General features: G+C 44.6%; 10 non-coding genes across 10 annotated transcripts; 2 read left to right on the top strand and 8 right to left on the bottom strand.

Annotated features, from left to right (window-relative positions):
* Positions 1-221: 221 nt before the first annotated feature.
* LOC115859978 (U1 spliceosomal RNA) lies at positions 222-385 on the bottom strand. The gene has a single exon (XR_004042294.2). It is a non-coding gene; the product is annotated as a U1 spliceosomal RNA (small nuclear RNA).
* Positions 386-8,195: 7,810 nt separating this feature from the next.
* Positions 8,196-8,269, bottom strand: TRNAN-GUU (transfer RNA asparagine (anticodon GUU)). Its single transcript has one exon. It is a non-coding gene; the product is annotated as a tRNA-Asn (tRNA).
* Positions 8,270-10,469: 2,200 nt separating this feature from the next.
* On the bottom strand, positions 10,470-10,542 carry TRNAV-CAC (transfer RNA valine (anticodon CAC)). Its single transcript has one exon. It is a non-coding gene; the product is annotated as a tRNA-Val (tRNA).
* Positions 10,543-20,719: 10,177 nt separating this feature from the next.
* TRNAV-CAC (transfer RNA valine (anticodon CAC)) lies at positions 20,720-20,792 on the bottom strand. Its single transcript has one exon. It is a non-coding gene; the product is annotated as a tRNA-Val (tRNA).
* Positions 20,793-28,963: 8,171 nt separating this feature from the next.
* On the bottom strand, positions 28,964-29,036 carry TRNAV-CAC (transfer RNA valine (anticodon CAC)). The gene has a single exon. It is a non-coding gene; the product is annotated as a tRNA-Val (tRNA).
* A 9,903-nt stretch (positions 29,037-38,939) lies between these two features.
* TRNAV-CAC (transfer RNA valine (anticodon CAC)) lies at positions 38,940-39,012 on the bottom strand. Its single transcript has one exon. It is a non-coding gene; the product is annotated as a tRNA-Val (tRNA).
* Positions 39,013-46,202: 7,190 nt separating this feature from the next.
* On the bottom strand, positions 46,203-46,276 carry TRNAN-GUU (transfer RNA asparagine (anticodon GUU)). Its single transcript has one exon. It is a non-coding gene; the product is annotated as a tRNA-Asn (tRNA).
* A 1,932-nt stretch (positions 46,277-48,208) lies between these two features.
* On the top strand, positions 48,209-48,280 carry TRNAQ-CUG (transfer RNA glutamine (anticodon CUG)). Its single transcript has one exon. It is a non-coding gene; the product is annotated as a tRNA-Gln (tRNA).
* Positions 48,281-53,774: 5,494 nt separating this feature from the next.
* On the bottom strand, positions 53,775-53,938 carry LOC132594104 (U1 spliceosomal RNA). Its single transcript, XR_009560243.1, has one exon. It is a non-coding gene; the product is annotated as a U1 spliceosomal RNA (small nuclear RNA).
* A 4,650-nt stretch (positions 53,939-58,588) lies between these two features.
* LOC115850496 (U1 spliceosomal RNA) lies at positions 58,589-58,752 on the top strand. Its single transcript, XR_009560224.1, has one exon. It is a non-coding gene; the product is annotated as a U1 spliceosomal RNA (small nuclear RNA).
* Positions 58,753-60,948: the final 2,196 nt, after the last annotated feature.

Below are 60,948 nucleotides of genomic sequence, written 5' to 3'. Positions count from 1 at the left end.
CTCGTTCAATTTTACCTAACAACAAGTAATCTTCCTGCAGTAATAAAATGAAAAGATATTTCTGGAAAATCAGTAATACTCCACACACGTACTTCAATTGTCATACCTGAAAACACACAGTTAACCCTCGGTGATCTTATCTGATAAAAAAATCGCAATTACAACGGCAACTACTGCTAAAGGCACTAAAACTAACACTGTTTTTAATATATAAAAATAAGCAGGGGAAAGCGCGAACGCAGTCCCTCACCACCATAAATTTTGCAGTTGAGTTTCCCACATTTGAGAAAATCGCAGGAGTCAGTAAACCCGAAGTGCAATGGATAAACCTCAGCCTAGCAAAAGCACCTTCGTGACCAGGGTAACTCCTCTGCCAGGTAAGTATGACTTTACTATGTTCTGCCCTGACGCACCCTCAGGCGCCCTATACTGTACACACGGTCACTTTCCTCCCCGCAGCCCCGAGCCTTCCTGCCCCTTCCAGACAGCTGATCCATGCACTTGCAACCAACAGCCCTCGATTCGCTTCCACACTACGGGAGATCATGTCGTCTTTCACCACCAGATCACGAACCAGCAGACCCTGCGCTGAGATATCTACATACGACACGCCCCATCCGTCAAGCCAACGGGAATTACCGCTCTCCTCCAGCCCACGCCCCGCCCTACTCCGCGCCTCCCTCCTCCCACGCCGTCCAGACAAGCCTACCAGAGGGCGGGCGCCCTCTGGGGGAAGTGACGTCGACCGCTCGCTCTTTTCCTCCCACCCGCCCCCACCCGCCCCCACCCGTTGGGGCCGTGCGCGGGTGGCTGGCTGCATAACCTCTGTCCTGCCGAGCACCTGTCTGGCGGCCTGCTGAAGCCTGAGCACCTTTTTGAACTGTAACGGCTTTCAATGCGCAGAATAGAGAACATTTAGGAGTCCAGGGGAAACCGGTTCCTTTCAAATCCAGTTGTCTTTGTGATGTACTATTGTGTGTACGTCTAGTAAAACGCATTAACCATTATGACTGGCGGTGAACTCTATTCCATCTTGAAAGTTCAATTTCATTCATCGGAAATTTCATTCATTTTATTTCCATTTTCAGGTGTTGTTTTGATTCTATCTTCGAACAGATCTTAACATCTATCTACTACCCTCTGTCTTACTGAGACAGGCTGGGACCTGGGACCCTTTCCTGCAGTGTTTGCACCTGGACAAACTGGGGCAAAGATAGATGGGCCCCAGGCTGAGCAGTTGGAATCCGTCCCCTGTGGACAGATACTCCAAGGTAAAGCTAATAGCAGCAGCAAGGTGGAGCTGAGTCCTACTTGGATAGAATATCAAGAGACCACATATTTCTTATTCTTGAGGTCAAGGAGACCTCCCAAACTATACATGCTCAGAAAGGTTCCTCTGGGGTCAAAAGGGAGGGAGGGAGCCACCCCATAATAGGTGATGTCAACCTCCCCGTAGGCCTCTGGGCCAGAATCTATCTTGGCAAAAAGATGCACACCCATGTCGGGAAGGGCGCTAGGACAGGTTAGGTGTGAAAAAGAATCGAGATAATTGGCTAAAGGTAAACAAAGACCCAGAAGAAATGCCCTATATAAGTGATTTGAATCACCTCTCTGGTGCGCTCTTCCTCATTAGGGAGGATGGCCACACCCTTTATCTCCGGGTGTGTATCTCTGCCTTGCTTCCGTCTTAAACTGTTTCTCTGTGTGCCCTCCCACTTGTGCTGTGGCTCTAATAATAAACTTTGAGCCTGTTTTTACAGTTTTTGCCTCCTTGAAAAATTCATTTTTCAATACGGGCAAGAGCCAGGGCAACTTTGCTTCTAGCCCTAGCCCCTTGTGGACTGGTGGCTAGGATTCTTGCTTTTCACCCAGGCCAGCCACGTTCAATTCCTGAGCAGGAAACAAAGATCTCAATTCAAGCCACCACTGGCTGCTATCTCCTCGAGATCAAAACGTTTCCTTCTTCAACAAAATACAAAGAAACTATATGAGACTAAAAATAACTGCGTGCATGCTCCGTTGGGAAGAATTATGAACAACAAGATACAAAAAGACCAAAAACCTAACTGCCATCTCTGAAGAGCTGGTAGCAAAAATAGGGAACTGCACATGCCCCCTGCACACAACACCACCAAATGGATGGGCAAACCTAAGCCACAGCCCAGCCCAACCCCGGAACCCACCCCTATCCTGGCCCCATATAAGGAACCAGCTGGCCGCTGCCCCCGGCCCCCACCTCCAAGCAAGGGAACCTGTTATTTGTTTTCCTGCGTCAGGGATCGCAGTAAAGCCTTGCCTGAATTCCTTGTCTGGCCTGTTATCAATTTCTATTGATTAAGAAAGGCCAAGAACACTTGGTAAACAAATAAGCTGAAAACAATCAAACAGCTAGTCCGGATAGGTAAATTTGGTGAAGATGACTAACTAATCAGGTAAACGCTTTTGGCTATGTGTGGAGGCTCCAAAAATTCTTCAGAGTTTAGCGGTGACGTGAATGTGGCGGCTTTTCTTTGTGGACGACCTGCCAGTGTCCTCCCTTTGGCACCTCTGCGTTACTTAAGCCTAATTGAACTACTATCCTCATCAGAATTTCTCAATTTCATATACCCTCCCCCTTCCTTGACTCATATTGATTCTTAACAGAGCAAGATTTGATCATGAACTCTTGCTTCTCTCTTTGCCGCAGTAAGAACAGTGGAATGTCAGCTTAGGGTCATGGTTGTGAGCAACATACAAGTAAGTAGTCAGACATCCGATACTGAAGGGAAGCCAGAAATCTGAGGACAACAAAAATATCCCAGTAACTACTTTGAACTTACTTTTCCTCCTAGCCCAGGACAAAGCAGAAGAAAAAGTGTCAACATCACTTTAACAATAACCAAGTGGCATTAAATTTTTTAAAACTGAGGCATAATATGCATAAAGTACAAAGAGTGTACAGTTCCCAAACCATTACCAGTGTACAGCAACGTGAATAACTGATGAAGCAACCTGAATAACTAAGGTATGGAAAACGACCAGACCACAAAAGGTTCCTCATGACTCTTCCCATGCAAGAGCTCAGAGGAATCACGCACATACCCCTCCGAACCTCTCTGCCTGTTACTTTCACATAAATTGGTTCACAGGGTGTGCACTGGGTTTGGGGGCCTGGAGGGGCATGGGTCTGACTTCTTTCACTCAACATTATGTCTATGAAATGTAACCCTATTTTTCACGTAGTTCTTTGTCTCTGTGTGTAGTCCTTGTAAGAATATAACTCTCCGTAGATTTCTACTGTTGGACATTTCAGTTGTTTCCAGTTGAGGATATTCTGAAATCGTACGAACATTTTTTTGTGACTTTGGTTGAACATACACATTTTTCTAAGGCACCCCATTCCAGCAGAATAATGCCAGTGTTGACTTTAAAAATAATACTTTTGGGGGCTTCCCTGGTTGCGCATTGGTTAAGAATCCACCTGCCAAGGCAGGGGCCACGGGGTCGAGCCCTGGTCCGGGAAGATCCCACGTGTTGTGGTGCAACTAAGCCCGTGCACCCCAGCTACTGAGCCTACACTCTAGAGCCCGTAAGCCACAACTAATGAGCCCTCATTCCACAGCTACTGATTCCTGCGTGCCGACAGGCAAAAAGAGAAGCAACAAGAGAAGCAACAAGAGAAGCAACAAGAGAAGCCACCACGATGAAAGGTAGGCCCCAGTCACTGCAACTAGAGAAAGCCGTTGCCCAGCAACGGAGACCCAACGCAGCTCAAAACAAATAAGCAAAATAAATGTAAAAAATTTATAAATATATAAAAGTGGGGGTTTTTTTCTTTTTTCTCCAGCAAAAACAGTTTATTCAGGAATAGCGGAAGAATTGCAATTCAGGACAAGCAAGCTATAGCAAAAGCCATAGGCAAGTCCCACAAACAAAGGACAGGAAGGAACCTTACTTACAGAGAAAGAGGAGGAAGCTGAGGGAGGTTGTTGTGAACCTAAGCCCATTAGAGAAAAGTGAAAGTTCAGGGTGATGACGGTTTCTCATTGCCAAGTTGCTGATTTCTTGCAGGAGATGCAACGTACATGTTTTTCTGTTGGGGCCTGTAATCCATGATTCTTTCCTATTGATGCTTCTTCTGTTTGGGTCTATAATTGATGATACTTCCTGTCTTTGAACTTGAGTGGTACCCCGTGAGAGCTCCCACTTCTGGTCTCCCGACTTCATTTTAGTGACGTTTCCCTTTATTAGTTTTCAAACCCGTCACAAGGAATTTTGAATTTTCTAGTTTAATCTACTTTAATATTTTAGGAGACTTACTACATCAGACTAGTATCCTTACACCCTGTGGCCCTAGCAACTTTCAAGTGTTCAGTAGCTACATGTGGCTTGTCCCTATCATATTGGAGAGCACAGGTCAAAGGTGTAGCACAGCTAAAAGTGCGATTTCTGGGCCACAGCATGTAACTGTGTATGGATGACCCTCAGCTGATGCTGCCAAATTTTCTTCCAACCTGTTGAACTTTTGAATACCCTTTCCAGAAATGAATAAGAATTTCCAGTGCTCTCCATCCTGTCAACATTTGGTTGTGTTTGCCCTTTTTTGTTAAAAGTAAGCTTTATTGAGGTGTAATTTACATAGTAAAATCTGCCAACATTAGATTATCCTACAATCTTTTCAATGATATCATTTCTGTGCAAAGCTGGATTTTGGTGCTTGCTGTGATAAAAAGCAAGGGCCATGCAAAAATGAATGTGTAACGAAAAGCAAGGAGGCGATTGAGAAGGTTTCAGAGGCTGTGCAGTGCGCAGCATTAAGGTTATGATTCTGCCATGTCAGAGCAGTGAAAACACAAGCCACGCTACTGAACTTTTGTCAAGCGGACACATAAGAATAGCCACAGCCCAGCCGCAAACCTACAAAATATAGAAATATATGTGAACCCAGAAAACAACAGCATTCCCCAGCGAAAGCGCTGTTGTCAGCCAACCTATCAGGAAATCAGGGCAAACGGGAAGGACAAAGACAGAGAGAATTTGCAGGCAACCAAAGATGATTCGTTAATTAAATCAATTTAATGTTAGTCAAAGGATTAAAGTTAACTCTAGATCTTGAATTTGTAGTTTAAGCGGGCACATGTTGGAACATGAGAATGTTGGAATCATATATTCATATATATGGAATCACATATTAGATGACACCTAAAAATATTTACCAAAAATTGTAAGTGGAATAATTGAGTCGTCTGGTTTCTAGAATTACAAGTATTCATTCCTCTTTAAAGATATTAGTATATTTAATGTACTTGACTAGTATATTTAATATACTTCAACACATAAATTTAAATGTTTAGACGTTTAAAACTTATTGGATATGTTTGCTTATTTAACCGGTACAACCAGTATAGGAAATTTAGGAAGTCCAACTTAACTCAGACGTTCAAGACAAAATAAAGGCAAGACTTACGTACCAGAACACTATACCACCATTATTTTCTACATTATATGATAACCTGAAAATATATATATAGTCGTTTTTAGACAAAAATTATTAAACCAATCTAAGTGTTCTGAGTAATGTCGATAAAAACACACCACGTGACATAAACATTTTAAATGTCATTATATATAAAATGTATAAATTATTTAAATTGCTTAAAAGTATTAAGGGCCATCTTTGTAATCAATTTCATTTCGTTTCTCACTGTTCTTCCAAGTAATCAAGACCATTAATTTAATCTACAGCTAAATCTGTTATTGTTCCTTGTCACCAGTTAAACAACAAAATTTTTCCTTATATAAATACCACATTGAAAGCATAAGTAGTTAAGCATTTTTCCCAGAAATTCTTAATTTTCTTATTTTAAATTTATATAAGTGGTTATTACTTTCCCGAAATTAATTGGGGAATTAATTTTTAATTAATTAAAATTTTAGAGGCCTGATTTATCTATTCTCTCCCAGGAAGAGAAAGTATATTGTTTAGTTTCTGAGAAAATATATTTAAAGGGGAAAAAATTCATCAAACTAGTGGGCATTATTTAAGGTGAAAGCAGAGGCAACGATATGTATTAACAGCAACTGAGAGTGAGGGAAACAAAATGAAATAAGTCAGCCACATTAGGTTCTTGAAGGAAGCTCATTAGTGAAAATCGGAGTGCTTCTGTGATATGCTTTTGAGTCTCCAGGGTATGTATCTGTGCATGACGTCATTGCTCCTCATCCATCTGTATTAAGGACTGAACTGGCTTACAGTTCTGGAAGGTTTAAATCTTGAGTTGTAGGGTTGTCACAAGTGCTCGTTGCTGACTTTGCAGCTTGTTTCTAATGATATAAATGTCTTTCCTCTGCTTTCTGTAGTCTGATGTAAGCAATTTCTAAAGGACATTTGTTTGAAGTTTTTCAGTTTTTAAGAAACTTGGGTATACCAATGAAAGAAACTTGCCTATTCCATGCTAAAAATTCAATATTCTTCCTGTATTAATCCCCCTTATTACTGTGGAGCTCCACTTGAGGGAAAAAATGCATATTAAGGTCATCCTTATTGTAGCTCCTACACTTTTGCAGTTATTGACAAGGATTGCCTTGGCCCAGGTGGTTTTTACATAATAGTGGAAAAACAAGAGCTGGACAGCTTCTCATTGTTGCGGTGTCACATACCAGGAAATACCAGAATCCTCAGGACAAGCATCAGACAAAAAAGACTCATGGTCCAGACTAGCTGTCATCGTCTACCTAACAGGGAATAGATCCCTGTAAACCACCCCCCAACAGGGATTATCCCCGAAGTTCACTTCCTAAAATTAAAACCAGAATCCCGCACTGAGAGGAGAAATTAGTGATGCACAAATGAGAGGGAGAGAGAGAGAGAGAAAATCCTTGTCCAGTAACCACACAGTATGAAAAAGCCAAAATGCTCAATTTCTGCACATGAGATTTAACAGAACAGAGGAAACATGAGCTAATAACTCTAAGGGTCCAAGTCTGAAGCAGGAACCTGTGGGGGGGCAGGATTCTGTTGGCTCCCACGATGTGTCTTAGATGGGCTAACTTTTATAGTCACAGCCAGAAAACACAGAAACAAACAAACAAAAAACTGACAAGGAATAACATAGAAACACTTATTCCTATGCTAATTCCCCATTTTACACGAGGAAGGACAGGCATTAGATTGTTTTCATCAAATTAAAAGTATAAGCAAAATTTATAAATAAAAGAGTAAAGGGGAGAAGGAAAAAACCTCTAGGATCAGTGAGATTCTTCTCTTTGGATAAGTTGCTTGACAGGACGTTAACAAAGAGGTCATTCTGGGCAGTCTTCTCTGGACCCTGTTGACTAGGTCAGCAGAGAAAACAATTACATTTATTGGAGGATTTAAAAAATATTGAATGTTGAACTTTTGAACATATGCAATAGAATATCTCTGTGTAATGCCCACAATGTCCCTCTGTTGTCCTTCCCCTTAGTTATGTCGAGAGGGCACTGCTCCCTTTATTAGTTAGAGTATCTTAGAGAGATGTATACAAAGTTTGCTGTGTTGGCAACTAAATGAAGAAAGGGACATTGAAAGACTGGAAAATAAAATAGAACATGATTCAGTCCCACTTCTGTGGAAGGAAAATTTGAAGGATTTACCAACATTAGAAGCATAGAAACACTAAAGGTAGCACTTGCACTTCCAGTTCTCTAAGCTATGGAAACACCTGCACGAGTGGTCAGAGGTGTGTGTACAATAATGATGGTTGCAGCATATTCGTCATCGTGAAACCATGAAACCAAGTAATACACAACCAGGGAAGAAAGCCCTTTATCAAAAATAATGCAGAGGAGAATTATGATGATGAGTTCACTGCTAACATCATTCATAGAACAATTACTAACGTTCACAGATGAAAAGTTTAAGACACATAAAATATGACTTTCTTGTCCAAGAATATAGACTTGCCGAATAAAGACTATCGCACCAGACCGTGGATTCCTGGATCTCTTCCAGGAGGCCGTAAGTTAGGCAACTATAGAGTCCAATAGAGACGACAGACAATAGAGCTGGGAAGGGGAGTGTAGCCCAAGACTGGCAGCAGTCGGGAGGTGGACAGGACCCCGAACGCAGTTCGGTAAACTTTGTGGAAGCAGATGTACAGGTAATAATCAGCATGGAACACCGGGAATGGTAATCAACGCGGAAAACCTTGAATTGGTTCTAAAACCTCTCCCACCGTCCCTGGGTGGGCTCGAACCACAACCCTTCCGATTAACAGCCGAACGCGCTAACCCACTGCGCCACAGAGACAGCAGCACGTGTCTCTTCAGGACTCTCTATGGAGTAGACACTTACGAATTCCCAGGATGTGCCGCCTTTCTCGCAGGAAAATGATACCAGTTCCAAAGCCTCGGAAGAATGGACGGTTTAGAGCAGTTAATCACACTGGACCTGAGACTGGGTCAAGGTCAGGAAAAGACAACACTAAGCACTAGTATCACAGGGCAGCCACCCATGCACACAATTCTGACAAGCACTTGAGAATACTCCCCCTCCCTTTGACGCATTTCCCATCTGCTCCTCTCATCCTCCAACTCACTACAGGGAAGGATTCGTCACCTTTGTGTCCTGTCAGAACCCTTTACGCTCCCTGTAGGGCACAGAGAACCAGGCAACAGCCAAGGGGCAGCTGCACTTCCCTAAAGGGCCTTTCCCCAGGTAGGCGGTTCCAGCGCTCAGGCTGACCCAAGACCCCACTGCCCGCCAAGGCAACCGGGAGGAGACCGGAGGGCAGCCCGTCCGGGAGGATTCCTACTAGCACAGAACATGCCTGGCCTGCACTTCGTGGGGAGCTGAATAAAACTCCTCCTGAAGCTTCTCTACAGCCTGAAGAGAACGGATTTCAGGTTCCTGAAAGGGCAAGGGGGCGTCCCCGCGAGGACAAACGCTTCCCCTGGTTGGAGGACAAGTCCCGCAGAAGCTAGCTTTGAGAGACACGCCAAACGAAAGGAGCAATCTTGAGTGGAGATGTCTGCAAGGAACTCTCATGTGGTGTCGCCATTCTTATATACGGAGAGAGAGTGAGAAACCCAACGTGGGAAAATGTTTACTGTGCACTTACGTATAGAATATACGATGTTATTACTCTTGCAACTTTTTGGTATGTTTCAAAGAGTTTTCCTTTTGGTTTTCAATGAACTCGTGTCCCCGATGCTCTTGGGATGAAAACTCTGTAAACAAGTCTTCGGGTTTGTAACATGCAGGGAGAAAAGAGCCGAGGCGAGAGCTGGCCAGCCCAGGCTGTTCATTACATCTCACCTCCTCCAGCCTGCGCGATGTCAAGGACCCTGAGGCCAGGACTCACCGGCATTTGGGGACTCACTGCAGAAGCTCTTCTGCATCTGAACCTTGAAGTAAAACACAGCTCTGGTCGGGACAGGAAGAGGAAGACTCCTGCCAGTGGAGATGCTGAAGGGGAAAAAAAAGGAAAAAAAAAAAAAAAAACCCTTCCCTGACCGGGAATCGAACCCGGGCCGCAGCGGAGAAAGCCCTGAATCCTAGCCACTAGACCACCAGGGAACGACTGAGGAGGCGCGATTTAGCGTCTCCAGATGAAAATTGTAAAAGTAAAGATTACACTTCACAGACCCGGAGAGCAGGAACAGAGATCTCCCAGAAGCCCAGGGCTGAATGCAGCTGTGCAAGGCTCCCAGCCCTTGCCCGGCTGCTCATCACCCTTCACATCTGCAGTCTTGGGCGACGCTGTGGGCTCTGAGACAGGACACAAGGTCCGTCCTGGTCTAGCTTCAGCGCTGTGTGCTGCCGTGCCAAGGTCATGCTCTCTTTCTGAACCTCGGTTTTCTCTTGAGTCAGGTGCCGACTGGGGTGTCAATAGGTGATGGGCGGATCCGTTCACTTCCTGATGTCTGCTCTGGCTCTGGGGGCTCTCCTGGTTAACGGCACCGGTACGGGCTCCTTCCCCTCCGCGACCAGCTCAGTTCGTGGAGCCTGACATTGTTCATTTCCGTGTCTTTGGCTCGAGTCCCCGGTGCACAGTTGGGTTCGGTCTCTTTTGTTCCGTCACGCAAATCAAACTGTTGCGTAAGTGTGGCGAGGTGGGGGAAAGCCAAGTGTGAAGGGATGAACTTGTGTGAAGCCAAGCCAGGGATGAACTCCTTGGTTTCCAGAGACATAACTCGCGTGAACATGTGCAAGAGACTTAGGCGCCTGCTTAGGAGGTGAGGGGATTTCCGGATGTAAAAATGAGCCGAAGTCAGCCTTGTCCTTTGCGCACTTGGGTCAGCTGGCTGTGGCCTGGACTCCGCAGTGACTCAGAGCGGAGAAAGGAGGGCTGGCTCCTAGCGCTGAGCAGGCTCTCAGGCAACAACGGAACTCCTGGCCTGTCCCTTGGGGATGGAAAATGCAGCTGCGCCCGCTGCCTCAGCCCCTGCCTTTCGGCCGTTTTGCTTTTTTGAAAGGGAAGGTGAAAGTCTCAGAAAGGAAGAACGTTTGTTTCCGCCCGGTTTCGAACCGGGGACCTTTCGCGTGTGAGGCGAACGTGATAACCACTACACTACGGAAACTCGGCGGGTGCTACAGCTCAGTGACACACCCCTGAAATCCGTAGGTCCTGCCAGCACTGCCCTACTCGCCAACTTTTTAAACTGAAGAATGAACCTTGAAGCCCCAAGACCTCTCAGGCAAGGAGTCTGCGGCTTCCGAGAGGCCCTGCTTTTAGGGTTCCGAGCCTGCCCCGAAGGGAGGACCCCCGAGCCTCCCACAGTCGGCCTTTGGGCTCCCGCACCGACCGCAGAGTCCTCGGATCCACAGCTATGCCCCCGAGTGCAGGGGTCGCCCCCGCTGACTCCTCAGCTCCCAGAAGTCGCGGGAGCCGGGGGTTCGCGCAAGTGCCCTTTGGGCCTAAGGGGAAAAGGGAGAGAATTAGGTTCATTCCAGTGAGCTTCTCTCTCTCTGGAGCTGATCCTGTGGGTCCCAGCTGCATTTCTCCAAAGCCTTCAAACAGAATTCCTTTAATCCACACTTGACTTAGTCGTTTTCAGGGTGAATGCCAGCTTGCTACAAACACCCCGTCATAACTGAAGGAGGAAATCTACAACTTCCAGGTAAATTCTATTTTCTTCCTCTGATTTCTTCAAACAACAACAACCAAAGACAGGTCACTGGTACATACTTGCACTTTTCTTATAATACTTAAGGTATGTTTGACTATCTATGAAAAGCTCTTGCTATAGAAACATGTGCAAGAGATTGTCTACCATGAGCTAAACACTCGTCATGCCTGCCCAGGGTCCAAGAAGCTGATGAAGTTGGATCCAGTCCCCCACTGCCTTTAGATCACCAGTTAGATCACCATCCACACCAACCAGTTTTCCAGATGCAGGTCACTTATATGAGGGAGAAGAGGTCAGCTAAACAATCGTAATTTGCTCTGGGGAATGTTGAAGGTCAGCAGTGGTACAGTTAGAAGGGGAAATAAAAGACTTCACAATAAGGATAATAGCAGCTTTCTCGAGCTTTACTGAGTGACCAGCACTGTTCCTCAGTGCTTTACTCTGGAATAACTTCCTAAGTCCACATAACAGCCCTGGAAGATAGTGTAGGACTTTACCACCCCTTGTTGCAGATGAGAACACTGAGGCACTGAAAAGCTGAGCTAACCTTTTCTCGGTCTCACCCCCATGACAGTGAGAGCCTGCGCTCAGACCCAGGCACTTTGCCTCCAGAGCCCTTCCCCTTGGCCACCATGCTCACGGGTATCTGAGGAAACTTCACTGAGATTTGCATCCCTTCCTTGTTCAACCTCCAAGATTTCAAAAGGAAAAGAAAATTGAAAGTTAGGCCTACAAAACTCCCCAAACTAATTAATGAAATGAAGAAGAGGAAGAGGAGAAAGAGGAAACGGGACGTTTTGAGAAGCCACGACGTTAGACGCAGAGAGAATGACGATGAGCTTGTTAAACACATACTAACTGGAAACTGTCTATTTAAAGACTAAGAAGGACCTATCTTACAACAACTTAAGGCCTAAACTTTCCTTTTCCATGGCAGTCTCCACCCAAGAATACATTTCAAAGCTACCAATAGAGTGTATACAGATGTGAACATGAAAATCATACTTCAACATTAGTGGTAAAGAGATTATTTTTGAATTTTGTTTATTTTTTATACAGCAGGTTCTTGTTAGTAATTTTATACATATTAATGTATATATGTCAAGCCCAATCTCCCAATTCACCCCAGCACCACGAACCCCTCTGCCACTTTCCCCGCGATGGTGTCCATATGTTTGTTCTCTACATCTGTGTCTCTCTTTCTGCCCTGCAAACCGGTTCATCTGTACCATTTTGCTAGGTTCCACATATATGCATTAATATACGATATTTCTTTCCCTCTTTCTGACTTACTTCAACTAGTAAAGAGATTTTGAATGAGTTAACTCACATGGTTCCTAATAAAATGGGAGACAGTTATTAGGATGTTGTCATTAAAAAAGACAGGATTTATAAAAGAGCCAGAAAAGAGAAGAGAGGAAACACACACACACACACACACACACACACACACACACACAAAGCCATACGGAAGGGAAGCCAAAAATCTGAGGACAACAAAAATATCCCAGTAAGTACTTTGAACCTACTTTTCCTCCTAGCCCAGGATAAAGCCGAAGAAAAAGTATCAACATCACTTTAACAATAACCAAGTGGCATTAAATTTTTTAAAAATGAGGCATAATATGCATAAAGTTCAAAGAGTGTACAGTTCCCAAACCATTACCAGTGTACACCAACGTGAATAACTGATGAAGCAAACTGAATAACTAAGGTATGGAAAATTACCAGACCACAAAAGTCTTCCTCATGACTCTTCCCATGCAAGAGCTCAGAGGAATCACACACATACCCCTCCCAACCTCTCTGCCTGTTACATTCATATAAATTGGATCACAGGGTGTGCTCTGGGGTTGGGGGCCTGGAAGGGCATGGGTCTGATTTCTTTCACTCAACATTATGTCTATGAAATTTAACCCTATTTTTCACGTAGTTCTTTGTCTCTGTGTGTAGTCCTTGTAAGAATATAACTCTCCATAGATTTCTACTGTTGAACATTTCAGTTGTTTCCAGTTGAGGATATTCTGAAATGGTACAAAAATTTCTTTGTGATTTTGGTGGACATACACATTTTTCTAAGGCACCCCATTCCAGCAGAATAATGCCAGTGTTGACTTTAAAAATAATACTTTTGGGGGCTTCCCTGGTTGCACATTGGTTAAGAATCCACCTGCCAAGGCAGGGGACACGGGGTCAAGCCCTGGTCTGGGAAGATCCCACGTGTTGTGGTGCAACTAAGCCCGTGCACCCCAGCCACTGAGCCTACGCTCTAGAGCCCGTGAGCCACAACTACTGAGCCCTCATGCCACAACTACTGACGCCTGCACGCCGAGATCCCATGCTCCGCCACAAAAGAAGCCACCACGATGAAGAGTAGGCCCCAATCACTGCAACTAGAGAAAGCCATAGCCGGGCAACGGAGACCCAACGCAGCCAAAAACAAATAAGCAAATTAAATGTAAAAAATTTATAAATATAAAAATATATAAAAGTTGCGGGGGGTTGTTTTTTGTTTTTTTCCAGCAAAAAGGGTTTATTCAGGAATAGCGGAAGAATTGCAATTCAGGAGAAGCAAGCTATAGCAAAAGCCATAGGCAACTCCCACAAACAAAGGACAGGAAGGAAACTTACTTTACAGAGAAAGAGGAGGAAGCTGAGGGAGGTTGTTGTGAACCCAAGCCCATTGGAGAAAAGTGAAAGTTCAGGGTGATGACGGTTTCTCTTTGCCAAACTGCTGATTTCTTGCAGGAGATGCAACGTACATGTTTTTCTGTTGGGGCCTGTAATCGATGATTCTTTCCTATTGATGCTTCTTCTGTCTGGGTCTGTAATTGATGATACTTCCTGTCTTTGGACTTGAGTGGTACCCCATGGGAGCTCCCACTTCTGGTCTCCCGACTTCATTTTAGCGACGTTTCCCTTTTTAGTTTTCAAAACTGTCACAAGGAATTTTGAATTTTCTAGTTTAATCTACTTTAATATTTTAGGAGACTTACTACATCAGACTAGTATCCTTACACCCTGTGGCCCTAGCAACTTTCAAGTGTTCAGTAGCTACATGTGGCTTGTCCCTATCATATTGGAGAGCACAGGTCAAAGGTGTAGCACAGCTAAAAGTGCGATATCTGGGCCACAGCATGTAACTGTGTATGGATGACCCTCAGCTGATGCTGCCAAATTTTCTTCCAACCTGTTGAACTTTTTAATACCCTTTCCAGAAATGAATAAGAATTTCCAGTGCTCTCCATCCTGTCAACATTTGGTTGTGTTTGCCCTTTTTTGTTAAAAGTAAGCTTTATTGAGGTGTAATTTACATAGTAAAATCTGCCAACATTAGATTATCCTACAATCTTTTCAATGATATCATTTCTGTGCAAAGCTGGATTTTGGTGCTTGCTGTGATAAAAAGCAAGGGCCATGCGAAAATGAATGTGTAACGAGAAGCAAGGAGGCGATTGAGAAGGTTTCAGAGGCTGTGCAGTGCGCAGCATTAAGGTTACAATTCTGCCGTGTCAGAGCAGTGAAAACACAAGCCACGCTACTGAACTTTTGTCAAGCGGACACATAAGAATAGCCACAGCCCCAGCCGCAAACCTACAAAATATAGAAATATATGTGAACCCAGAAAACAACAGCATTCCCCAACGAAAGCGCTGTTGTCAGCCAACCTATCAGGAAATCAGGGCAAACGGGAAGGACAAAGACAGAGAGAATTTGCAGGCAACCAAAGATGATTCGTTAATTAAATCAATTTAATGTCAGTCAAAGGATTAAAGTTAACTGTAAATCTTGAATTTGTAATTTAAGCTGACACATGTTAGAACATGAGAATGTTGGAATCACATATTGGTGTATATGGAATCATATATTAGATGAAACCTAAATATATTTACCAAAAATTGTAAGTGGAATAATTGAGTCGTCTGGTTTCTAGAATTACAAGTATTCATTCCTCTTTAAAAAATTAGTATACTTAATGTACTTGACTAGCATATTTAATATACTTCAACACATAAATTTAAATGTTTAGACGTTTAAAACGTATTGGATATGTTGCTTATTTAACCGGTACAACCAGTATAGGAAATTTAGGAAGTCCAACTTATCTCAGATGTTCAAGCCAAAGTAAAGCCAAGACTTACATACCAGAATACTATACCACCGTTATTTTCTACATTATAAGACAATATGAAAATGTTTATATAGTAGTTTTTAGACCAAAATTATTAAACCAATCTAAGTTTTCCAAGTAACCTCGATAAAAACACAACACATGACATAAACATTTTAAATGTCATTATATATAAAATGTATAAATTATTTAAATTGCTTAAAAGTATTAAGGGCCATCTTTATAATCAATTTCATTTCGTTTCTCACTGTTCTTCCAAGTAATCAAGACCATTAATTTAATCTACAGCTTAATCGGTTATTGTTCCTTGTCACCAATTCAACAATATAATTTTTCCTTATGTAAGTACCACATTGAAAGCATACGTAGTAAAACATTTTCCCCTGTAATTCTTAATTTTCTTATTTTAAAATTATGTAACTGGTTATTACTTTTCTGAAATTAATTGTGGAATTAATTTTTAATTAATTTAAATTTTTAGAGGCCAAATTCATCTATTCTCTCCCAAGGAATTGAAAGTATATTGTTTTGTTTCTGAGAAAATATATTTAAAGGGGAAAAAATTTCATCACACTAGTGGACATTATTTAACATGAAAGCAGAAGCAATGATATGTATTAACAGCAACTGACAGTGAGGGAAACAAAATGAAATAAGTCAGCCACATTAGGTCCTTGAAGGAAGCTCATTAATGAAAATCAGAGTACTTCTGTGATATGCTTTTGAGTTTCCAGGGTATGTATCTGTGCATGACGTCATTGCTCCTCATCCATCTGTATTAAGGACTGAAATGGCTTACAGTTCTGGAAGGTTTAAATCTTGACTTGTAGAGTTGCCACAAGTGCTCATGTTGCTGATTTTTTTGCTTGTTTCTAATGGTATAAATGTCTTTCCTCTGCTTTCTGTAGTCTGATTTAAGCAATCCCTAAAGGACATTTGTTTGAATTTTTTCAGTTATTTAGAAACCTGAGTATACCAATGAAAGAAAGCTGCCTATTCCATGCTAAAAATTCAGTATTCTTCCTGTATTAATCCCCCTTATTAATGTGCAGTTCCTTATTGTAAGGCCAACTGGCCCGAGGCAGGGGAACGCAATCAGATTCACAGGTTGCATCAGATCAAAATTCTCCAAACCACGCAGTTCCAGAAACTGCCCTGGAGACATTCTGGACCACCCAGTTCCAGGAACTGATCTGGGGACTTTGAACCCAGCCCAGCCTTCCCGCCTTTCGAGGGGCAGGACAAACTGTCCCCCAGGATACCCAAAAAGACCACCAAATAAGGAATACCCTGCCCCCTCCCAGTTTCACCACACCTCTTTCCCTTCTTCCCCTATAAAATCTTGCCCAACCCTCGCCCGGGTGAGACTTCTCTGGCCCCTTTCTCTCAGACCGGTGAACCTCTTCCGGGAGCACTCCCTAATAAAGCTCACTTGAAGCTTTCCTCTGTTTCGTGCTGCCCTTTGTTAAGATCCCACCTTACACTTATGAGGGAACCATTGCATATTAAGATCATCCTTATTGTAGCTCCTACACTTTTGCAGTTATTGACAAGGATTGTCTTGGCCCAGGCGGTTTTTACCAAATAGAGGAAAGACAAGAGGTGGACAGCTTCTCACTGCTGCAGTGTCACATACCAGGAAATACCAGAATCCTCAGGACAAGCATCAGACAAGAAAGACTCATGGTCCAGATTAGCTGTCACCTTCTACCTAACAGGGAATAGATCCCTGTAAACCACCCCCCAACAGGGATTACTCCCAGAAGTTCACTTCCTAGAATTAAAACCAGAATCCCGCACTGAGAGGAGAAATTAGTGATGCACAAATGAGAGGGAGAGAGAGAGAGAAAAAAAATCCTTGTCCAGTAACCACACAGTATGAAAAAGCCAAAATACTCAATTTCTGCACATGAGATTTAACAGAACAGAGCAAACATGAGCTAATAACTCTAAGGGTCCAGGTCTGAAGCAGGAACCTGTGGGGGGGCAGGATTCTGTTGGCTCCCACGATGTGTCTTAGATGGAATAATTTTTAAAGTCACAGCCAAAAAAACAAAGAAACAAACAAAAAACTGACAAGGAATAACATAGAAACACTTATTCCCATGCTAATTCCACTTTTTATATGAGGAAGGGCACACATTAGATTGTTTTCATCAAATTAAAAGTATAAGCAAAATTTATAAATAAAAGAGAAAAGGGGAGAAGGAAAAAACCTCTGGGATCAGTGAGATTCTTCTCTTTGGATAAGTTGCTTGGCAGGACTTTATCAAAGAGGTCATTCTGGACAGTCTTCTCTGGACCCTGTTGACTAGGTCAGCAGAGAGAACAATTACAGTTATTGGAGGATTTTAAAAATATTGAATGTTGAGCTTTCGAACATATGCAATAGAATATCTCTGTGTAATGCCCACAATGTCCCTCTGTTGTCCTTCCCCTTAGTTATGTCGGGAGGGCACTGCTCCCTTTATTAGTTAGACTATCTTAGAGAGATGTATACAAAGATTGCTGTGTTGGCAAATAAATGAAGAAAGGGACATTGAAAGACTGGAAAATAAGATGGAATATGATTCAGTCTCACTTCTGTGGAAGGAAAATTTGAAGCATTTACCAACATTAGAAGCATAGAAACACTAAAGGTAGCACTTGCACTTCCAGTTCTCTACGCTATGGAAACACCTGCACGAGTGGTCAGAGGTGTGTGTACGATAATGATGGTTGCAGCATATTCGTCATCGTGAAACCATGAAACCAAGTAATACACAACCATGGAAGAAAGGCGTTTATCAAAAATAATGCAGAGGAGAATTATGATGATGAGTTCACTGCTAACATCATTCATAGAACAATTACTAACATTCACAGATGAAAAGTTTAAGACACATAAAATATGACTTTCTTGTCCAAGTCTATAGAATTGGCCGAATAAAGACTATCCCACCAGACCATGGATTCCTGGATCTCTTTCAGGAGGCCATAAATTAGGCAAGTATAGAGTCCAATAGAGACGACAGACAATAGAGCTGGGAAGGGGAGTGTGGCCCAAGACTGGCAATAGTCGTGAGGTGGATAGGACCCCGAACTGCATTCGGTAAACTTTGTGGGAGCAGATGTGCAGGTAATAATCAGCATGGAACACCGGGAATGGTAATCAACATGGAAAACGCTGAATGGGTTCTAAAACCTCTCCCAACGTCCTTGGGTGGGCTTGAACCACCAACCTTCACGATTGACAACCGAACGCGCTAACCCACTGCGCCACAGAGACAGCAGCACGTGTCTCTTCAGGACTCTCTATGGAGTAGACACTTACGAATTCCCAGGATGTGCCGCCGTTCTCACAGGAAAATGGTACCCATTCCAAAGCCTCGGAAATTCGGACGGTTTGGAGAGTTAATCACACTGGACTTGAGACTGGGTCAAGGTCAGGAAAAGACAACACTAAGCACTATTATCACAGGGCAGCCACCCATGCAGACAATTCTGACAAGCCCTTGAGAATACTCCCCCTGCCTTTGACGCATTTCCCATCTGCTCCTCTCATCCTCCCACTCACTACAGGGAAGGATTCGTCACCTTTGTGTCCTGTCAGAACCCTTTACGCTCCCTGCAGGGCACAGAGATGCAGGCAACAGCCAAGGGGCAGCTGCACTTCCCTGAAGGGCCTTTCCCGAGGTAGGCGGTTCCAGCGCTCAGGCTGACCCAAGACCCCACTGCCCGCCAAGGCAACCGGGAGGAGTCCGGAGGGCAGCCGGTCCGGGGGGATTCCTACTAGCACAGAACGTGTCTGGCCTGCACTTCGGGGGGAGCTGAATAAAACTCCTCCTGAAGCTTCTCTACAGCCTGAAGAGAACGGATTTCAGGTTCCTGAAAGGGCAAGGGGGCATCCCCACGAGGACAAAGGCTTCCCCTGGTCTTGGAGGACAAGTCCCGCAGAAGCTGGCTTTGAGAGACACGCCAAACGAAAGGAGCAATCTTGAGTGGAGATGTCTGCAAGGAACTCTCAAGTGGTGTCGCCATTCTTATGTACGGAGAGAGAGTGAGAAACCCAACGTGGGAAAATGTTTACTGTGCACTTACGTATAGAATATAGGATGTTATTACTCTTGCAACTTTTTTGTATGTTTCAAAGGGTTTTCGTTTTGGTTTTCAATGAACTCGAGTCCCCGATGCTCTTGGGATGAAAACTCTGTAAATAAGTCTCCGGGTTTGTAACATGCAGGGAGAAAAGTGCCGAGGGGAGAGCTGACCAGCCCAGGCTGTTCATTACATCCCACCTCTTCCAGCCTGCGCGATGTCAAGGACCCTGAGGCCGGGACTCACCGGCATTTGGGGACTCAGTGCAGAAGCTCTACTGCATCTGAACCTTGAAATAAAACACAGCTCTGGTCGGGGCAGGAAGAGGAAGACTCCTGCCAGTGGAGATGCTGAAGGGGAAAAAAAAGGAAACAAAAAAAAAAAAAAAAAAAGAAAAAGAAAAAGAAAAAGAAAAAAGGCTTCCCTGACCGGGAATCGAACCCGGGCCGCAGCGGTGAAAGCGCCGAATCCTAGCCACTAGACCACCAGGGAACCCCTGAGGTGCCTCGACTTAGCGTCTCCAGATGAAAACTGTAAAAGTAAAGATTACACTTCAGAGACTTGGAGAGCAGGAACGGAAATTTCCCAGAAGCCCAGGGCTGAATGCAGCTGTGCAAGGCTCCCAGCCCTTGCCTGGCTGCTCATCACCCTTCACATCTGCAGTCTTGGGCGACGCTGTGGGCTCTGAGACAGGACACAAGGTCCGTCCTGGTCTAGCTTCAGTGCTCTGTGCTGCCGAGCCAAGGTCATGCTCTGTGAACCTCCGTTTTCTCTTGAGTCAGGTGCCGACTGGGATGTCAACAGGTGATGGGCGGATCCGTTCACTTCCTGATGTCTGCCCTGGCTCTGGGGGCTCTCCTGGTTAACGGCACCGGTACGGGCTCCTTCCCCTCCGCGACCAGCTCAGTTCGTGGAGCCTGACATTGTTTATTTCTGTGTCTTTGGCTCGAGTCCCCGGTGCACAGCTGGGTTCGGTCTCTTTTGTTCCGTCACGCAAATCAAACTGTTGCGTAAGTGTGGCGAGGTGGGGGAAAGCCAAGTGTGAAGGGATGAACTTGTGTGAAGCCAAGCCGGGGATGAACTCCTTGGTTTCCAGAGACATAACTCGCGTGAACATTTGCAAGAGATTTAGGCGCCTGCTTAGGAGGTGAGGGGATTTCCGGATGTAAAAATGAGCCGAAGTCAGCCTTGTCCTTTGCGCGCTTGGGTCAGCTGGCTGTGGCCTGGACTCCGCAGTGACTCAGAGCGGAGAAAGGAGGGCTGGCTCCTAGCGCTGAGCAGGCTCTCAGGCAACAACGGAACTCCTGGCCTGTCCCTAGGGGATGGAAAATGCAGCTGCGCCCGCTGCCTCAGCCCCTGCCTTTCGGCCGTTTCGCTTTTTTGAAAGGGAAGGTGAAAGTCTCAGAAAGGAAAAACGTTTGTTTCCGCCCGGTTTCGAACCGGGGACCTTTCGCGTGTGAGGCGAACGTGATAACCGCTACACTACGGAAACACGGCAGGTGCTCAGCTCAGTGACACATCCCTGAAATCCTTTTTTCATGCTCCCACTATCCTAGTCGCCAAGTTTTTAAACTGAAGGATGAACCTTGAAGCCCCAAGATCTCTCAGGCAAGGAGACTGCGGCTTCCTAGAGGCCCTGCTATTAGGGTTCCGAGCCTGCCCAGAAGGGAGGACCCCCGAGCCTCCCACAGTCGGCCTTTGGGCTCCCGCACCGACCGCAGAGTCCTCGGATCCACAGCTATGCCCCCGAGTGCAGGGTCGCCCCCGCTGACTCCTCAGCTCCCAGAAGCCGCGGGAGCCGGGGGTTCGCGCAAGTGCCCTTTGGGCCTAAGGGGAAAAGGTAGAGAATTAGGTTCATTCCAGTGAGCTTCTCTCTCTCTGGAGCTGAACCTGTGGGTCCTAGCTGCATTTCGCCGAAGCCTTCAAACAGAATTCCTTTAATCCACACTTGACTTAGTCGTTTTCAACGTGAATGCTACCTTTCTAGAAACACCCCGTCATAACTGAAGGAGGAAATCTGCAACTTCCAGGTAAATTCTATTTTCTTCCTCTGATTTCTTCAAACAACAACAACCAAAGAGACAGGTCACTGGTACATACTTGCACTTTTCTTCTAATGCTTGAGATATGTCTATCTATGAAAAGCTCTTGCTATAGATACATGTGCAAGAGATTGTCTACCATGAGCTAAACAATCGTCATGCCTGCCCAGGGTCCAAGAATCTGATGAAGCTGGATTCAGTGCCCCACTGCCTTTAGATCACCAGTTAGATCACCATCCAAACCAACCAGTTTTCCAGGTGCAGGTCACTAATATGAAGGAGAAGAGGTCAGCTAAACATTTAAACAACTGTAGTTTTTTCTGGGGAATGTTGAAGGTCAGCAGTGGTACAGTTAGAAGGGGAAATAAAAGACTTCACAATAAGGATAATAGCAGCTTTCTCGAGCCTTACTGAGTGACCAGCACTGTTCCTCAGTGCTTTACTGTGGAATAACTTATTAAGTCCACATAACAGCCCTGGAAGATAGTGTAGGACTTTACCACCCCTTGTTGCAGATGAGAACACTGAGGCACTGAAACGCTGAGCTAATCTTTTCAGGGTCTCACCCCCGTGACAGTGAGAGCCAGCACTCAGACCCAGGCACTTTGCCTCCAGAGCCCTTCCCCTTGGCCACCATGCTCACGGGTATCTGAGGAAACTTCACTGAGATTTGCATCCCTTCCTTGTTCAACCTCCAAGATTTCAAAAGGAAAAGAAGATTGAAAGGTAGGCCTACAAAACTCCCAAACTAATTAATGAAATGAAGAAGAAGAAGAGGAGAAAGAGTAAACAGGACCTTCGGAGAAGCCACGACGTTAGAAGCAGAGAGAATGACGATGAGCCTGTTAAACACATACTAACTGGAAACTGTCTATTTAAAGACTAAGAAGGACCTATCTTACAACAACTTAAGGCCTAAACTTTCCCTTTCCATGGCAGTCTCCACCCAGGTATACATTTCAAAGCTACCAATATAGTGTGTACAGATGTGAATATAAAAATCATACTTCAACAATAGTTGTAAAGAGATTATTTTTGAATTTTGTTTATTTTTTATACTGAAGGTTCTTATTAGTAATTTTATACATATTAGTATATATATGTCAATCCCAATCTCCCAATTCACCCCACCACAACGAGCCCCTCTGCCACTTTCCCCGTGTCCATAAGTTTGTTCCCTACAGCTGTGTCTCTCTCTCTGCCCTGCAAACTGGTTCATCTGAACCATTTTTCTAGCATCCACATATATGAATTAATATACGATATTTGTTTTCCTTTTTCTGACTTACTTCAAGTAGTAAAGAGACTTTGAATGAGTTAGCTCACATGGATCCTAATAAAAATTGGAAACACTTATTAGGATGTTGTCATTAAAAAAGACAGGATTTATAAAAGAGCCAGAGAAGAGAAGAGAGGGAAAGCACGTACACTCACACACGCACACACACACACACACACACACACACACACACACACACACACACAAACACACACACAAAACATGAGAAGGGAGTTTTCCCTTTCCTTGAGGAACAGATAGCTGAAAGCCATCAAACACCTAGTCTGGACGGGTTAATCTAGTGATGTTCCCAACTAATCAGGTAAAGGGTTTTGGCTATGTGTGGAGGCTCCAAAAATTCTTCAGAGTTTAGTGGTGACGTGAATGTGGCGGCTGTTCTTTGTGGACGACCTGCCAGTGTCCTCCCTTTGGCACCTCTGCGTTACTTAAGCCTAATTGAACTACTATCCTCATCAGAATTTCTCAATTTCATATACCCTCCCCCTTCCTTGACTCATATTGATTCTTAACAGAGCAAGATTTGATCATGAACTCTTGCTTCTCTCTTTGCCGCAGTAAGAACAGTGGAATGTCAGCTTAGGGTCATGGTTGTGAGCAACATACAAGTAAGTAGTCAGACATCCGATACTGAAGGGAAGCCAGAAATCTGAGGACAGCAAAAATATCCCAGTAACTACTTTGAACTTACTTTTCCTCCTAGCCCAGGACAAAGCAGAAGAAAAGTATCAACATCACTTTAACAATTACCAAGTGGCATTAAACTTTTAAAAACTGAGGCATAATATGCATAAAGTACAAAGAGTGTACAGTTCCCAAACCATTACCAGTGTACAGCACTGTGAATAACTGATGAAGCAACCTGAATAACTAAGGTATGGAAAATGACCACAAAAGGCTTCTTCTTCTTTGTAATTTAAGCTGACACATGTTGGAACATGAGAATGTTGGAATCATATATTCATATATATGGAATCACATATAAGATGACACCTAAAAATATTTACCAGAAATTGTAAGCGGAATAATTGATTCATCTGGTGTCTAGAATTACAAGTATGCATTCCTCTTTAAAGACATTAGTATATTTAATGTACTTGACTAGTATATTTAATATACTTCAACACATAAATTTAAATGATTAGATGTTGAAATCTTACTGAATATGTTTTCTTATTTAACCGGTACAACCAGTATAAGAAATTTAGGAAGAACAACTTAACTCAGATGTTCAAGAAAAAATAAAGCCAAGACTTACACACCAGAATGTTATATCACCATTATGTTCTACGTTATAAGATAATCCGAAAATATATATATAGTCGTTTTTAGACCAAAATTATTAAACCTATCTAAGTTTTCTGGGTAACCTCGATAAAAACATACCACAGGACATAAACATTTTAAATGTCATTATATATAAAATGTATAAATTATTTAAATTACTTAAAAGTATTAAGGGTCATCTTTGTAAAAACTTTCATTTCATTTCTCACTGTTCTTCCAAGTAATCAAGACCATTAATTTAATCTACAGCTAAATCTGTTATTGTTCCTTGTCACCAATGCAACAACAAAATTTTTCCTTATATAAGTACCACATTGAAAGCATAAGTAGTAATGCATTTTTCCCAGAAATTCTTAATTTTCTTATTTTAAATTTATATAAGTGATTATTACTGTTCTGAAATTAATTGCGGAATTAATTTTTAATTAATTTAAATTTTTAGAGGCCCAATTTGTCTATTCTCTCCCAAGGAATAGAAAGTATATTGTTTAGTTTCTGAGAAAATATATTTAAAGGGGAAAAAAATTCATCAAACTAGTGGCCATTATGTAAGGTGAAAGCAGAGGCAACGATATGTATTAACAGCAACTGACAGTGAGGGAAACAAAATGAAATAAGTCAGCCACATTAGGTCCTTGAAGGAAGCTCATTAATGAAAATCGGAGTACTTCCGTGATATGCTTTTGAGTCTCCAGGGCATGTATCTGTGCATGACATCATTGCTCCTTATCCATCTGTATTAAGGACTGAACTGGCTTACAGTTCTGGAAGGTTTAAATCTTGACTTGTACGGTTGCCACAAGTGCTCATGTTGCTGACTTTGTTGCTTGTTTGTAATGATGTGTCTTTCCTGTGCTTTCTGTAGTGTGATGTAAGCAATCTCTAAAGGACATTTGTTTGAATTTTTTCAGTTATTTAGAAACTTGGGAATACCAATGAAAGAAAGCTGCCTATTCCATGCTAAAAATTCAATATTCTTCCTGTATTAATCCCCTTATTACTGTGGAGCTCCTTATGAGGGAAACATTGCATGTAAAGATCATCCTTATTGTAGCTACTACACTTTTGCAGTTATTGACAAGGATTGCCTTGGCCCACGCGGTTTTTACAAATAGAGGAAAGACAAGAGGTGGACAGCTTCTCACTGCTGCGGTGTAACATACCAGGAAATACCAGAATCCTCAGGACAAGCATCAGACAAGAAAGACTCATGGTCCAGATTAGCTGTCATCTTCTACCTAACAGGGAATAGATCCCTGTAAACCACCACCCAACAGGGATTATCCCCAGAAGTTCACTTCCTAGAATTAAAACCAGAATCCCGCACTGAGAAGAGAAATTAGTGATGCACAAATGAGACGGAGAGAGAGAGAGAGAAAACCCTTGTCCAGTAACCACACAGTATGAAAAAGCCAAAATGCTCAATTTCTGCACATGAGATTTAACAGAACAGAGCAAACATGAGCTAATAACTCTAAGGGTCCAGGTCTGAAGCAGGAACCTGTGGGGGGGGCAGGATTCTGTTGGCTCCCACGATGTGCCTTAGATGGGCTAATTTTTATAGTCACAGCCAAAAAACACAGAAACAAACAAACAACTGACAAGGAATAACATAGAAACACTTATTCCCATGCTAATTCCCCATTTTATACGAGGAAGGAGAGGCATTACATTGTTTTCATCAAATTAAATATAACCAAAATTTATAAATAAAAGAGAAAAGGTGAGAAGGATAAAACCTCTGGGATCAGCGAGATTCTTCTCTTTGGATAAGTTGCTTGGCAGGACGTTATCAAAGAGGTCATTCTGGGCAGTCTTCTCTGGACCCTGTTGACTAGGACAGCAGAGCGAACAATTACAATTATTGGAGGATTTTAAAAATATTCAATGTTTAGCTTTCGAACATATGCAATAGAACATCTCTGTGTAATGCCCACAATGTCCCTCTGTTGTCCTTCCCCTTAGTTATGTCGGGAGGGCACTGCTCCCTTTATTAGTTAGACTATCTTAGAGAGATGTATACAAAGATTGCTGTGTTGGCAAATAAATGAAGAAAGGGACATTGAAAGACTGGAAAATAAGATGGAATATGATTCAGTCTCACTTCTGTGGAAGGAAAATTTGAAGCATTTACCAACATTAGAAGCATAGAAACACTAAAGGTAGCACTTGCACTTCCAGTTCTCTACGCTATGGAAACACCTGCACGAGTGGTCAGAGGTGTGTGTACGATAATGATGGTTGCAGCATATTCGTCATCGTGAAACCATGAAACCAAGTAATACACAACCAGGGAAGAAAGGCGTTTATCAAAAATAATGCAGAGGAGAATTATGATGATGAGTTCACTGCTAACATCATTCACAGAACAATTACTAATGTTCGCAGATTAAAAGTTTAGGACACATAAAATATGACTTTCTTGTCCAAGAATATAGACTTGGCCGAATAAAGACTATCCCACCAGACCGTGGATTCCTGGATCTCTTTCAGGAGGCCGTAGGTTAGGCAAGTATAGAGTCCAATAGAGACGACAGACAATAGAGCTGGGAAGGGGAGTGTGGCCCAAGACTGGCAGCAGTCGTGAGGTGGACAGGACCCCAAACGCAGTTCCGTAAACTTTCTGGGAGCAGATGTACAGGTAATAATCAGCATGGAACACCGGGAATGGTAGTCAACACGGAAAACCCTGAATGGGTTCTAACACCTTTCCCACCGTCCCTGGGTGGGCTCGAACCACACACCTTCCCATTAACAGCCGATTGCGCTAACCCACTGCGCCACAGAGACAGCAGCACGTGACTCTTCTGGACTCTCTGTGGAGTAGACACTTACTAATTCCCAGGATGTGCGTCTTTCTCGCAGGAAAATTGTACCAGTTGCACAGCCTCAGAAAAACGGACGGTTTAGAGCACTTAATCACACTGGACCTGAGACTGGGTCAAAGTCAGGAAAACACAACACTAAGCCCTATTATCATAGGGCAGCCACCCATGCAGACAATTCTGACAAGCCCTTGAGAATACTCCCCCTGCCTTTGATGCATTTCCCATCTGCTCCCCTCATCCTCCCACTCACTACAGGGAAGGATTCGTCACCTTTGTGTCCTTTCAGAACCCTTTACACTCCCTGCAGGGCACAGAGATCCAGGCAACAGCCAAGGGGCAGCTGCACTTCCCTGAAGGGCCTTTCCCGAGGTAGGCGGTTCCAGCGCTCAGGCTGACCCAAGACCCCACTGCCCGCCAAGGCAACCGGGAGGAGACCGGAGGGCAACCGGTCCGGGGGGATTCCTACTGGCACAGGGCGTGCCTGGCCTGCACTTGGGGGACAGCCGAATAAAACACGACCTAAATGTTCTCTACTGCCTGAAGAGAACAGATTCCAGGTTCCTGAAAGGGCAAGGGGGCGTCCCCGCGAGGACAAAGGCTTCCCCTGGTCTTGGAGGACAAGTCCTGCAGAAGCTGGCTTTGAGAGACATGCCAAACGAAAGGAGCAATCTTGAGTGGAGATGTCTGCAAGGAACTCTCAAGTGGTGTCGCCATTCTTATATACGGAGAGAGAGTGAGAAACCCAACGTAGAAAAATGTTTACTGTGCACTTAGGTATAGAATATACGATGTTATTACTCTTGCAACTTTTTTGTATGTTTCAAAGGGTTTTGGTTTTGGTTTTTCATGAATTTTTGGAACTCGAGTCCCCGATGCTCTTGGGATGAAAACTCTGTAAATAAGCCTTCGGGTTTGTAACATGCAGGGAGAAAAGAGCGGAGGCGAGAGCTGGCCAGCCCAGGCTGTTCATTACATCTCACCTCCAGCCTGCGCGATGTCAAGGACCCTGAGGCCGGGACTCACCGGCATTTGGGGACTCAGTGCAGAAGCTCTTCTGCATCTGAACCTTGAAATAAAACACAGCTCTGGTCGGGACAGGAAGAGGAAGACTCCTGCCAGTGGAGATGCTGAAGGGGAAAAAAAAGGAAACAAAAAAAAAAAAAAAAAAAAAGAAAAAGAAAAAGAAAAAAGGCTTCCCTGACCGGGAATCGAACCCGGGCCGCAGCGGTGAAAGCGCCGAATCCTAGCCACTAGACCACCAGGGAACCCCAGGGAACCCCCCCTGAGGTGCCTCGACTTAGCGTCTCCAGATGAAAACTGTAAAAGTAAAGATTACACTTCAGAGACCCGGAGAGCTGGAACGGAGATCTCCCAGAAGCCCAGGGCTGAATGCAGCTGTGCAAGGCTCCCAGCCCTTGCCTGGCTGCTCATCACCCTTCACATCTGCAGTCTTGGGCGACGCTGTGGGCTCTGAGACAGGACACAAGGTCCGTCCTGGTCTAGCTTCAGTGCTCTGTGCTGCCGAGCCAAGGTCATGCTCTCTTTCTGAAGCTCGGTTTTCTCTTGAGTCAGGTGCCGACTGCGATGTCAGCAGGTGATGGGCGGATCCGTTCACTTCCTGATGTCTGCTCTGGCTCTGGGGGCTCTCCTGGTTAACGGCACCGGTACGTGCTCCTTCCCCTCCGCGACCAGCTCAGTTCGTGGAGCCTGACATTGTTCATTTCCGTGTCTTTGGCTCGAGTCCCCGGTGCACAGTTGGGTTCGGTCTCTTTTGTTCCGTCACGCAAATCAAACTGTTGCGTAAGTGTGGCGAGGTGGGGGAAAGCCAAGTGTGAAGGGATGAACTTGTGTGAAGCCAAGCCGGGGATGAACTCCTTGGTTTCCAGAGCCATAACTCGCGTGAACATGTGCAAGAGATTTAGGCGCCTGCTTAGGAGGTGAGGGGATTTCCGGATGTAAAAATGAGCCGAAGTCAGCCTTGTCCTTTGCGCACTTGGGTCAGCTGGCTGTGGCCTGGACTCCGCAGTGACTCAGAGCGGAGAAAGGAGGGCTGGCTCCTGGCGCTGAGCAGGCTCTCAGGCAGCAACGGAACTCCTGGCCTGTACCTTGGGGATGGAAAAATGCAGCTGCGCCCGCTGCCTCAGCCCCTGCCTTTCGGCCGTTTTGTTTTTTGAAAGGGAAGGTAAAAGTTTCAGAAAGGAAGAACGTTTGTTTCCGCCCGGTTTCGAACCGGGGACCTTTCGCGTGTGAGGCGAACGTGATAACCACTACACTACGGAAACAGTGCCGGTGCTACAGTTTAGTGACACATCCCTGAAATCCGTAGGTCCTGCCAGCACTGCCCTACTCGCCAACTTTTTAAACTTAAGAATGGACCTTGAAGCCCCAAGACCTCTCAGGCAAGGAGTCTGCGGCTTCCAAGAGGTCCTGCTTTTAGGGTTCCGAGCCTGCCCAGAAGGGAGGACCCCCGAGCCTCCCACAGTCGGCCTTTGGGCTCCCGCACCGACCGCAGAGTCCTCGGATCCACAGCTATGCCCCCGAGTGCAGGGGTCGCCCCGCTGACTCCTCAGCTCCCAGAAGCCGCGGGAGCCGGGGGTTCGCGCAAGTGCCCTTTGGGCCTAAGGGGGAAAAGTAGAGAATTAGGTTCATTCCAGTGAGCTTCTCTCTCTCTGGAGCTGATCCTGTGGGTCCCAGCTGCATTTCTCCAAAGGCTTCAAACAGAATTCCTTTAATCCACACTTCACTTACTTGTTTTCAGGGTGAATGCTAGCTTGCTACAAACACCCCATCATAACTGAGGGAGGAAATCTACAACTTCCAGGTAAATTCTATTTTCTTCCTCTGATTTCTTCAAACAACAACAACCAAAAAGACAGGTCACTGGTACATACTTGCACTTTTCTTATAATCCTAAAGGTATGTCTGACTATCTATGAAAAGCTCTTGCTATAGAAACATGTGCAAGAGATTGTCTACCGTGAGCTAAACACTCGTCATGCCTACCCAGGGTCCAAGAAGCTGATGAAGCTGGATCCAGTCCCCCACTGCCTTTAGATCACCAGTTAGATCACCATCCACACCAACCAGTTTTCCAGATGCAGGTCACTTATATGAGGGAGAAGAGGTCAGCTAAACAATCGTAATTTGCTCTGGGGAATGTTGAAGGTCAGCAGTGGTACAGTTAGAAGGGGAAATAAAAGACTTCACAATAAGGATAATAGCAGCTTTCTCGAGCTTTACTGAGTGACCAGCACTGTTCCTCAGTGCTTTACTCTGGAATAACTTCCTAAGTCCACATACCAGCCCTGGAAGATAGTGTAGGACTTTACCACCCCTTGTTGCAGATGAGAACACTGAGGCACTGAAAAGCTGAGCTAACCTTATCAGTGCCTCACCCCCGTGACAGTGAGAGCCAGCACTCAGACCCAGGCACTTTGCCTCCAGAGCCCTTCCCCTTGGCCACCATGCTCATGGGTAACTGAGAAAACTTCACTGAGATTTGCATCCCTTCCTTGTTCAACCTCCAAGATTTCAAAAGGAAAAGAAGATTGAAAGGTAGGCCTACAAAACTCCCCAAACTAATTAACGAAATGAAGAAGAAGAAGAGGAGAAAGAGTAAACAGGACCTTTGGAGAAGCCACGACGTTAGACGCAGAGAGAATGACGATGAGCTTGTTAAACACATACTAACTGGAAACTGTCTATTTAAAGACTAAGAAGGACCTATCTTCCAACAATGTAAGGCCTAAACTTTCCCTTTCCATGGCAGTCTCCACCCAAGAATACATTTCAAAGCTACCAATACAGTGTATACAGATGTGAACATGAGAATCATACTTCAACATTAGTGGTAAAGAGATTATTTTTGAATTTTGTTTATTTTTTATACAGCAGGTTCTTATTAGCAATTTTATACATATTAATGTATATATGTCAATCCCAATCTCCCAATTCACCCCAGCACCACGAACCCCTCTGCCACTTTCTCTGCGTTGGTGTCCATATGTTTGTTCTCTACAGCTGTGTCTCTCTTTCTGCCCTGCAAACCGGTTCATCTGTACCATTTTTCTAGGTTCCACATATATGCATTAATATACGATATTTCTTTCCCTCTTTCTGACTTACTTCAAGTAGTAAAGTGATTTTGATTGAGTTAGCTCACATGGTTCCTAATAAAAATGGGAGACAGTTATTAGGATGTTGTTATTAAAAAAGACAGGATTTATAAAAGAGCCAGAAAAGAGAAGAGAGGAAACACACACACACACACACACACGCACACGCACACGCACACACACACACACAACGCCTGAGAAAGGGGAGTTTTCCCTTTCCTTGAGGAACAGAGAGCGGAAAGCCATCAAACACCTATTCTGGACGGGTTAATCTCGTGACGTTCTGAACTAACAAGGTAAACGCTTTTGGCTATGTGTGGAGGCTCCAAAAATTCTTCAGAGTTTAGTGGTGACGTGAATGTGGCGGCTTTTCTTTGTGGACGACCTGCCAGTGTCCTCCCTTTGGCACCTCTGCGTTACTTAAGCCTAATTGAACTACTATCCTCATCAGAATTTCTCAATTTCATATACCCTCCCCCTTCCTTGACTCATATTGATTCTTAACAGAGCAAGATTTGATCATGAACTCTTGCTTCTCTCTTTGCCGCAGTAAGAACAGTGGAATGTCCGCTTAGGGTCATGGTTGTGAGCAACATACAAGTAAGTAGTCAGACATCCGATACTGAAGGGAAGCCAGAAATCTGAGGACAACAAAAATATCCCAGTAAGTACTTTGAACCTACTTTTCCTCCTAGCCCAGGACAAAGCAGAAGAAAAAGTGTCAACATCACTTTAACAATAACCAAGTGGCATTAAATTTTTAAAAAATGAGGCATAATATGCATAAAGTACAAAGAGTGTACAGTTCCCAAAGCATTACCAGTGTACACCAACGTGAATAACTGATGAAGCAACCTGAATAACTAAGGTATGGAAAATGACCGGACCACAAAAGGCTTCCTCATGACTCTTCCCATGCAAGAGCTCAGAGGAATCATGCACATACCCCTCCCAACCTCTCTGCCTGTTACTTTCACATAAATTGGTTCACAGGGCATGCACTGGGTTTGGGGGCCTGGAGGGGCATGGGTCTGACTTCTTTCACTCCACATTATGTCTATGAAATTTAACCCTATTTTTCACGTACTTCTTTGTCTCTGTGTGTATTCCTTGTAAGAATATAACTCTACATAGATTTCTACCGTTGGACATTTCACTTGTTTCCAGTTGAGGATATTCTGAAAAGGTATGAACATTTTTTTTGACTTTTGGTTAAAATACACATTTTTCTAGGGCACCCCATTCCAGCAGAATAATGCCAGTGTTGACTTTAAAAATAATACTTTTGGGGGCTTCCCTGGTTGCACATTGGTTAAGAATCCGCCTGCCAAGGCAGGGGACAGGGCGTCAAGCCCTGGTCTGGGAAGATCCCACGTGTTGTGGAGCAACTAAGCCCGTGCACCCCAGCCACTGAGCCTACGCTCTAGAGCCCGTGAGCCACAACTACTGAGCCCTCATGCCACAACTACTGACGCCTGTGCGCTGAGATCCCATGCTCCGCCACAAAAGAAGCCACCACGATGAAGAGTAGGCCCCAATCACTGCAACTAGAGAAAGCGGTAGCCGAGCAACGGAGACCCACCGCAGCGAAAAACAAAGAAGCAAAATAAATGTAAAAACTTTATAAATATAAAAGTTGCGATTTTTTTTTGTTTTTTTCCAGCAAAAAAGGTTTATTCAGGAATAGCGGAAGAATTGCAATTCAGGACAAGCAAGCTATAGCAAAAGCCATAGGCAAGTCCCACAAACAGAAGACAGGAAGGAACCTTACTTAACAGAAAGAGGAGGAAGCTGAGGGAGGTTGTTTTGAAACCAAGCCCTTTGAAGAAAAGTGAAAGTTCAGGGTGATGATGGTTTCTCATTGCCAAGTTGCTGGTTTCCTGCAGGAGATGCAAGGTACATGTTTTTCTGTTGGGGCCTGTAATCCATGATTCTTTCCTATTGATGCTTCTTCTGTCTGGGTCTGTAATTGACGACACTTCCTGTCTTTGAACTTGAGTGGTACCCCATGAGAGCTCCCACTTCTGGTCTCCCGACTTCATTTTAGTGATGTTTCCCTTTATTAGTTTTCAAACCTGTCACAAGGAATTTTGATTTTTCTAGTTTAATTTATTTTAACGCTTTAGGAGACTTACTACATCAGACTAGTATCCTTACACCCTGTGGCCCTAGCAACTTTCAAGTGTTCAGTAGCTACATGTGGCTTGTCCCTATCATATTGGAGAGCACAGGTCAAAGGTGTAGCACAGCTAAAAGTGCGATTTCTGGGCCACAGCATGTAACTGTGTATGGATGACCCTCAGCTGATGCTGCCAAATTTTCTTCCAACCTGTTGAACTTTTTAATACCCTTTCCAGAAATGAATAAGAATTTCCAGTGCTGTCCATCCTGTCAACATTTGGTTGTGTTTGCCCTTTTTTGTTAAAAGTAAGCTTTATTGAGGTGTAATTTACATAGTAAAATCTGCCAACATTAGATTATCCTACAATCTTTTCAATGATATCATTTCTGTGCAAAGCTGGATTTTGGTGCTTGCTGTGATAAAAAGCAAGGGTCATGCGAAAATGAATGTGTAACGAGAAGCAAGGAGGCGATTGAGAAGGTTTCAGAGGCTGTGCAGTGCGCAGCATTAAGGTTATGATTCTGCCATGTCAGAGCAGTGAAAACACAAGCCACGCTACTGAACTCTTGTCAAGGGAACACATAAGAATAGCCACAGCACCAGCCGCAAACCTACAAAATAGGTGAACCCAGAAATCTGTGAACCCAGAAAACAACAGCATTCCGCAACGAAAGCACTGTTGTCAGCCAACCTATCAGGAAATCAGGGCAAATGGGAAGCACAAAGACAGAGAGAATTTGCAGGCAACCAAAGATGATTCGTTAATTAAATCAATTTAATGTTAGTCAAAGATTTAAATTTAACTCTAGATGTTGAATTTGTAATTTAAGCTGACACACGATGGAACATGAGAATGTTGGAATTATATATTCGTATATATGGAATCACATATTAGATGACACCTAAAAATATTTACCAGAAATTGTAAGCGGAATAATTGAGTCATCTGGTTTCTAGAATTACAAGTATTCATTCCTCTTTAAAGATATTAGTATATTTAATGTACTTCACTAGTATATTTAATATACTTCAACACATAAATTTAAATGATTTTTTCAATGACATTGAAATCTTCCTGAATATGTTTCCTTATTTAGCTGCTACAACCAGTATAAGAAATTTAAGAAGTCCAACATAACTCAGATGTTTAAGCCAAAATAAAGCCAAGACTTACATACCAGAATATTATACAACCATTATTTTCTACATTATAAGATAATCTGAAAAAATATATATAGTTATTTTTAGACCAAAATTATTAAACCAATCTAAGTGTTCTGAGTAATGTCGATAAAAACACACCACGTGACATAAACATTTTAAATGTCATTATATATAAAATGTATAAATTATTTAAATTGCTTAAAAGTATTAAGGGTTGTCTTTGTAATCAATTTCATTTCATTTCTCACTGTTCTTCCCAGTAATCAAGACCATTAATTTAATCTACAGCTGAATCTCTTATAGTTCCTTGTCACCAATTCAACAACAAAAATTTTCCTCATATAAATACCACATTGAAAGCATAAGTAGTAATGCATTTTTCCCAGAAATTCTTAATTTTCTTATTTTATATTTACCTAAGTGATTGTTACTTTTCTGAAATTAATTGGGAAATTAATTTTTAATTAATTTAAACTTTTAGAGGCCTAATTTGTCTATTCTATCCCAAGGAATATAAAATATATTGTTTTGTTTCTGAGAAAATATATTTAAAGGGAAAAAAATTTATCAAACTAGTGCTCATTATTTAAGGTGAAAGCAGAGGCAACGATATGTATTAACAGCAACTGACAGTGAGGGAAACAAAATGAAATAAGTCAGCCACATTAGGTCCTTGAAGGAAGCTCATCAGTGAAAATCGGAGTACTTCTGTGATATGCTTTTGAGTCTCCAGGGTATGTATCTGTGCATGACGTCATTGCTCCTCATCCATCTGTATTAAGGACTGAACTGGCTTACAGTTCTGGAAGGTTTAAATCTTGACTTGTAGGGTTGCCACAAGTGCTCATGTTGCTGACTTGGTTGCTTGTTTGTAATGATGTGTCTTTCCTCTGCTTTCTGTAGTCTGATGTAAGGAATCCCTAAATGACATTTATTTGAATTTTTTCAGTTATTTAGAATCTTGAGTATACCAATGAAAGAAAGCTGCGTATTCCATGCTACAAATTCAATATTCTTTCTGTATTAATCCCCCTCATTACTCTGGAGCTCCATTTGAGGGAACCATTGCATATTAAGATCATCCTTATTGTAGCTACTACACTTTTGGAGAAATTAGTGATGCAAAAATGAGAGGGAGAGAGAAAGAGAGAGAGAAAGATAATACCCTTGTCCAGTAACCACACAGTATGTAAAAGCCAAAATACTGAATTTCTGCACATGAGATTTAACAGAACAGAGCAAACATGAGCTAATAACTCTAAGGGTCCAGGTCTGAAGCAGGAACCTGTGGGGGGGCAGGATTCTGTTGGCTCCCACGATGTGTCTTAGAAGGGCTAATTTTTATAGTCACAGCCAAAAAACACAGAAACAAAGAAAAAAACAAACAACTGACAAGGAATAACATAGAAACACTTATTCACATGCTAATTCCCCTTTTTATACGGGGAAGGACAGGCATTAGATTGTTTTCATCAAATTAAAAGTATAAGCAAAATTTATAAATAACAGAGAAAACGGGAGAAGGAAAAAACCTCTGGGATCAGTGAGATTCTTCTCTTTGGATAAGTTGCTTGGCAGGACGTTATCAAAGAGGTCATTCTGGGCAGTCTTCTCTGGACCCTGTTGACTAGGTCAGCAGAGAAAACAATTACATTATTGGAGGATTTTAAAAATATTCAATGTTGAGCTTTCGAACATATGCAATAGAATATCTCCGTGTAATGCCCACAATGTCCCTCTGTTGTCCTTCCCCTTAGTTATGACAGGAGGGCACTGCTCCCTTTATTAGTTAGACTATCATAGAGAGATGTATAGAAAGATTTCCGTGTTGGCAAGTAAATGAAGAAAGGGACATTGAAAGACTGGAAAATAAAATGGAATATGATTTAGTCCCACTTCTGTGGAAGGAGAATTTGAAGGATTTACCAACATTAGAAACACTAAAGGTAGCACTTGCACTTCCAGTTCCCTATGCTATGGAAACACTTTCATGAGTGGTCAGAGGTGTGTGTACGATAATGATGGTTGCAGCATATTTGTCATCGTGAAACCATGAAAGCAAGTAATACACAACCATGGAAGAAAGGCCTTTATCAAAAATAATGCAGAGGAGAATTATGATGATGAGTTCACTGCTAACATCATTCATAGAACAATTACTAACGTTCACAGATGAAAAGTTTAAGACACATAAAATATGACTTTCAGTCCAAGTCTATAGACTTGCCAAATAAAGACTATCCCACCAGACCGTGGATTCCTGGATCTCTTTCAGGAGGCCGTAAATTAGGCAAGTATAGAGTCCAATAGAGACGACAGACAATAGAGCTGGGAAGGGGAGTGTAGCCCAAGACTGGCAGCAGTCGGGAGGTGGACAGGACCCCGAACTGCATTCGGTAAATTTTGTGGGAGCAAATGTACAGGTAATAATCAGCATGGAACACCGGGAATGGTAATCAACACGGAAAATGCTGAATGAGTTCTAAAACCTCTCCCACCGTCCCTGGGTGGGCTCGAACCACCAACCCTTCTATTAACAGGCGATCGCACTAACCCACTGCACCACAGAGACAGCAGCACGTGACTCTTCTGGACTTCTGTGGAGTAGACACTTACGAATTCCCAGGATGTGCCGCCTTTCTCGCAGGAAAATTCTACCAGTTCACAGCCTCAGAAAAACGGACGATTTAGAGCAGTTAATCACACTGGACCTGAGACTGGGTCAAGGTCAGGAAAAGACAACACTAAGCACTAGTATCACAGGGCAGCCACCCATGCAGACAATTCTGACAAGCACTTGAGAATACTCCCCCTGCCTTTGACGCATTTCCCATCTGCTCCTCTCATCCTCCCACTCACTACAGGGAAGGATTCGTCACCTTTGTGTCCTGTCAGAACACTTTACGCTCCCTGCAGGGCACAGAGATCCAGGCAACAGCCAAGGGGCAGCTGCACTTCCCTGAACGGCCTTTCCCGAGGTAGGCAGTTCCAGCGCTCAGGCTGACCCAAGACCCCACTGCCCGCCAAGGCAACCGGGAGGAGACCGGAGGGCAGCCGGTCCGGGGGGATTCCTACCAGCACAGAACGTGTCTGGCCTGCACTTCGTGGGGAGCTGAATAAAACTTCTCCTAAAGCTTCTCTACAGCCTGAAGAGAACGGATTTCAGGTTCCTGAAAGGGCAAGGGGGCGTCCCCGCGAGGACAAAGGCTTCCCCTGGTCTTGGAGGACAAGTCCCGCAGAAGCTGGCTTTGAGAGACACGCCAAACGAAAGGAGCAATCTTGAGTGGAGATGTCTTCAAGGAACTCTCATGTGGTGTCGCCATTCTTATATACGGAGAGAGAGTGAGAAACCCAACGTGGGAAAATGTTTACTGTGCACTTATGTATAGAATATACGATGTTATTACTCTTGCAACTTTTCTGTATGTTTCAAAGGGTATTGGTTTTGGTTTTTAATGAATTTTTGGAACTTGAGTCCCCGATGCTCTTGGGATGAAAACTCTGTAAATAAGTCTTCGGGTTTGTATGAAGCAGGGAGAAAAGAGCCGAGGCGAGAGCTGGCCAGCCCAGGCTGTTCTTTACATCTCCCCTCCTCCAGCCTGCGCGATGTCAAGGACCCTGAGGCCAGGACTCACCGGCATTTGGGGACTCAGTGCAGAAGCTCTTCTGCATCTGAACCTTGAAATAAACACAGCTCTGGTCGGGGCAGGAAGAGGAAGGCTCCTGCCAGTGGAGATGCTGAAGGGGAAAAAAAAGAAAAAAAAAAAAAAGAAAGTAAAAAAGGCTTCCCTGACCGGGAATCGAACCCGGGCCGCAGCGGTGAAAGCGCCGAATCCTAGCCACTAGACCACCAGGGAACCATTGAGGAGCCGCGACTTCGCATCTCCAGATGAAAATTGTAAAAGTAAAGATTACACTTCAGAGACCCGGAGAGCTGGAACGGAGATCTCCCAGAAGCCCAGGGCTGAATGCCCCTGTGCAAGGCTCCCAGCCCTTGCCCGGCTGCTCATCACCCTTCACATCTGCAGTCTTGGGCGACGCTGTGGGCTCTGACACAGGACACAAGGTCCGTCCTGGTCTAGCTTCAGTGCTGTGTGCTGCCGAGCCAAGGGCATGCTCTGTGAACCTCCGTTTTCTCTTGAGTCAGGTGCCGACTGGGATGTCAATAGGTGATGGGCGGATCCGTCCACTTCCTGATGTCTGCCCTGGCTCTGGGGGCTCTCCTGGTTAACGGCACCGGTATGGACTCCTTCCCTTCCGCGACCAGCTCAGTTCGTGGAGCCTGACATTGTTCATTTCCGTGTCTTTGGCTCGAGTCCCCGGTGCACAGTTGGGTTCGGTCTCTTTTGTTCCGTCACGCAAATCAAACTGTTGCGTAAGTGTGGCGAGGTGGGGGAAAGCCAAGTGTGAAGGGATGAACTTGTGTGAAGCCAAGCCGGGGATGAACTCCTTGGTTTCCAGAGCCATAACTCGCGTGAACATGTGCAAGAGATTTAGGCGCCTGCTTAGGAGGTGAGGGGATTTCCGGATGTAAAAATGAGCCGAAGTCAGCCTTGTCCTTTGCGCACTTGGGTCAGCTGGCTGTGGCCTGGACTCCGCAGTGACTCAGAGCGGAGAAAGGAGGGCTGGCTCCTAGCGCTGAGCAGGCTCTCAGGCAGCAACAGAACTCCTGGCCAGTACCTTGGGGATGGAAAATGCAGCTGCGCCCGCTGCCTCAGCCCCTGCCTTTCGGCCGTTTTGCTTTTTTGAAAGGGAAGGTAAAAGTTTCAGAAAGGAAGAACGTTTGTTTCCGCCCGGTTTCGAACCGGGGACCTTTCGCGTGTGAGGCGAACGTGATAACCACTACACTACGGAAACTCGGCGGGTGCTACAGCTCAGTGACACACCCCTGAAATCCGTAGTTCCTGCCACCACTGCCCTACTCGCCAACTTTTTAAACTGAAGGATGAACCTTGAAGCCCCAAGACCTCTCAGGCAAGGAGACTGCGGCTTCCGAGAGGGCCTGCTTTTAGGGTTCCGAGCCTGCCCCGAAGGGAGGACCCCCGAGCCTCCCACAGTCGGCCTTTGGGCTCCCGCACCGACCGCAGAGTCCTCGGATCCACAGCTATGCCCCCGAGTGCAGGGGTCACCCCCTCTGACTCAGCTCCCAGAAGCCTCGGGAGCCGGGGGTTCGCGCAAGTGCCCTTTGGGCCTAAGGGGAAAAGGGAGAGAATTAGGTTCATTGCAGTGAGCTTCTCTCTCTCTGGAGCTGATCCTGTGGGTCTCAGCTGCATTTCTCCAAAGGCTTCAAACAGAATTCGTTTAATCCACACTTGACTTAGTCGTTTTCAGGGTGAATGCTAGCTTGCTACAAACACCCCATCATAACTGAGGGAGGAAATCTACAACTTCCAGGTAAATTCTAGTTTCTTCTTCTGATTTCTTCAAACAACAACAACCAAAAAGACATGTCACTGGTACATACTTGCACTTTTCTTATAATACTTAAGGTATGTCTGACTATCTATGAAAAGCTCTTGTTATAGAAACATGTGCAAGAGATTGTCTACCGTGAGCTAAACACTCGTCATGCCTGCCCAGGGTCCAAGAAGCTGATGAAGTTGGATCCAGTCCCCCACTGCCTTTAGATCACCAGTTAGATCACCATCCACACCAACCAGTTTTCCAGATGCAGGTCACTTATATGAGGGAGAAGAGGTCAGCTAAACAATCGTAATTTGCTCTGGGGAATGTTGAAGGTCAGCAGTGGTACAGTTAGAAGGGGAAATAAAAGACTTCACAATAAGGATAATAGCAGCTTTCTCGAGCTTTACTGAGTGACCAGCACTGTTCCTCAGTGCTTTACTCTGGAATAACTTCCTAAGTCCACATAACAGCCCTGGAAGATAGTGTAGGACTTTACCACCCCTTGTTGCAGATGGGAACACTGAGGCACTGAAAAGCTGAGCTAACCTTTTCTCGGTCTCACCCCCATGACAGTGAGAGCCTGCGCTCAGACCCAGGCACTTTGCCTCCAGAGCCCTTCCCCTTGGCCACCATGCTCATGGGTAACTGAGAAAACTTCACTGAGATTTGCATCCCTTCCTTGTTCAACCTCCAAGATTTCAAAAGGAAAAGAAGATTGAAAGGTAGGCCTACAAAACTCCCCAAACTAATTAACGAAATGAAGAAGAAGAAGAGGAGAAAGAGTAAACAGGACCTTTGGAGAAGCCACGACGTTAGACGCAGAGAGAATGACGATGAGCTTGTTAAACACATACTAACTGGAAACTGTCTATTTAAAGACTAAGAAGGACCTATCTTTCAACAATTTAAGGCCTAAACTTTCCCTTTCCGTGGCAGTCTCCACCCAAGAATACATTTCAAAGCTACCAATATAGTGTATACAGATGTGAATATGAAAATCATACTTCAACATTAGTGGTAAAGAGATTATTTTTGAATTTTGTTTATTTTTTATACAGCAGGTTCTTATTAGCAGTTTTATACATATTAGTGTATATATGTCAATCCCAATCTCCCAATTCACCCCAGCACCACGAACCCGTCTGCCACTTTCCCCACGTTGGTGTCCATATGTTTGTTCTCTATAATTGTGTCTCTCTTTCTGCCCTGCAAACCGGTTCATCTGAACCATTTTGCTAGGTTCCACATATATGCGTTAATATACGATATTTCTTTCCCTCTTTCTGACTTACTTCAAGTAGTAAAGAGATTTTGAATGAGTTAGCTCACATGGTTCCTAATAAAAATGGGAGACAGTTATTAGGATGTTGTCATTAAAAAAGACAGGATTTATAAAAGAGCCAGAAAAGAGAAGAGAGGAAACACACACACACACACACACACACGCACACGCACACGCACACACACACACACAACGCCTGAGAAAGGGGAGTTTTCCCTTTCCTTGAGGAACAGAGAGCTGAAAGCCATCAAACACCTAGTCTGGACGGGTTAATCTCGTGATGTTCCCAACTAATCAGGTAAAGGGTTTTGGCTATGTGTGGAGGCTCCAAAAATTCTTCAGAGTTTAGCGGTGACGTGAATGTGGCGGCTGTTCTTTGTGGACGACCTGCCAGTGTCCTCCCTTTGGCACCTCTGCGTTACTTAAGCCTAATTGAACTACTTTCCTCATCAGAATTTCTCAATTTCATATACCCTCCCCCTTCCTTGACTCATATTGATTCTTAACAGAGCAAGATTTGATCATGAACTCTTGCTTCTCTCTTTGCCGCAGTAAGAACAGTGGAATGTCAGCTTAGGGTCATGGCTTGAGCAACATATAAGTAAGTAGTCAGACATCCGATACTGAAGGGAAGCCAAAAATCTGAGGACAACAACAATATCCCAGTAAGTACTTTGAACTTACTTTTCCTCCTGTGAACCTTGAAGTTGTGAGCCCGTGAGCCACAACTACTGAGCCGTCATGCCACAACTACTGACGCCTGCGTGCCGAAGTCCCATGCTCCGCCACAAAAGAGGCCACCACGATGAAGAGTAGGCCCCAATCACTGCAACTAGAGAAAGCCATAGCCGAGCAACGGAGACCCAACGCAGCCAAAAACAAAGAAGCAAAATAAATGTAAAAACTTTATAAATATAAAAATATAGAAAAGTTGGGATTTTTTTTGTTTTTTTCCTGCAAAAAGGGTTTATTCAGGAATAGCGGAAGAATTGCAATTCAGGACAAGCAAGCTATAGCAAAAGCCATATGCAAGTCCCACAAACAAAAGACAGGAAGGAACCTTACTTAACAGAAAGAGGAGGAAGCTGAGGGAGGTTGTTTTGAAACCTAGCCCTTTGAAGAAAAGTGAAAGTTCAGGGTGATGACTTTCTCATTGCCAAGTTGCTGATTTCCTGCAGGAGATGCAATGTACATGTTTTTCTGTTGGGGCCTGTAATCCATGATGATTTCCTATTGATGCTTTTTCTGTCTGGGTCTGTAATTGACGATACTTCCTGTCTTTGGACTTGAGTGGTACCCCGTGAGAGCTCCCACTTCTGGTCTCCCGACTTCATTTTAGTGACGTTTCCCTTTATTAGTTTTCAAACCTGTCACAAGGAATTTTGATTTTTCTAGTTTAATCTATTTTAACGCTTTAGGAGACTTACTACATCAGACTAGTATCCTTACACCCTGTGGCCCTAGCAACTTTCAAGTGTTCAGTAGCTACATGTGGCTTGTCCCTATCATATTGGAGAGCACAGGTCAAAGGTATTGCACAGCTAAAAGTGAGATTTCTGGGCCACAGCATGTAACTGTGTATGGATGACCCTCAGCTGATGCTGCCAAATTTTCTTCCAACCTGTTGAACTTTTTAATACCCTTTCCAGAAATGAATAAGAATTTCCAGTGCTCTCCATCCTGTCTACATTTGGTTTTGTTTGTCCTTTTTTGTTAAAAGTAAGCTTTATTGAGGTGTAATTTACATAGTAAAATCTGCCAACATTAGATTATCCTACATTCTTTTCAATGATATCATTTCCGTGCAAAGCTGGATTTTGGTGCTTGCTGTGATAAAAAGCAAGGGCCATGCGAAAATGAATGTGTAACGAGAAGCAAGGAGGCGATTGAGAAGGTTTCAGAGGCTGTGCAGTGCGCAGCATTAAGGTTATGATTCTGCCGTGTCAGAGCAGTGAAAACACAAGCCACGCTACTGAACTTTTGTCAAGCCAACACATAAGAATAGCCACAGCACCAGCCGCAAACCTACAAAATATAGAAATATATGTGAACCCAGAAAACAACAGCATTCCCCAACGAAAGCGCTGTTGTCAGCCAACCTATCAGGAAATCAGGGCAAACGGGAAGGACAAAGACAGACAGAATTTGCAGGCAACCAAAGATGATTCGTTAATTAAATCAATTTAATGTTAGTCAAAGGATTAAAGTTAACTGTAAATCTTGAATTTGTAATTTAAGCTGACAGATGTTGCAACCTGAGAATGTTGGAATCATATATTCGTATATATGGAATCACATATTAGATGACACCTAAAAATGTTTACCAGAAATTGTAAGCGGAATAATTGAGTCGTCTGGTTTCTAGAATTACAAGTATTCATTCCTCTTTAAAGATATTAGTATATTTAATGTACTTGACTAGTATATTTAATATACTTCAACACATAAATTTTAATGATTTTTTCAATGACATTGAAATCTTCCTGAATATGTTTCCTTATTTAACTGGTACAACCAGTATAAGAAATTTAAGAAGTCCAACTTAACTCAGATGTTCAAGACAAATTAAAGCCTAGACTTACGTACCATAATATTATACCACCATTATTTTCTACATTATAAGATAATTTGAAAAAATATATATAGTCATTTATAGACCAAAATTATTAAACCAATCTAAGTTTTCTGAGTAACCTCGATAAAAACACACCACATGACATAAACATTTTAAATGTCATTATATATAAAATGTATATTTACATTGCTTAAAAGAATTAACGGTCGTCTTTGTAATCAATTTCATTTCGTTTCTCACTGTTCTTCCCAGTAATCAAGACCATTAATTTAATCTACAGCTAAATCTGTTATAGTTCCTTGTCACCAATTCAACAACAAAATTTTTCCTCATATACATACCACATTGAAAGCATAAGTAGTAATGCATTTTTCCCAGAAATTCTTAATTTTCTTATTTTATATTTACGTAACTGATTATTATTATTCTGAAATTAATTGGGAAATTAATTTTTAATTAATTTAAATTTTTAGAGGCCAAATTTGTCTATTCTATCCTAAGGAATAGAAAGTATATTGTTTTGTTTCTGAGAAAATATATTTAAAGGGGAAAAAATTCATCAAACTAGTGCGCATTATTTAAGGTGAAAGCAGAGGCAACGATATGCATTAACAGCAACTAACAGTGAGGGAAACAAAATGAAATAAGTAAGCCACATTAGGTCCTTGAAGGAAGCTCATTAGTGAAAATCGGAGTGCTTCTGTGATATGCTTTTGAGTCTCCAGGGTATGTATCTGTGCATGACGTCAGTGCTCCTCATCCATCTGTATTAAGGACTGAACTGGCTTACAGTTCTGGAAACTTTAACTCTTGACTTGTAGGGTTGTCACAGGTGCTCATGTTGCTGGCTTTGTTGCTTGTTTTTAATGATATAAATGTCTTTCCTCAGCTTTCTGTAGTCTGATTTAAGTAATCCCTAAAGGACATTTGTTTGAATTTTTTCAGTTATTTAGAAACTTGAGTATACCAATGAAAGAAAGCTGCGTATTCCATGCTAAAAATTCAATATTCTTCCTGTATTAATCCCCTTATTACTGTGGAGCTCCTTTTGAGGGAACCATTGCATATTAAGATCATCCTTATTGTAGCTACTACACTTTTGCAGTTATTGACAAGGATTGCCTTGGCCCACGCGGTTTTTACCAAATAGAGGAAAGACAAGAGGTGGACAGCTTCTCACTGCTGTGGTGTCACATACCAGGAAATACCAGAATCCTCAGGACAAGCATCAGACAAGAAAGACTCATGGTCCAGATTAGCTGTCACCTTCTACCTAACAGGGAATAGATCCTGTAAACCACCACCCAACAGGGATTATCCCCAGAAGTTCACTTCCTAGAATTAAAACCAGAATCCCGCACTGAGAGGAGAAATTAGTGATGCACAAATGAGACGGAGAGAGAGAGAGAGAAAATCCTTGTTCAGTAACCACACAGTATGAAAAAGCCAAAATGCTCAATTTCTGCACATGAGATTTAACAGAACAGAGCAAACATGAGCTAATAACTCTAAGGGTCCAGGTCTGAAGCAGGAACCTGTGGGGGGGGGGCAGGATTCTGTTGGCTCCCACGATGTGTCTTAAATGGGCTAACTTTTATAGTCACAGCCAAAAAACACAGAAACAAAGAAACAAACAAAAAACTGACAAGGAATAACACAGAAACACTTATTCACATGCTAATTCCCCTTTTTATACGAGGAAGGACAGGCATTAGATTGTTTTCATCAAATTAAAAGTATAAGCAAAATTTATAAATAAAAGAGAAAAGGGGAGAAGGAAAAAACCTCTGGGATCAGTGAGATTCTTCTCTTTGGATAAGTTGCTTGGCAGGACGTTATCAAAGAGGTCATTCTGGGTAGTCTTCTCTGGACCCTGTTGACTAGGTCAGCAGAGAAAACAATTACAGTTCTTGGAGGATTTTAAAAATATTGAATGTTGAGCTTTCGAGCGTATGCAATAGAATATCTCTGTGTAATGCCCACAATGTCCCTCTGTTGTCCTTCCCCTTAGTTATGTCGGGAGGGCACTGCTCCCTTTATTAGTTAGACTATCTTAGAGAGATGTATACAAAGATTGCTGTGTTGGCAAGTAAATGAAGAAAGGGACATTGAAAGACTGGAAAATAAAATGGAATATGATTCAGTCCCACTTCTGTGGAAGGAAAATTTGAAGCATTTACCAACATTAGAAGCATACAAACACTAAAGGTAGCACTTGCACTTCCAGTTCTCTAAGCTATGGAAACACCTGCACGGGTGCTCAGAGGTGTGTGTACAATAATGATGGTTGCAGCATATTCGTCATCGTGAAACCATGAAACCAAGTAATACACAACCATGGAAGAAAGGCCTTTATCAGAAACAATGCAGAGGAGAATTATGATGATGAGCTCACTTATAACATCATTCACAGAACAAGTACTAACGTTCAGAGATGAAAAATTTGAGGCACATAACATATAACTTTCTTGTCCAAGTCTATAGACTTGGCAGAATAAAGACTTTATCCCACCAGACCGTGGCTTCCTTGATCTCTTTCAGGAGGTCGTGAGTTAGGCAAGTATGGAGTCCAGTAGAGACGACAGACAATAGAGCTGGGAAGTCGGGGTGGCCCAAGACTGGCAGCAGTGGTGAGGTGGACAGGACCCCGAACACAGTTCGGTAAACTTTGTGGAAGCAGATGTACAGGTAATAATCAGCATGGAACACCTGGAATGGTATTCAGCACCGAAAACCCTGAATGGGTTCTGGGGAAAAAGAAAAAAGAAAAGAAAACTCTCCCACCGTCCCTGGGTGGGCTCGAACCACCAACCTTTCGGTTAACAGCCGAACGCGCTAACCGATTGCGCCACAGAGACAACAGCACATGCCTTTTCTGGACTCTCTTTGCAGTAGACACTTACTAATTCCCAGGATGTGCCGCCTGTCCCGCAGGAGAACGGTGCCCGTTCGAAAGCCTCGGAAAAACGGAAAGTTTAGAGCGATGAATGATGTTCTTTATCCTGTTTGAAACTGGTGCCTCAGGTGCCTTATCCGAAACTAAAAGGGCAGCAGAATGGCCTGACCCCGCCTTGCCCCTCACTCGCCTCAGATGCCAGCGCCCCCGGAGACACCCGGAGCCCGGGCCGGGACCCTCCGCGCCTGAACCGAATTGGGGTCCAAGGATAGCTGAACTCCCGGTGGGCATCCATGACGGCTCTTCCGGTTTCCTCGCCGACACCCAATGAATGTGACTTTGCCCACCCTTCCGAGAGGCCTCCGGGGGCCCGTGTGGTGTTTTGGTTTCCGGTGTCCGTCACGCGATTTCCACAACGGCAGCAGTCGCCGTGATGGTCGCCCCTGCGTCCCCACGCCCAGAACAGGGTCTGGCACTCAGCAGGACGCTCCGGGTTTCCCGGCCATTCTGTGATCCCTCAACGTCCTTTCCACGGATTTCTTTTCTTCCTGTATCAGCCAGAGACCCCTTGTGGTCCTTGCACTCATAAACCTTGACTGACCTTGAAGTTCTCCTGGAGGAGCGCTTTGTGTTGTTTGTTGCCGCCCAGCTTCTTGATTTTCCAGAAGGAAGTTTCATCTTCTCCTCAGCCCGGTGCTGTGAACTTCCTCCTGGTAACAAGGGCCTCCTTCCTCCTTGAGTCAACTCTTGTCCAGTCCCTGGGACGTCTCCCAGCAACACTGGGCATCTTACTGACTCTGTTTTTTGGCCGACGGCTCTTTTCTTTTAATGCGAATTTTTCTGTTCTGTGTATTGGATAAGGGGAGGAATGGCTTTGGGAGAAAATGAAGAAGTAAAGGGGAAATGAAATAACGCAGATTATTATTTTGAGACATAGTGTGGACTTATACCTATTACACATGTGAATATTTAGTGTGGTGGTATTTTGTGTACATAAATACTGTATACACTGTCAGACAACTCGGATGCACGTGCTCTATGACCCAGCAATGAGTGCTCTTGGGTACCTGGGTATGTGTACACTTCTTTTAAGCCGTGCAACTTCTGGGTCATGATATATTAAGAAATTGGAATGAAACTGACTTGCCCACGCTGTGAGGAAAGAGTCTGTGACTGCCGAAGTGTCATAGCGCTGCCTTGTGGCCTCCACAGCATGTCGTTGATTTTGAGTCACCCCTGGTGAGTATGGCCTGGTTTGTCTCAGTGTTTGGTGTAAACGTTAATTTTTACTTGCGCGGTAAATCTAACAAATCTACAGTGGTAAGAAAAACTTAGCCCCCCTTCATCAGAAGTGTATGAAGAAGAAAAGGAGAGGTCTCCTGCCTCCCATGCCCATTCCACTGCGGACACACTTTATATATTACACGTAGGAGGTGGTGGCAGCTTTGGAGTGTCATCGGTGCTGTGTAGCCAAGGGACCCAGGAAGTCCCAAGTCCTGCCCTGACAATCGTCTGCCCTCTCTGGGCAATGGGAAAAGTGTGAAGGCGAAGAAAAGTAACACTATTATCTGCAGAAATTTTACCTCAGGATGGGACACTCTGGCAAACTGAGGCAGAATATGTGGTTTATGATGGAGACTTTCAGGGGCTCTTCCCTGGCCCGAAGCCCAAAGTGGATTTTACCTCGTTTTCTGAGGTGCAAGTGAACTGAGAGAAGTCAATCAAAGGAGAGGAGCAGAGAGAAAGCAAGACGGAGGACCACCCACGCGGGTCAACTGTATTCAAGTCTTGTCGGGACCGTAGAAGAAATGCCCTGGGATTATCGCTGGGACGCGTGGAGGCTAAATAAGTACTTCCCCATCTCTGGCGGCATAGAGCGAGCACGTTTCGAGCAGGTTCCATGGTGTAATGGTGAGCACTCTGGACTCTGAATCCAGCGATCCGAGTTCAAATCTCGGTGGGACCTTTCTGCTTAGTTAGAAGAAGGACTTTTTTACTCCTCAGATGGGACGTGCTTTCCCGCTCCCGCGTCCCGGAGAGGCGCGGTCCGCGCGGTCCACGCGGACGTGGAGGGCAGGTGAGGGGACGAGCCCGCGGCGTCCCCGCTGGACCCTGGCGACTCTGCCCGTCGCTGGCCACCGGAGGCCCCGGCCCCGCCGCCCAGGGGCGCAGCGACCGAGCCGGTGGCACCCCCTCGTCGGGTCACCCTGGGTCTCGGGGGCAAAAGGCAGAGGCTGCGCCCACTGACTCCTGCCCCGCGAGAGGGGTTCGCACCGCACGTCCTGTAACTAACTGCGCGCTGGTCCCTGTGAGTAAAGGGTCGCGGTGCGGGGCTGTGACGTCGCTGAGCAGCCAGGGTGACAGCGTCTTAGCTTTCGGGTCGAGGGTTCCAGACCTGGATGGGAAGTACTGTATTGTATTCAGGTGCCCTATTTATTATTCCGAATATCAATGGATCCTATCCCAGTTTATACCCATTTTATTCAGAACTGCTCGCTCCTAAGTCTCCGTTGGACACGAAAAGCCGCTGTTAGGCTAAGATTTGAACCTTCACTCCAGGAAACCTCGTCCTTTCTTTCCAAGCTCAGCCAGAAAGGGGAGCCCCGGCCGCGGATTCCGGCGTCTGAGGAGACCCCAAGTCCCTGACCCACGGCCGCCCGGCCCGGCTCCTCCGGGGCCAAAGGTGAGACGAGCCGGGGCCGCTCCGAGTCCGGGACCGGCCGGCGCCCCTTCGTCCTGCCGCGACTCTGCTCCACCGAGAAGACGCCCCAGGACGTGACCGGATGGAAACACTTTTGTCCTCTACTGCTCGGTAGAAACGTATGGATGAGGCTTGTGATGGACTTGAATAGCTAATTAAAACGTTCTCTTCCAGGTGCTAAGGAGCATCTCTCTGAGTTTGAGATTTTGGAACTTTCAGAGGTTACGAAGGACCGAACGACACAGCTGTCTTTGGAGGACTTGACGAGAAAGGTGTGAGGCCGGCGAAAAGATCCGAGGAAGGGCAAGAGCAGGAAAGAGGAGAGAATGACACAGAAGGGAGAAAGGGGCTGGAAGGGAGAGGAGCTGGGCGGGCACTGCAGCGGGGGCAGTCGCTGGGTTTGGGCGACCACAGCTCCTCACTCTGGAGCGCTCCCACCCTTTACCGACCTGCCCGAGAGCCCGGTTCCACCCCAAATCGCCAAGCTGCTTGCCTGGCATTTGTTCTTGCAAAGTTTCCTTCGCCGTTGGGTTTGGAGGGGTGAGGTGGGCTGTGTTGGTGTGCAAGCCAGTGGAAGTCCTGGCGGCTGCCTTGGAGACGACTGGCGGGTAGGGAAACACACAAACTCCACTCTTCCCTTTGCAGGCCGGTCTGCAGGGCCTGGGGTGGGAAACTGGAAAATCAGAGTCTCAATATTTATTTAGAGATAAGGAGATAAATAGCCAAACAGTAGGTCATGTGAGTTGAAAGTGGTTATCCCTGGAAAAAAAGAAATGTGGGATGGGATCAGGGGACTACTGTTTCCCATAACAAGTTTTGGGGCATATGTAACTTTGTACCACATGTATGATATTTTTAAAGTTCATTGCTTGTATTTTGAATATAAATTTTTATGTAGTCATATGTATCACTCTTTTAAAATTCTGGGTCTTGTGTCATGTGTAGAAATGTTTTCCACTGTAAAATCATGATTTTTATTTTTTTTACATTGGGGCATTCTTGAAGCAAGGAATTGGACCATTATTCCCCTTTTGATGAGCTGATCACATGAGCTAATATACTTGCAGATCCTCCCAGCCCAGGAGGTTACTGCTGGTCAGAGAGGATTGCTTTACTCTCTCTAGGAGGGTCCACAGCCACTCAAAAGTATCAGTAACTTAAATAAAATCCCACCGAGTCTTTATGCAGTGCTGTGCCCAAAACACAAGAGCTTACACTCAATGATTACATGTTAGTGCCGTGTGCCCAGGCATAGTCTACAAGTTTTACATGGGTTTACTCATTTGATCCTTTCAACAGGCCTATATCATATCATCGTCCTCACTTCCCACATGAGAAAACTGAGGCGTGGAAAGGTTAAGTAACTTGTCTCATCGCTCAGTCAGTGAGCGGCATTTGAAAGCAGGAATCTGAACGGAAGCCCGCCTGGCTCCACAAGATACGCTCCCAATCAAAGAGGAACAAAAATGGTAAAGATGCTTGACAAGAAATTTAAGTCTGTATATTTCTTTTGAAAAAAACACTAAGGAGGAGTCACGTAACGGGCATAAAACTGTCCTAAATATCCTCATGACCCACCTGCCTCCCAAACATCCTTCTTATCCCAACAGCTGCTCCCCGCACATCTCCAACTTAAACACAATTCCTGCCAGAACTAGGTTTTTCCTTCCCTTTATCTTTTCCTCTCACCTACGCCATACTTCTTCCACAGCTATTCTGTTCCTTCACTTCCAGGTCATTCATTTTCTTTAAATTTAAAAATGTTAAATATATATATATAAAGAAGTAAATAAGCAGCCATCCATAGTCCCACCTCCTGGAATTAACTGCTGGTAACATCTTTACGTATTTTTCTTCGATTCTATTTTTAAGTTACTCTAATTTTTGCAAAAATTATATATGCTTATTATGTAAAATTCAAATGATGCAGAAAATGCAAATATGTAAAATTTTGAAACATCTGAAATTCAAAAATAACCTCTGTTAAGGTAGTTAAATATTGATGGAGTCATTTTGGTATATCTATATCTATATTTGTTTTTATAAAATTGAGCTCTTATAGATTCTAGTTTTATTTTAAAGTATGCAATTTAATAGTGCATAAAGTTAATGGAAGAAAAAGATACAAAAATGAAGAAATTGCTGAAATTTCAATCAAATTGTTTACCACAAGAGAGAGACTTTTCTAAAAGAACCCTCTAAGGCTAATAATAATAATGATAATAATTAAGACATTAAAATTTGGAATGATTCTTATTACTTTTTAAAATCAAATTTCTCGAGTTGTAATTTGAAAATAATACAATGCATCCATTTCAAGTTTGATGACTTTTGACAGATGAATGTACCCACGTAACCACTACCCTGTTCAAGAAGGAAGAACATTTCCAGTACTCCAAAATGTCCTCTGCCGTCGATCCCCCTACCACTTCCTGTCCCAGGAAATCAGTGATCTAGTTCCTGTCACTATGGATTAGTTTTGCCTGTTCTAGAAATTCACATAAAGGGAACCACAGACTATGTACTCTTTTCATCACTCAGCATGATGTTTTCGGGAGTAATGCATATTGGGGCCCTGTATCAGGAATCTGTTTCATTTCATCAAAGAGTAGTTAGTATTCCTTTGAATGAATATATCACAATTATATCCGTTCACCTCGTGCTGGACATTTGCATTGATGAACAAAGTTGCTATAAACAAGTCCCGTTTGTGGGCATATGTTTCATAAATTCCATATAAAATCTTTTCTTCTTTAATACGAATTTATTTTGTGAACGGATGTTACATCCGCAAATACAAAATGTATTCAAATGTTACAAAAACCTGAAGTACAGGCTTATCTTTGATTGTTTCCTATCAGGACATACTTAATATAAGCCACACACTATGCTAGGTGTGTTATTAGATTATCTCATTTAATCTACACAAGTTCACGAAGTACGTAATATTATTTTCATATGACGCTTGCAAAATCGGCCTAGCAAATCGGAGTTGGCCCAAGCTCCAACAGAAGGCACCAGGACTGAAAAGGAGCCCTCCCCCGGAGCACCCCCCCCCCGCGAGGTTGGGCTCCTAACCCCAGAGGCAACCCAATGTCTTCGTAATAACCTCGCTATGTCTGATAGGCCTGGAAACCAATATCCAAGCAGTTCCTAGTCCCGGTATTTATTGTTCGGCTTCTTTTGGTCAGAAACTCCTCGATCCGGGATCCAGAGCATAATACTGTGGACAACCTTGAGACTAAGGAAATCTGTTAAAAACTCTAAAAACCCGTTCTCTCATCAGTAGGGCATTGAAAGTTAACTTTCGTCTTGGTTCAGCTATTTTATATTTGAGCAGGGAAAACGCCCGCTGCTGGGGAGAAGAGCACTTTTGTTTTTTACTTTCACTTCCAATGATCTACATACTCGACCTGGGTCCTGTGCTTTTCAGTTAGTTTTCTTTGGACCTACTTTTCTTTAGACCTACCCTTAAGTATCACCCCTTCCCCCACCTCCATCTCCATCTCCACTCGCCCATCTTCACTCCCCCTCTCCCTGACAGCACCCCCACGGGTCGCAGAGGCTTCCGGAGCTGAGCGGATCTAGGAGTGCCGTCCCCGAGGTAGCCACGCGGGGGCGACAGTCTTTTCGTCCATGGTCCTACCTTGACTGTTTGGCCCAGCAGATTCTGTTTGCCAGGACTTCGTGGATCAGCAGTGACGGTGAAGCAAGGGAATACCACATCCTGGGAAAGGAGTTTGTGAAAAGCCCACAACTGCCAACGCTGGGCCTGGGGTTTTTTCCTAAACTGTAGTTCAATAGGGAAAAAACTAAAACTACTCCTTAGTAAATGAAAAAAATGTTATGTACAACTCCTGCGGCTACTTAACGAAAACGGATGTGAAGGTAATTTCTTAACTTGCCAGGCCAGTGAAGCAGGTCTCGTGCAAACTGAAGACTGAAAGAGAACTGCTGTTTTTTGTCTATGCAAGTAAGTAGTGAGAGAAGGACTGAAAAGAAAGGCTAAAGGAAGGAAAAGGAACAGGACTGAGAAATACGAAGACACTGCTTGAGACGGAAAAAAGGAATGAGTAGGCGGGTACCTACCGAAATCCCCAGCCATGATTGCAAACGATGCAGCTGATCACTTCAGAATATTAGCTCAGAATTACAAAAGCATGGAACCGGTCAGAAGCGCATCTATCTGCTCTTTGGCTTCTCACCACACAAACCGGTAAAAAACCGGTTACGCGGCACCCGGTTATTTTCTTCGGGTCCGTTCGCGGAGCTAACGCTGACCTCCCAGTGTAGACCTAAGCTTTAACCACAGTTGCGTTTCACGTCGTTTACACACAAAAAGCGTTCCGCGTACCGCAAAGCACAGGCGTGGTTTCCTACGACAGCCCAAATTTCCGTCGCTCAGCGGTGGAAAACTCAGTACACCACATACAGGCGAGTCGCGCGGGCGCCGCCATTTTCAGCGCAGTAACGCTGGGATCGTATCCCGGTAGTAACAACCGCAACCCTCCCGAGACCAAATCGCGTCTTTAGTAACTCAGCTGCGGACACTTTACAGAACGTACTGCTAACATCTAAACCCAAGCGCTGATCTGCAGCCGGGTCGCACTCACGCGGTTCAGCACGTAACCAAACACCATAACTGACCACACACACAAGTACGTCACAGCACCTCCCCAGCAACAACAATCTATAAACCACGGAACTCGCTGCACCCCGCAAACAATTCCACAACTCTGTTTTTATACCTCATAAATATCAGGGGAAAGCGCGAACGCAGTCCCCCACTATCACAAATTTTGCAGTCGAGTTTCCCACATTTGGGGAAATCGCAGGGGTCAGCAAATCCGAAGTGCAATAGATAAGCCTCACCCTGGGAAAACCACCTTCGTGATCATGGTATCTCCTCTGCCAGGTAAGTATGAACTGAGGTCCCTTCGGCCCTGACACACCCTCAGACGCCTTATACTGTACATACACGGTCACTTTCCTCCCCGCAGCCCCGAGCCTTCCTGCCCCTTCCAGACAGCTGATCCATGCACTTGCAACCAACAGCCCTCGATTCGCTCCCATACCACGGGAGATCATGTGTCTTTCACCACCAGATCACGAACCAGCAGACCCTGCGCTGAGATATCTACATACGACACGCCCCATCCGTCAAGCCAACGGGAATTACCGCTCCCATCCAGCCCACGCCCCGCCCTACTCCGCGCCTCCCTCCTCCCACGCCGTCCAGCCAAGCCTACCAGAGGGCGGGCGCCCTCTGGGGGAAGTGACGTCGACCGCTCGCTCTTTTCCTCCCACCCGCCCCCACCCGCCCCCACCCGCCCCCACCCGTTGGGGCCGTGCGCGCGTGGCTGGCTGCTTAATCTCTGTCCTGCCGAGCACCTGTCTGGCGGCCTGCTGAAGCCTGAGCACCTTTTGGGAACTGTAACGGCTTTCAATGCGCAGAATAGAGAACATTCAGGAGTCCAGGGGAAACCGGTTCCTTTCAAATCCAGTTGTCTTTGTGATGTACTATTGTGTGTACGTCTAGTAAAACGCATTAACCATTATGACTGGCGGTGAACTCTATTCCATTCTTGAAAGTTCAATTTCGTTCATCGGAAATTTCATTCCTTTTATTCCCCGTCTTCAGGTGTTGTTTTGACTCTGTCCTTGAACAGATTTGAACACCTATCTGCTACCCTCTGACTTCGGAGTCAAATACCTTCTTTAACACAGGTTCATTTGTTAATTATTTTAGGTCTAAGTAAAAAGAGAGTCTTTCATTTTGAAATGTCACTTTTCCATAAATTATTGTTTTTCATGTGTGCAGAGAGCATGGCCTAGGGGTCATTAACTTACTGAGCTCACTGGGCGGGATGTGGCTCTCATGCCAGGATTATTTTATTGTTTTGGGGCATATCTCATGCTCTGTTGCATATCTCATGGTTTTGTTGCTAAGCAGGCCTGCTTGGTTTTGTGGTTGAGCAAACCCGCTTTCTTGAGTGATCATTAACTTTCGGGGGTCTCCCATACTTTTTTCTTTACCAACAAACCCCTGGTGGGATTAACTATTTAATTACCTACTTTGTCCCTTTACTCTGTCCCTATCACTATCATATAAGTTAGTTTCAAGTTACCAAAATTTGGAGAGACTATTTAATAGCCTTTCTTTCTTTTTTAAAAAAATTTTATTTATTTTTGGCTGTGTTGGGTCTTTGTTGTTGTATGCGGGCTTTCTCTAGCTGTGGACAGCGGGGGCTACTCTTCATTGCAGTGCGCGGACTTCTGATTATGGTGGCAAGGGCTCTCGGTTTGCGGGCTTCAGTAGTTGCAGCACTGGGCTCCGTAGTTGTGGCGCATGGGCTCTGTAATTGTGGTGCGCGGGCTCCAGAACGCGTGGGCTCTGTAATTTGTGGCACATGAGCTCTTTCACTGAGGCGCACGAGCTCGGTAGTTGTCGTGTGCAGGCTTAGTTGCCCCATGGCATGTGGGATCCCCTACCAGGCATGAAACCCACATCCCCTGCATTGGAAGGAGGATTCTTTACCACTGGACCACCAGAGAAGTCCCAGATCTGTATTTATTTTTGAAATCTTTTTTTTCACCTTAGGTCAAGGAATAATTGTATCATAGCAACCTACGATTGATTCTATCTGACCAGGTGTTTTAAAACTTTTTGAGATTTTTGACAGACTTCCCAAGTATCAAATTCTAACTAAAGTTCTTTTGACCTCCAGCTAACTTTGGGGTGCTTCAAAGGGCACCTGGAACATCCCAAAGAGAGATCCTAAACATACTGGGTTCATTTGATATGTTAAATTACATGGGAAACATTGTCCAAACTCGCTGTTGCCTGTGTCAGCTGGAATCATCAGGCTCTCCCCAATCTTATTGCAGCTGCCAAACAGATAGGAGAAAGGGTTTTGGGTTCTTTTGCTGTCTAGTCTCTCACCTTACTCTATGTCCAAAAAATCCCCTGTGGGAATACTCCCACCTCTAGGCCTTCGGGTCCTGACCCCTCCATGACATTTTCCATTGCACCCAACTCCAATTCCTGTAGGAGTTCCTTTTTGCACCTCTAGGACCCTCTTCACTCCAGGCCTTGGCAGCCCATACCTTTACAGACTACCTATTGGGCTCGCCACTTCCAAGCAGCCCACATCCTAGGCTTTATAAATGCTCAATCTCAAGGAATACACCCCAACATAGGGAAACTTGTTATAGGACATAAGCTTTATAGACAACAGATCCTCCTCAAGGAGAGTCCTGGCAATGCACTGGCACTGGTTCAAACGTCCCCTATCGGGGACCCCTCACGCAAGGGACTGGGTCGACCTGAGAATTCTGGTTAGGAATTGATGGGAGAGTAGACGACGCTCAAAATCCCATTAGGTAAGAAGTGTATTCAGAGGACACTCCGACCCGCTTTCAACAGAAGCCTCCTGGTAAAATGTCTCTGGGACGCCAGACTTCATTTCTAGGAGTGCTCTCAGTTGCAGGTTACTCAGCATGGGAGGGTCCTCTTCTAAGCCAGAAGAAATACCTCTGGAATGTATCCTTAAAAACTGGAAAATTTTTTAAATAGATGGGCTGAAAAGGAAAATACTTAAACTCTACCGTAACACGGCCTGGACTTTATATAAGTTGGGGGGGTGGGGGTGGGGATGGAGTTAAATGGCCTGAAAATTGGTCTCTAAATTACAATACCATCTTGCAATTGGATCTTTACTGTCGCAAGATGGGAAAATGGACTGAGATTCCATATATCCAAGCCTTCATAGTCCTTTACCAAAAGCCTGCTCTATGTGACTCCTGTAATCAAAAGCCTGGGGAATCAGAAAGCACTCCTGACATTTTAGATGATCCCCTTCTAAGCTTCCCCAGCTCCCGGGGGTGGGGGTGGGGCGCGGGGAGCCAAGTTTCCCCTGCTTCTCCGGAGGCACCTACTTCTCCAGATCCTCTGACCAATCCCAAACTCCACCTTCCTATGTCCCTTTATATCCGCTGTTACCCCAGGAGGGAGAGACTAGTCACTTCGGAGTAACTCATAGTGGAACTTCCTATCACCCAGGATCGGGAAAAGGATGCCCTCTTAGGGAAGTGGCAAATGGCAAAGGGACAATCGGAGTACATGTGCCCTTTTCTTTAACCGATTTAGCCCAATGCAAACAGAGAACGGGCCGATTTTCTGAACACCCTAGTAAGTTTGTTGAAGGGTTTCAGGCCCTAACTGTGGCCTTCGATTTAACTTGGAAGGATGTCCAAACAGTCCTATCAACTTTCTGTGCCCGTGAGGAAAAACAGAATTGGGCAGCAGCACAGGGGCACACTGACCAGCTTGCCAGGGACCAGCCTGAACATTTTGTTATGGGTGGAGACACAGTCCCAAATCAGAAGCCTTGTTGGAGTTATAATTCCCGGGAGGGAACAGAAGCCAGGAAACACATGATACAGTGTGTATTAGAAGGGATGAGAAAGTGTATCAAAAAGCCAGATAAGGGCTTCCCTGGTGGCGCAGTTGTTGAGAGTCCGCCTGCCGATGCAGGGGACACGGGTTCGTGCCCCAGTCCGGGAAGATCCCACATGCCGCGGAGCGCCTGGGCCCGTGAGCCATGGCCGCTGAGCCTGCGCATCCGGAACCTGTGCTCCGCAACGGGAGAGGCCACAACAGTGAGAGGCCCGCGTACCACAAAATACATAAATAAATAAATAATAATTAATAAAAATAATTTACAGAGAAAGGTAAAATTATGACTCGCGTAGTGATAACAAATGAACCTGTGTTAAAGAAGGTATTTGACTCCGAAGTCAGAGGGTAGCAGATAGGTGTTCAAATCTGTTCAAGGACAGAGTCAAAACAACACCTGAAGACGGGGAATAAAAGGAATGAAATTTCCGATGAACGAAATTGAACTTTCAAGAATGGAATAGAGTTCACCGCCAGTCATAATGGTTAATGCGTTTTACTAGACGTACACACAATAGTACATCACAAAGACAACTGGATTTGAAAGGAACCGGTTTCCCCTGGACTCCTGAATGTTCTCTATTCTGCGCATTGAAAGCCGTTACAGTTCCCAAAAGGTGCTCAGGCTTCAGCAGGCCGCCAGACAGGTGCTCGGCAGGACAGAGATTAAGCAGCCAGCCACGCGCGCACGGCCCCAACGGGTGGGGGCGGGTGGGGGCGGGTGGGGGCGGGTGGGAGGAAAAGAGCGAGCGGTCGACGTCACTTCCCCCAGAGGGCGCCCGCCCTCTGGTAGGCTTGGCTGGACGGCGTGGGAGGAGGGAGGCGCGGAGTAGGGCGGGGCGTGGGCTGGATGGGAGCGGTAATTCCCGTTGGCTTGACGGATGGGGCGTGTCGTATGTAGATATCTCAGCGCAGGGTCTGCTGGTTCGTGATCTGGTGGTGAAAGACACATGATCTCCCGTGGTATGGGAGCGAATCGAGGGCTGTTGGTTGCAAGTGCATGGATCAGCTGTCTGGAAGGGGCAGGAAGGCTCGGGGCTGCGGGGAGGAAAGTGACCGTGTATGTACAGTATAAGGCGTCTGAGGGTGTGTCAGGGCCGAAGGGACCTCAGTTCATACTTACCTGGCAGAGGAGATACCATGATCACGAAGGTGGTTTTCCCAGGGTGAGGCTTATCTATTGCACTTCGGATTTGCTGACCCCTGCGATTTCCCCAAATGTGGGAAACTCGACTGCAAAATTTGTGATAGTGGGGGACTGCGTTCGCGCTTTCCCCTGATATTTATGAGGTATAAAAACAGAGTTGTGGAATTGTTTGCGGGGTGCAGCGAGTTCCGTGGTTTATAGATTGTTGTTGCTGGGGAGGTGCTGTGACGTACTTGTGTGTGTGGTCAGTTATGGTGTTTGGTTACGTGCTGAACCGCGTGAGTGCGACCCGGCTGCAGATCAGCGCTTGGGTTTAGATGTTAGCAGTACGTTCTGTAAAGTGTCCGCAGCTGAGTTACTAAAGACGCGATTTGGTCTCGGGAGGGTTGCGGTTGTTACTACCGGGATACGATCCCAGCGTTACTGCGCTGAAAATGGCGGCGCCCGCGCGACTCGCCTGTATGTGGTGTACTGAGTTTTCCACCGCTGAGCGACGGAAATTTGGGCTGTCGTAGGAAACCACGCCTGTGCTTTGCGGTACGCGGAACGCTTTTTGTGTGTAAACGACGTGAAACGCAACTGTGGTTAAAGCTTAGGTCTACACTGGGAGGTCAGCGTTAGCTCCGCGAACGGACCCGAAGAAAATAACCGGGTGCCGCGTAACCGGTTTTTTACCGGTTTGTGTGGTGAGAAGCCAAAGAGCAGATAGATGCGCTTCTGACCGGTTCCATGCTTTTGTAATTCTGAGCTAATATTCTGAAGTGATCAGCTGCATCGTTTGCAATCATGGCTGGGGATTTCGGTAGGTACCCGCCTACTCATTCCTTTTTTCCGTCTCAAGCAGTGTCTTCGTATTTCTCAGTCCTGTTCCTTTTCCTTCCTTTAGCCTTTCTTTTCAGTCCTTCTCTCACTACTTACTTGCATAGACAAAAAACAGCAGTTCTCTTTCAGTCTTCAGTTTGCACGAGACCTGCTTCACTGGCCTGGCAAGTTAAGAAATTACCTTCACATCCGTTTTCGTTAAGTAGCCGCAGGAGTTGTACATAACATTTTTTTCATTTACTAAGGAGTAGTTTTAGTTTTTTCCCTATTGAACTACAGTTTAGGAAAAAACCCCAGGCCCAGCGTTGGCAGTTGTGGGCTTTTCACAAACTCCTTTCCCAGGATGTGGTATTCCCTTGCTTCACCGTCACTGCTGATCCACGAAGTCCTGGCAAACAGAATCTGCTGGGCCAAACAGTCAAGGTAGGACCATGGACGAAAAGACTGTCGCCCCCGCGTGGCTACCTCGGGGACGGCACTCCTAGATCCGCTCAGCTCCGGAAGCCTCTGCGACCCGTGGGGGTGCTGTCAGGGAGAGGGGGAGTGAAGATGGGCGAGTGGAGATGGAGATGGAGGTGGGGGAAGGGGTGATACTTAAGGGTAGGTCTAAAGAAAAGTAGGTCCAAAGAAAACTAACTGAAAAGCACAGGACCCAGGTCGAGTATGTAGATCATTGGAAGTGAAAGTAAAAAACAAAAGTGCTCTTCTCCCCAGCAGCGGGCGTTTTCCCTGCTCAAATATAAAATAGCTGAACCAAGACGAAAGTTAACTTTCAATGCCCTACTGATGAGAGAACGGGTTTTTAGAGTTTTTAACAGATTTCCTTAGTCTCAAGGTTGTCCACAGTATTATGCTCTGGATCCCGGATCGAGGAGTTTCTGACCAAAAGAAGCCGAACAATAAATACCGGGACTAGGAACTGCTTGGATATTGGTTTCCAGGCCTATCAGACATAGCGAGGTTATTACGAAGACATTGGGTTGCCTCTGGGGTTAGGAGCCCAACCTCGCGGGGGGGGGGTGCTCCGGGGGAGGGCTCCTTTTCAGTCCTGGTGCCTTCTGTTGGAGCTTGGGCCAACTCCGATTTGCTAGGCCGATTTTGCAAGCGTCATATGAAAATAATATTACGTACTTCGTGAACTTGTGTAGATTAAATGAGATAATCTAATAACACACCTAGCATAGTGTGTGGCTTATATTAAGTATGTCCTGATAGGAAACAATCAAAGATAAGCCTGTACTTCAGGTTTTTGTAACATTTGAATACATTTTGTATTTGCGGATGTAACATCCGTTCACAAAATAAATTCGTATTAAAGAAGAAAAGATTTTATATGGAATTTATGAAACATATGCCCACAAACGGGACTTGTTTATAGCAACTTTGTTCATCAATGCAAATGTCCAGCACGAGGTGAACGGATATAATTGTGATATATTCATTCAAAGGAATACTAACTACTCTTTGATGAAATGAAACAGATTCCTGATACAGGGCCCCAATATG

This window comes from Globicephala melas, chromosome 1, assembly GCF_963455315.2.
Source record: "Globicephala melas chromosome 1, mGloMel1.2, whole genome shotgun sequence".
NCBI lineage: Eukaryota > Metazoa > Chordata > Mammalia > Artiodactyla > Delphinidae > Globicephala > Globicephala melas.
The sequence above is the reverse complement of the archived record's forward strand: the minus strand, read 5'-3'. Positions and strand labels throughout refer to the sequence as shown.